Raw genomic sequence first — 57,662 nt, forward strand, 5'->3', positions numbered from 1 at the left:
TTTAGTTTACTTAGTCAACAGGCAAGCTCAAAACTGGGAGATCAGTCACTAAGGCAAACAAATCTGACAAGGGGCAGGCAGGGAATTCAAGGTCCAGAAAGCAGACAAGCAGGGTCAAAACAGGCAGGTCAGGAAAAAACAGGAACAAAAGAATGCTGGAAAGCTTGGTGAAACACACAAGACAATCTGGTGGAGAACAAAGGGAAGTGGACTGGTATTTATGCTGAAGGACTAATGAGGGAATGAGCTGCAGGCGAAGAGATGGGAAGGGAAAAACCAGGTGAAGGGAATGAGGTGATAGCATAGCAAGAGCGAGTGGCAGGATCTGAAATGACAGGAGACTTAGTGACATGGCGTGAGAACAAAAAAACAGATGAAAGTAACTAGTAACTAGTCGATGAGCAGTAGCTGTGCAGGCAGGAGGGAGATGGCAAGAAATATCAGCTGATCAACAGAGGAGAGAAATGTACTGAGCGTGCCTAGTGGGCAGGTGAGGCATGAATGGGTAACAGTACAGGATATCTGGATATCAAAAATCCATAGAAGGGGCATTGTAATCACAGTTATGTTCTCTGCTGTTTATCAATTGTTTGCAAACAAACTTCACTTCTGCACTGGATCATTACACAAACCCTCATCAAAGAAATGTCATGTTTATTTTGGGATAAAAAAGGTTGCTATCACTTTTTAGGAATGCTTTATAAAAGTTTTATGAGTTGTAAGTTGGCTTAATTACTGGTTAACATGTCACTGATTAATTTATGATAAAGTATAGATTGATTCTGGGGCAAACCTCCAGATCATCCAGACACTGCAGACTTGATGGTTATAAAATGACAACTCATGAACCTTTACAGAAAGCAAGAGTAAATCATTTGTTATCTATTAATAGAGACATTAACTGTAACTTATAACCACTTATTAAGTATAACTTTTTAAAAAGTGGCACTGGAATATCTGAATCTCTACATACTCCCCTCTCTAGAAAACAATCAACAATATGAGCTTTATTGTTTGGGGAAAATCATCAAGACACAAGTACAGACATAAGGTAAAATACCTTTTTAGAGAACAAAATCTGTAAAAATTAGTAGAACTTGATCTGCCTCTGAACAGTAGCAATCTCTTACAGGATGATGGTCTTCAGCACAGCAGGGGGCAGCATTGTATCAGTCAGGGCAGCATCATCAACAGTGCAGGGTATTGAAACTTAAACACATGGTATTGTGTCTTCAGTTTGTCAGTTTCCTTTACGACCGCTAGTGATTTTACAGGCTTTGGTTTCTTGATCATAAACAAAACTAATATTATAAAAGATGAACAATATTACAGACATCGAAGTCCAGACTTTTTAAAACTTTTACTGTTTCAAACTTTTGACAGATGTAAGCATGTAATATTTTGTATCTGTATTAATCCTTTGGTGTATATTTACCAATATTTCACAAATTTTCTAACCAAACCAACATTCTCTTCAAAGCCTTTAAAAATGTTTTACTGTCTAGAGACAATTTGGTAACCAGGACATAAACTCATCATAAAATCATGAATAAGTGCTGCTTTTTGAGGAAATTACATTCTATAAGTTGAAAAGTGAATTACATACTGGGTACTAAGAAGAAGAAGAAATGATCTGACAGAGAAACATAAAAAATAATAGATTTTACTGTTTAGTTTCACTAAATCCCTTCAACTCGTTTACATATTTATACAAAACAATACAAATTTGCTCAAATATTAAACATGAATGCAAGTTATCATTTAACATGGTGAGTATATTTAAGATTCAGATCTACTGTTGATGTGATTTACTGATGTACTGTTTATTTTTACCATCAAAATGATCAAATATATGAAACCAATAAAAGCTCAGCTACAATGTATTTAATATGAATCTACTGAACAGTTTCACTGGGTCAGCTTTTTACAGTGATATAGTATCCTGTGCATCTGTGATTTCTGTGCCTTCAGAAGGTTACAATTGTGTATGTGAGTGCATGCATTTACTGCATATCAACCGTATCTCTGTGTCTTTGAATACATAATGGGCTGCATTGACAGTCAGCAGCCTGAGGCTCATATTTGTTAAAAACCGAACCATATCTGCCCAAATCTGATCAATACAAAGGCCTGTTCACTCCCCCAAAAAAGTCTCTTCAGTGTCTGCTCTCTTCAGTGCATCAACAGGGAAACAAGTAACTCGAAATCAATTCTTTTATTATTGGCCCAGTGGAGATGAGACTGTATAAACAGAGAATATCAACCTATGAACAGAAACATACACACACACCTTTACCATGACATCGACATTGTGGAATTTTTGTTGTGGGTTCACGTCAGGTCACAGTTGAAAGGTCATGTCGCAAGTTTTTCCAGAGAAGAGACTCATTCATTCATTCATTCATTCACTCACTCATTCATTCATTCATTCATTCATTCATAATTTTGGAGAGTACACTCCCTGTGTTTGTTCAAACACTTGGCAGGTATTTAATCCTCTGTGCAGACTGATCTCTACTGTCACTTTGTTAAAGACTTGATTGATTTGATGGTGCTTGAGATTTTATGTTGAAAGAATGTTGTTTCCACCTTGTAAGCATCCAATGTAGTATGAAGATCAAATAAGGACTGAGGGCAGTGGGTGACATCTGGTGAGGAGAGAGAGGAGGCTGGGTTACTATGGGTGGATAAATAATGCATGAATGCAAAGAGAGAGAGAGGGAGAGAGGGAGAGAGAGAGGGAGAGAGAGAGAGAGTAAGAGAGAGAGAGGGAGGGAGAGAGAGAGAGAGAGAGAGAGAGAGAGAGAAACAGACCAACAGAAAGAAAATCAATTTCACAGTCAGTTACAGTTATCAGCCAAAATGAATTACTCAAATTTTTGGTGTTTCCCCTGTATGTCAGTGAAGTGAATCACATGAAACAAACTTCTTAAAATTCTTTGAAGATTGCCCATAGTAACAGCACAGTCTGAACAAGAATGCACCAAGCAACCACATTACCAGGAACAGATTGATGTCTTCTCTTGGCTATAAAAGAAACATTATAATCCTGTTATGATCAATTCAATAGGAGACTTTAAATAGCTAATAGTGACATAAATGGTTTCATTACTTTTTTGTCTTAATCCATTTTTTTGTGTATTTTTTTCAGTGAACATTTAAAGTTTTCTTTGTTTTTAAACTGTTAAACAGGACATGGCTCAATACAGAGTAACATAACAGCAAAACATCCTTTCCTTTTCAAATGCCTAAAATATTACATTTTGTAGAAATGGGTAAGTATCAAAAGAAAACAGGAACTGAAATAGCAAACGAAGCTAAAAGCTGGAGGCTAATTTTTTTCATGGACAAGCTTTTCTGCACTGCAAAAAGGAGAACAAAGCTCAAGTCAAGTTGATTTTTATTTATATCGCCCAATTTCACAAATCACTAATGTACCTCAGGGGGCTTTACAATCTGTACAAGATCCTCTATCCTTGGACCCTCAATTCGAATAAGGAAAAATTCCCCAAAAAACACTTTAATGGGGAAAAAAATGAAAGAAATGCCAGGAAGAGCGACAGAGGAGGGATCATTCTCCCAGGAAGGACAGGCATGCAATCAATGTGTGTACAGAATAGACCAAGATAGCAAAATTACAGTAAACACAATGACAAAATTATAAATAAACTGATGAAGCTTTGGCTCGATAACCAGTTTATATTTGGTGGAACAGTAAAACAAGGGAGAGAGATGCAGACATATGAGAAGGTACATTTAAAACAAATCTTTATGTGAAAACGAAACTCATCCAGTTTGTCACATGCATGCATAGAGATGGAGACACATGGACACAAAGAAGACACGGATATGTGAACTCACACACATACACACCCACTTTTCCACAGGACAGACTACTTGGAACCAAATCCTTTTCTCGGAACCTGAGATGGGACAGTGAATGTCTCCTGGACCACCCATCCTCTGTCCACTCACTGATGACAGATGGTCAGTGTGTGTGTGTGTGTGTGTGTGTGTGTGTGTGTGTGTGTGTGTGTGTGTGTGTGTGTGTGTGTGTGTGTCAGTCTACTACAGGCTCTCCATGTTTGCAGGTTATGATTATATATTCCATGCACCTTCTACACTTTTTTTCTTCTGACCTGGGAAGAGAGGACCACTTGTCACTCATTCAACAGCAGAAACAGAGCCACACAAACAACACTGGCAACGTGATCCACAGTCTTCCTACAAGCTTTCCTTCTAATGTACTATAATAGATGAAGAGGCATCATATGACAAGCTAAGGAAGCCCATAAAATACTCTGAGAGCACACACCAATAACTAGCTTGAGAGTGATATTATGTTGTGTTTGGAGAAAACCTTTAGAGCTCTACAGTGTTGGCAATGTATTCCTGTTGTGTATTATATTTGGCAAAACAATAGAGTATCTGAATAAGAAACAAGTTCAACATCATTATGTGCAATAATGGTTTGGGCCGGTGAGCCAGTGCAGATAACCATAATTTCATTGAAATTATGTCAAGTCAAATCAAGTCAAAACTGATTATAAAAGAAAAAAGTGAAGTAAAATACAACAATACATAAAATGCACACACAACTCCTGTATATTCATACCTGGATGCAGATGAAAACACACATATACAAAAATGTGTAACATACAGTACATGTACATAACCATGTGCTCATAGAACTGAATATAAGCTGGTTAATCATTGTTTAATACTTAGGACAAACTAAGTGAGGTTGAAGGCTGATGCAAATAGATGTGTTTTGAGTTTACTTTTGAATGAGTCGACTGAGATAGCCTCTCGAATTTGGATAGGAAGGCAATTCCAAAGAAGAGGGGTTTGGTAAGAGAAGCCCTACCATTTACTGATGTTTTATTTATTTTTGGAATAGTCAAGAGACCGGCATTTTATGATTGTGAAGCCCTAGCATGTATATGAGGAGTGACTAGATGTGATAAGTAGGATGGTGCAAAGCCGTGTAATATTTTATCAGTTAAATATAGAATCTTGAAGTCAGATCTAGCATGTACAGGGACCCAATGTAATGAAATAAGAACAGAGGTAATATGATCAAATTTTCTAGTCTTGGTTGATATCCTAGCAGTAGTATTTTGTACAAGTTGTAATTTGTTAATAGTTTATTTAGGTAAGCCAGACAAAAGGGTGTTACAATAGTCAAGCCTAGATGAAACAAATGCATGAACAAATGTTTCAGCATCAGCCATGGAAAGAATGGGACAAATCCTGGCAATACTTCATAAATGAAAATATGCAGTCTTTGTACTATCATTGATATGATCTCCAAAAGAGAGATTAGGATCAAATAGGACACCAAGATTTCTAACACTAGGGCTTTGTGAAATTGTGGAACCATGTAAGTTCAGAGTGAGATCACTGAATTTATTTCTAATCTGCTTTGGACCAAGAACTATCACTTCAGTTTTCTCAGCACTTAAAAGGAGGAAGTTAGTTGACATCCATCATTTGATTTCTCATAGCCATTCTTCCAGGTTTACCAGCCGATGACAGGCGTCAGGCTTAATGAAATTGTAAAGCTGAGTATCATCTGCATAGAAATGGAAATCTAGTTTATAATGATTGATTACTGTACCAAGGAGCAACATGTAAATAGAGAAAAGAATAGGACCAAGCACAGATCCCTGTGGCACACCATAACTGACCTTAATGTGGTCTGATGAACAGTTGTTGTGTAAAACAAAATGAGATCTGTCAGATAAGTATGATCTAAACCAGGACAGTACAGTCAGTGAGACCAATATAATGTTCTAGGCGATCTAATAGAATGTACAAATGTACAAATACTGCACTGACGTCTATGAGCACCAATATTGAAACAGTCATTTCACCATGTGTGTTGGTGAAATGATTTGACTCTGGTTCGTTTTGCCAAAGTGAACCTTGGACAGGCCAGATGGCAGCAGACCCTGCCTCTTCCCATGGGACACCCTCATCTGTGTGTTATTGATCCAATCTGTCTGTCCCCTTTTTTGTCTCTCTTTACTGTACATGCTTCCCCCCACCCTCTGTTCACCACTTACCACTTCTGACAGACAATAATAAGAATATTTTTTCCATAAGCCATTTAAATCTTCTATAACAGATATTGAAATATAACTTTGATTGACTTCAAAATAAAGATGCATAGATTCAGAGTTAATAAAGCTGAATGCAAGCTAGAAAAAATCATCAGAGGCTCAAAGTGTGGCAGTTAATTTGTGGTAATTTAATAAATTGCTTATTTCTTTGGTATACACCACAAAAGCACAACTGAAATGATTTTACTTTAACGTGACACCTGCATTATTATCTAATCTCGTGCCCTCTGTCTTGTAGAGGGTGAGTTAAAATAATGTCAGTGTATATTATACATGTGCATGATGCTAGGTAACAGATAGAAGATAATTACTAGCTAATACATACCCGGTGCACAGAGAATGACAGTCAATAGGGGGTCAATAAGAGCTCATTGATGCTTCATCTAATTAGATTAAATGTTGAGCCTGTTCTTAGAAAAAATGTCTGGACATGCAAATGCACAGACGATGAACTGGCACATATAAACTGAAAAGTCATCTAAAATAGTTGCTCTCCAAAACCCCAATTATGAAAAAAAAATGTAAAAAAACATGACAACTTCAGCCATGGGAAGTTAGAAAGCCATGCATGGTTCTCTTAACATTCCCTTACTATGTCTCCTTATTCTCTTTCACATTACTGTATGTGACTACTCTACTTTGCTCCACGTCATCCAGACAGCAAATGGAGCGTGTCTTGAGGGAAAAACATGAAATATTGCAAGGACAGGATTACTTTTCAAATAAAGTTGTGTTGTAGATAATTATCATAATTTCATAATGAGGTTCATTATTGTGCCAGGTATCATTTTGTATGAGAACCAACTAGTTCAGTGCCCTTTAGCATGCCACATTTGTGGGAACCATTAATTTCATTAAGAGATACAAGTTCAGTATTTTGCTGCTGGGTAACTCAGTTTGTGAGGTCTGCACAAACATGACAGATTCTAACACATTCACTCCTCTTTTAAAATCTTCCTGTTCTTCTATGCACAACATATTGAACAGGGTGGCATGTATAGTCATGATCTGAACCTGAGTAGAGCATAGCGTGCCTCAGGTGTTATCCAACAGTAGATTGCTTCTTCTTATGCATAAAGGCAGCAGTGTCTCCCATGAGAGCAACCCTGTGATTCCACTCAGCCTTATCAGATAGATAATGTTTAACATGGGGAGGAAAAGGAACAGATTAGTTTAACAGTATTAATAAAGAAGTGCTGTAATAACACAACAATGCAGCATTCATGTATGAAACACAGATCTTAAACTAAGACCAAGTGCAAATTTGGTTTTTGCTTTATTCAGACTTTTCGGTTGTTGCATGCACAGTGTTGAAAATATCACTGTATATCTGTGTGGATCAAACACTGTAACAAATTTTCCTGTAAAATTACAGTAAAATACTGAATTTGTCTTAAAATGTTCCTGACATGTTCCACAATGTGCCAGAAGTGGGATTGGTGGTTGGAAACAGACTGTTTCCTTTTAATAATGTTTTGAGTAGAACATCTTTTGGTACACAGCATATTTCAGGGTTCAATATTAATGCTTTTTTTCACTTGCCCAGTCAAGCAAGTGGGTCAGAAATCTGCTTGCCTCAAGTTAATTTTTACATGCCCCTATACGAATTGTTTTAGTGGTTATCAAATAACAACACAAACTTAAGGTAATTGTCATGTTTAATCTTTATCTAAGTGAATGAAACAGAACAAGGACACATAGATGTGAAGCAGAAAACATTCTTGCATATTGAAAATGGTCTGAACCATCCTCTATATTTCACTGATCATTAAATTCTTTTGATCAGCCCAGTTTCTTTCAAATAATGGAATAGACTCCCTAACCCGATGGCAAATACTTTTTTAGACTAATTTCTTCCACTTCAAGCTTCCTGATTTCCTTCTTTGATGTTTCTTGTTCTCGAGAGTATTTATGGCAGTGAAAAATTACATGCCCCACTGATTTCTCTATTTTACAGTGCTCACATAATCCTGAGGAATGTTTTTTTCATGCATCACACTACTAGCCTACTCAATTCTTGATTGGCCAATGGCGCATGCCAATATTCTCCGATGTGTACAAGGGGAGGGGGCTATACTGTGTGCCAGAGAACGAGAACATAATTTATGATATGATGATGATCGAAAAAATGATATAAACAATTTTTTTTACCACTTGCCCGATCGGGCAAGCGAGTTGCTAGATTTACAAGCCCTACATGGCATTTTACTTGCCCTGGGCAATCAGGCAAGTCTTATTGTTGAACCATGTATTTTCAGGGTCTTTATTCTGAGTTTCTGCAGTGAAAGGTTTTGGAAATGTTTGAGCACCTACATGAGGTCCTCTAGGGCAGTGGTTCTCAAACTTTTTCTCATCAAGTGACCCTAAACTGACACAAATTAGACTACAGACCCCCGTTTGATAAGATTTTGTTCCAGGGCTCCCCCATTGTATTAGATTATTTTCTTTTAGATTTAATTTTATTACAGAAAGTGTATGAAACCCATGACCAAAAATAGTCGTACATTCTGTAATTGTGTTACTTATGGATGGAAATATAGTGAAAATAGATTATTCCTCTTTTTGCTAGGGACCCCCTGGAACCACCTCAATGACCCCTGGGTGTCCCCGGACCCCACTTTGAGAATCACTGCTCCAGAGTGTGTCTCAAGTGGAATTGGTGATCGGAAACAGACGACTTCCTTTTCATAATATGCTGAATATGATACCTTAATAGGAGACGTCAAGGCTCTGTATATGAGTCATAACCTCCTTGGTGAGCCACTGAAATTGATTTGGCGTTTAGAACGATAAATAGTGCATTTTTTTTATCAAGTCATCATGCAAAAATAGATAGACGTCTGATCGATTTCTGGTAAGTTTTATAAGTTGGTTACGGGAGTAAAGGTTGAAGACATTTTTCATTTGATCTGTGTGCGCACTGAGATTACTTCTGCTGGGACAGTGCAGCGTGTAAACCACATGCCAAATGGAAGATTTACTTAATTTGTCTAGTAATAAAACATTTAAGTTGGCTGGTTTGTCCGACTCAGCATCTTAGACCATAATTTAAGCTATTAAAGAGAGAGCAGGTTTGTGTGTGTGTGTGTGTGTGTGTGTGTGTGTGTGTGTGTGTGTGTGTGAGTGAGTGTGTGTGTGTGTGTGTGTGTGTGTGTGTGTGTGTGTGTGTGTATGTGTGTTTGCAGTGGGCGTGGAGAGGGAGATGGCTCCTTCCCTGAAGCCGTTGAGCTGAGCGCTCCTGTCATATGAGCCCAGCAGGGAGAAAAGCGCACAGAGCCCGAACATCCAACGTGCCAATCTCAGCGAGTTTATACTCTCTGATTGGATTCTGTCTGCAGCCAGTGTTCATGACATGGACTGAGTGATTTTCCGCTGCCATACAGACTTTTACTTTGGAGAGTTTCTTTTTTTTTTTGTAGAAGTATACCAAACAGGAACGCATGAATGCAGCGATGACAGCCGAGTTTATTTCACTTCGAAGTATCTGAGACCCGCATCCTCCCGCGTTGCATCCAATCGTTGAGCCCTTCTGGGAAGATGCAAAGGAGTTACAGAATGTATTTTGCTTTCGTAACAGTGTTACTGGTGAGTCGCTTCTTATATAACCAAAGTGTGTGTTAAATGTTTGACATGAACTTTACTTGGATAAACACACTACGCGGAAACACCTGCGCACCTTGATTAAAGGATGATTTTATTAAGTGGTGATAAACGTGTGAAAGTTTGCCCTATGCCACAGATTTCCCACCTTCCAGACCTAAGTGCAGATCACTTTTGGACTAGAAACTTGCTCCAAAATGTAATGTAAAGTTGTCAAGTTATTTCCTGCATGCTCAAGGGTCCATGTCTGTGAGATTTAATTTCATTTTTCTCTATTTAACCAGGTAAAAATCCCCCTAAGAGAAATCTATTTTTGTTTAATGGCCACATCTTACTTTGCAATCCTTTAGATTTCATGTATGATATGCGTCTTGTAAAAAAAAGTATTTTTTAAATATTTTAAGATCTTTTAAGAGTCTGTGTCCTTGCACCTGTCCTGGCTTCAGTCGTGGCTTGACCATGTAAAGTAGAGCGGATGTATGCAGCAGCCATTCAGGTTGATACTCTATAGCTCCAGTTGCTAGATCTGTTGTTCCACCCTTCTCAGTTACATGTGGCCCTACCAGATAGCAGGACAATAACAATGTCGCAGTGGCCTCTGTGGAGGAGCTCGCCAATAAGCCGTGTGTTAACAGAGATGGGACAATCATCAGCATGATTAGTGAATTTACAGATTTGAAGTTCTCAAGACTTTAGAGCATCAAGCTGACATAAATCTTGAGAGGATACATGGAAACTCTGGAAGGTCACAGGTCATAATCTCTCTGATTTATCCTCCTTTGAGTCCATGCAGGCCCTAGAAGGACACATACTTTTCCAGTGTCTTACATTTGACAGTACATGGTCAGTCAGGGCTGCACAGTGCAGCGGGCTCGTCAAAGTCCTGCTTTTTGGAACAGGCTGCATCACTGATACATGACAGCTGCTCCCACTGATGGGTATGCATCATCTGCTGGCTCAGCGCATGCAATATTGATACAGCCCGAACCATCCCCCTCGCTCTTCCTCTCCTCCTTTCACCTCACACTGAGGTCTGTCTGTTTGTCTCTTCCTGTCGCTTCATAAGAGATGATGATTGAGTGTTGTTTGGGAAGGCATTAGCTGTAATGTCATTGCCACCAGTGTTCCCACAGCAGATCAAGATCCATGTATGGATTCAAATTAGCTCCAGCTTATTGGAAGGCTGGTATAGTGGAACTCTAATGGCTTAACAAGCGCTGACAGCTGAGGTCCAGAGGTTAAGTGCCTTCAACTAAAAATTGACTGGAGCATTAGTAAGATTGGTCGGTGCTCCGAAGTTATGTGTCCAGATGTTTCTGCACATGCATTTGTGTGTCATTTGATGTGAGTGTGTGATCAGCTCGCTTCTTTACAGGAAATGTTCAAGTCGAGATACAACTTGCTAAGTGCTGCACATCCTTTTCTTTCATTCTGTTAGCTATTTGCTCAAATCTAATTACCCTCTAATTCATCTGTATGCGCAACTCTGCAGTCATTAGTGATGCACTTTGTCTCAGTTTTTGGTTTTTGAGATGCTCTGGTGTTGCGCCCACACCCGCAGCAAGAAGCAGGGTCAAAGAAGAAAAGAGCAAATGCTAAAACTTGGAGTCATTTCAAAAGTGTCAGTCAGACATTTTGGAACAGGTTTGTTCACATGTGAGGTTGTTTATGCGTGTGTGAAAACACATGCCTGTCAATGGGTGTGTGTATAAGGGGGCAGTTCAGGGGAAGCAGGAGAGGGATGAGCATGTGCGTTGACAAACACAGACTTACAGATTGATTCATCTCTAAATAGCTCGTGTAAGGCGTGCCTAAGGCAGCTAGAAAGGTCGGTGAAGTTCTAAAGAAGGCTGATATGATGAAACATAATAAAATGCATGTAGTCGATGCACAGTGAAAGGGTTACATCTTGAATGTCAACTTTTCAAGGAAAACCAGCCATTTTTGTGCGTAATCAGTGTGGTTTTTGTAAGTTTGGTAAGATCCAAACATCCTAAAGCAACATAAAGAAATTCATAAAGTTAAAACAGAAAAATCACCAAGACTGCACTTACAGTCTCTGCAGGGTAGGAATAATGATTTTTGAATGTATCATCAGCTTGAAATGAATTATCTTCTAAAATGATTTCTGTTTTAAAATAGGGAGGCTACAGGAAACCGCAAAATGTTTAAATATTTTGAGTCATGCTGCTTACAACATTTCAAGTCAAAAGTTTCTCCACAAAGCCAAATATACATTCTTGAACACAACATGGATAATTGAATACCAGAGACTTAAAGGTGAATGGGCCATGACACCATCAAGGGCAAGAGGGAGTTGATGTGTTCAGCTGACTCAGAGCTGCCTGAGGGGACACTTGATGTTTTGTAGAGCTCCTCTCTCCTGTCAGCAGCATTCCACGCACACCTGAACACTGACGGCTGACGATTTATGATGAGTGTACCGTGTACCTCCTTCACGCTAATGCGCCCCTCAATACACACTCACATATGCTCATGCACACACACCCTAAACTTGCGTTGATGAGTATATGAATGACATTCAGCAGGCAAATATGTGCCTCAAATCTTCAAATCAGTAAAGAACAAACTGTGACATACTCCTGACAGTTTTTTGAAGATATGGGATCAAAACAAAGATCATCTGCGGCTTGTCTGTCAGCTGGTGTCCACAGCGAGAGATAAATGACCCAACAGAGGAACATGCAAACTTCATAAATAATAGCCTATAAACAATCACTCCTTATATTTCTGGAGCCAATGAAAGACAGACTCTGTGTCAGACAGCAATCGCTTCTTTTATCAAGGCTTGCTTTGGAGATTAAGGAGTGCTGAAGATAAAAAGACCCGCTTGTGAGAAAGGTTAGATTTAGTATGATATAATGTAAAAAGGCCACGCAAACTCAAAGGTCTCACATGAACACAGATGCACAGACACATCCAGGCTCGGGCGCATGTGTACACTTGCACGCACAAACATCTCAGTCCGTCACCGGCAAAGATACAGCACTCAACAGGTTTGTTTGAGGAATGTAGAGAAGATACAATACAGCTCCACTTGCTCTGTGTGTGTGATTTTGTAGCTGTGTGTTACTGTCATTTAAGATGTGGCCTGTACTAACACTTTACAATATGGTACACAAAATTGTAAGTAGTTACTAAGGAACGAATTAGGAACAACTGATAATTGATGAATCGTTTCTGAAGAAATGTAAGTAATTGTAAGATAATCATGAAGTAATGAGGTAATACACAACTACTCAGTGTGATGTAAAATTTTACACGAGAGGACACAAAAACTGATGTTTAAGTAATTAGTAATTAATTAATGATTAGTAACTGCTTTTGTGCTGCTTGTCTGGTGTCTGGGTAAGAGTTAGTCAGGAACAAGTGGATTCACAGATAATAAGGAATTAATAATTACATAATAATTCATTAATATAGTATCTCCCAGTCTGTTCTCTAATAACTCATCATTATACTTGTTCTTGATTCAGAGTTATTCAGGAACTATTACTCAATTATCACTTCGTTCCTCACTTGTTCTTTAGTAATTACTCACAATTTTGTGTACTGTACTGTAAAGTGTTTCTGTTTCAAGGTGAGGTTAAGGTTGACCTTAAGGTTAAGGTGAGGGTTGTATGGGTGCAGAATCAAGTTTAAGTTATTGTCAATAGTTGCCAATCTTTTTGGCTCGTGACTCTTTAAAATAAAGCAATATCTCCATGTGACCTCATGTTACAGGTCCCATGTATTTCTAGTTTGTAAGTAGTTCAACCAAAGACTTTAGAAATATCAAGTATTTCACAAGAAGATAGAAAACAGAGAGGGAGTCTGAAAAAAATGTGAAGCTGAAATCTACATTTTCTGCTTTCTAATCCCATTAATCATCTCACAACCTCTTAGATTTATCTTGCAGCCCCTTGCAAGGTCCTGACCTCGGGCTGGGAACGGCTAGTTTAGTGGTTCCAAATAAATCTATGGGGATGCAAGGTGATTAAAGCAATAGGAAAGGGAATAAAACATTTCTCCTTCAGAGACTATTGTTTATTTTGTCATTCTTTCTGTTGTTTATTTTGTGAAATACTGCATGTTTTTTTTTTACCTCTTCAGGCCTGGCCTAAAATGTTCAAAGTGATGGAAAAACACTGAACTGCTCACATTGCACAATGCTAGACAAGGCTTTGAATAAGACAATAAACTAGGTTTATTTTTATAAAACAAAAATAAATCTAGTTTATTGTCTTATTTCAAAGCAATTTCTAGTTAATGTTCTGTTAATCTTATGTTTGCTATTGAATGACAATGTTCTAACCTTCACTGATCTCTGGCAATTCACAGGTTGGGGCTTTGGCCAATAAGGACGACTGTTCCTCAGGCCAGTATACAGCCAGCGGTGAATGCTGCAAGCAGTGCCAGCCCGGCGAAGGCGTCATCAAACTATGTGGAGTCACACAGACTATCTGCGCTCCATGCCTTGACAGTGAGTAGCACAAAAAACGATTCCGCTGTATGTGTGTTACACCTACACACACACACACACACGCATGCACAGACAATAATTTAGAAGTCCATAACTCAAAAGCCCATGTGTGCACCCCGACGTTGATGAACGTGCTGTATTGGCCTGAATACAGACATAGTGACACACACAGATACAGTACATCGTGTCATGTATTCAGCGGTTCACATGACCACTGATGGTGATTTAGTGATTCTTTTGACACAAAAACTGCTGACACTGTGACATTCTGACTGTTAGTTATGTCCTCCTCGTACAAATACTCTACTGTACTTATTGTCCCTGGAGAAGCAGTTTTTTTGACTATATGAGTCACAGAAAGTATGCAGATCACAGAAGCATTTCTGCCAAGTTTGAAGAAGGATCCACAATGGTCTTACTGGTATATACAACACTAAGTAAACACTAAGAGACTTTAGGAGTCTTGGTAAAACAATCCTCTTTCAGTATGACATCAGTAGCTTTCTTAAGTTGGTATAGCATAGAACTAGTAGTAGTATTGGTGGTAGGGTAGCACTTAGTCAGTCCCACAGCTGGATTTATTTTCTACAACCGAATTGAAATTGATTCCAACTTTCTAAGTCAGGAACAAGACTAGGAGAGTCTACAGCCACGGTAGCGGCGCCGTAAGGTTGTACTTAGCCACAGTGATGTTAACATCAGTTGTGCACGTAAAACAGTAGAAAATGGCTTCCCAAACGGGTCAGCGAAAATGCTTAGAAAAAGGGAAGAGAGCGGTGAAATGCAAAAATGAGAGAAATTTAAGTATGTGCCCGAATACAGGCACCAAGCTTGAAACGTGTTGCAATCCAGAGTAGCTGCTGATCCGAGACTGTTTTGTGTTCTTTGCCATTTAGTACCTGTATTTGTGCACATATTGAGCACATTAAATTCTTTCACCTTTCTTGCATTTCATGGCTCCCTTCCATTTTTCTGAGATAACATCAGCTAACAATGTTAACATGCTGATGTTTAGTAGTTTTAATGTTTACTGTTGTGTAACAGTAGTGATGGTTGACCTGATGATGGCACTAGATAAAAAATCAGGGAGTCAGGAAATCTGAACCAATCCATTTATTATTTGTCGATGGGCTGATGTTGCCTTCCTTGAGACACACCTGTAGTGCGGCTTAAGAAAAATCGCTGTTTGTCAGATTACACATAATAGACCTAAATATCTGTCTGGATCAGAGGAAAGGTCTCTTCTGAAGAATAACTAAAGGTACCTAGAGGTGCATTTGAAGCAATTCACATGCTGTGTTACATGTGTAAATAATAAACTCATCAGAAAACATGCAGAATTTAGCCCAGATATTCAGCTTAGATGTATTTGGCTGCATGTTAAAAAGTAAACTAGATGCCAGACCTGACTGTGTTCCAGCATTACTGCCCTCCTCGTGGCCCTTACCATGTAGGGAAAGAAGCTGTGTTGAACAGTAATACTTTATGAGGACAGTGATGTTGAGAGGATACAAGAGTGGGAACCGTTCCAAATGTTGTTGCAGAAAAAAAAAAATGCAATGGAAGATATTTAGAGCAGCAGACAAGTTGTTATGTCACAGTGATTATCATGGTAAGCAGTGTGGATTTAGTAAACGTGGCTGCCTGGCTGGTGAGGAGCTCAAAAGGATATTTAAGGTCTGGGTACATTTTTGATTGAGTGCACCGTAGGAAAAACACATTTGAGTTAAAGGTTGTTTGTATCTTTATCTGGCTTACTGCATGTGGGGTCAAAGGTCAGCTTGAGCCTGTAGAGACCACAGTTGGTCCAGAGCCAGTTCCAACGCTGTTCCCAGAATTTTCCCTACTCCCTTGCTATCCTGCGTCCACGCCTGGAAGCAGTTGTGAAGGATGGCAAACCATGAGCAAAGGAGGCCCACAGTCAGAAATGATTCAGACTTCAGGTCATGAGAGAAGTCACGGAGAATGTGGACATGGAGAAAATTATTTATTTGTTGTTTGTGGGGCTTCTTTGGAAGGATGTGTAAGTGTGTCTTAGATCAAGAGCTACATCTTACAGATTTATTGTTGCGTTGTTTAAAAAACATCAAACCCTGGGCTGCTTATCTTAAATTATCTTCTGTTCTGTTTGTTTAAAAACTCAACATTCAAGGCTCAAGATGATTTTCACAACATCATCTCTGTCATTTGGGTTTTTTGGGGGGGGCTTTTTTTGTGTCCTGTTATTGCACAACTTGAAGGTTTTCAGGGAGATAATTTTCAGTCTCTTGGTGCTTGTTCTGCTCAGACATGAACAAACACAGACAGTGTAAGGCTCTCACAACTGTCATGAGGCTAGACAGGCTCTGCACTGACTCATGGAAAAATAGAAATGCAAAGCTGATAGCACTCTATGAGATAACATCACAATGCAACGATATTCTAAGAACACATCCAACATATTGATTACATCTGTACTGCAAGTTGAGAGATGAACTGTGTGTGGGCAGAAAGCCTTTTAAAACAACAATGAAGTCTCAGTCATCAGTAAGTTATGTAGTCTTCTTGCTGTCAATTGCTAAACCTCACACCCGAACAGTGATTGTCTAATCATAGCTTAGCAGTCGTAACTAGGCATGGCAGCATTGTCATGTTGACATGTCAAAACGGTGTGCATTGGGCCGTAGTGAGAGTGATACTCAGCATTTAAAGTTGGGGGGTCTTTTTTTAGCCCTTACAAAACCAAAAAACAAGGACAAAAGTGTAAGAAACTGATTAAACTGTGTGTTTATCTGCTCTAATATAAGCTGCGAATATTAGCATGCCTGGCTAACGTACTACCTACAGTAGTAACCTAGCTTTCATTCTAACTACATGATTTTGTGTGATTACAGGTTTCATTAAAATGACAAACACCCTGTGGCAGCCAAGATGCTACTATACCAACGTTTTTATCATTAGCGGCATTATCCTTTTCTTTATTTTGGTTTAGGAAAGTTAACACTACAGCAACTCCTGTCAAACTTGTGTAACGTAACATTAGCCCACATTTGCCAAACTCATCAGTGATACTCAAATCCTTTTCGCTTTTAAAAATAAAGCACAAATAAAAGTATTGTGTCGTTTTCCTGAACTGTAGTATAAATGTATGCATCCAAGGACCATGTTAGAATGATTTATATTACATTTTTATTTATAATACTGTACTTTTTACTTGGGATAAGCAGCTCTGCCATGCAATACACAAGCAATGCTACTCATTTATTTCTATGTGAAGATGCTGACTTTTTAGGACATGTAGCTTTAGCCTCAGTTTTTTTTTAGCATTATGTCACAGATGTAGCCATCATGTTCATTACTAATTACCCTTTTATAAGGTTCTCCTTTTCATTATTAATTATCTTGAGCATTAAAGTCAGCTGGATAAAAGAGTTTTCAACCAACTGACAGAGTTTTAGCATTAGCATGAACTAGCTGACTGCAGCTGATAACAGTTGCCAGAGACAGTTGTCATTTCAGGTGTCAAATTTGGCAGTTATTAGCTAAGTAGCAATGAGAAGCCTGCTTGCCTTTGAGTATCTTTAAGCATCTATGAGAATCTTTAAAAGTGCTCTATAAATTATATATCATAATTCATTGTTGTTGACAGAAACTATGTACTGCTTTTTATTTCTCACAATCCTTCTTCTTCATTTTCTTTTAACATCAACTTCCACTCATGATATGTTCAAATGTGTTGTTTCAGGCATGTCGCCCACACTTGATAGCATCTAATAGACTGTGGTTTCTAGACAGTGTTCAGGCTTCATTTAGTACAGATAGTTACCAGGGGCCTGGGTGGTGTTCTAAAATGAACTGCCAGCTAAAACACATGGAGGAGTTTGGATGAATGAACAGATGAGTGGAGATGAAACAGAGCAAGAACAGCTGTACAGCTGGAGCGGAGGCGAACTTCTCAGCCAGCAGCTAATGGTTCATCCCCACACACACACACACACACACACATACATGTACAAACATGTCTTGGAAAACACACATTTAACCACATGAAGGTAGACAGAAAATTCAAAATGTTCTTCAAAAACAAACAAACCAACTAAGATACATACACACTACAGCTCCCACACATGCACACACACACACACACACCTCAGGCTGCGCAGTAGCCAGAGCGGACAGTCAGGAGTCCTTTTATGGATGTTGAAAACAAAGTGAAGGATTGAGTGTTAGATCAGGGGCAAAAGCACTGTTATGATATGCTGAGCCAGGAAAAGACCGTCTGTACCCCGCTCCCTCTGCCTCTATCACCTCCCCCTCATTCAACCCCCCTCCGTGCTGCAGGCTAGCGTTATTAATGTATTGACTTGCATTATTGATGCATGGCATTATGATAATGGCTCTGAGAGCACTCATTGGGGGGTGTGGGGGTAGTCTGAGTATGTGTGTCTGTTTGAAGAGAGGGAGGGTGTTGCAGAAAATAATGGGGTGAAGGGGGGGGGGGGTTATTGGTCTATCGGTTTGTCCACTTCCTAAGACATAATTAAACAAAAATGTGAGGAACCCACATTACCAATTTAATATGCAGAATTGCACACAATCAGGATTCATCTTGTTCTCAAATGACAGTCTCTCCATCTGTCTCTGTCTCAGTGTATCTCTCTCCTCATCTCTCTTTTAATCTCTGCGTCATCAGAGCGTTCGCCGTGGTTGGTGGGCCAGTGACGCAGACTGAACATTTGATATTCTTTGAGACACTGAGCTGTAAAGGTTCTACATGGCCTCAGCATGCCAAGAGCCTCCTGTCTGCTACCACACACAGTTTAATTTAGTTTAATTTAGTTTAGTTTAGTTTAGTTTGGACTTATATTGGGCTCTGGAAAATTGTGATGGTCATTTTTCACTATTTTTCACTACTTTCACACTTTTATTAATTAATCAGTTAGTTGAGAAAATAATCTGCTGATCAGTAGCTTAGTTTAGTGTAGTTTAGAGCTGAAATTAACATTAATCTGCAACAATTATGATCATTTACTAAACATGTAAGCCAAATTCCCAAACATTCTTTGGTTCCAGCTTTTCGCATTTTAATATTTGCTGGTTTTAATTGTCTTCTGTGTGTGTACATTCAATACATTTTTTTATTATTTTCTTTATAGACAAAACAATTAATCAGATCTTTGAGAAAAAAATCAGCAGATTGAGAGTTGCACTCTTAGTTTAGTTTAGTTTAATTTACATCTCCTCACTTCAAAATAAATAATGCTTTGTCAACAGGTTAGACATATGAGAGATTTTGAGGTTGTACATTTACAGTTAATCCCCCCACCTCCCTATCTCTCTTTCTCTCTCTCTCTCTCACACACACACAGATTCGCAAACTCACACACAACCTGCTCTTACAAATGGGTCTGTTGCATAATTTAGTGTGTTTCCCATTTCTCTATCCAGCTGAAATACAATTCCATAAAACATGCAATATTGATTGTGTCCTCTGCAGATATATCTGTCTGAGGGAATCTTTCAGGTATAAAAACCTTGTATGAAACATATGTGTTGTATGTAAGTTAATCATCTAAAAAAATAAAAAAATAAAAACGGCCTGAAAACTCAGTCATTGTATTAAAATGTTCTTTGTAAAAGCTGCTCCTAACAATATGCACTATTTTTATAATACAGAATATAAACTGTGTTTAGACTCAGACTTGTGCAGACTCTAAGGTGAACGGAAAGAGATAAGTCTTTAAAAAAGCCAGTAAAAAGTGATATCTACCTAGTATTTACTAGGTAGAGATAAACTTCATTATTCCTGAGTTTCAGAGCAATGATGCAAAAGACACAATCAGTCTTTGATTCTAACTGGAACTGTGTAACTTAAAAAAACTGGAGTATTCAGGCAGAAAAGATAGAAGCAGCCTTGAGGTGGAATAATAGCAGTGGAGGTCCAAAATATATCTTGGTATGAAACCATGAAGGGCTTTAAAAACAAATAAAACAGGCATGAACTCAGCTCCGTTTTTGACTGGTAGCCAGTAAACGGAGACCAGTAGAGGGGGAATATTCTTCTTCATGGCAGAGGAGCTGTAGTTGCAGTGAGATAAAGATGACTGACTGATCACCCAGTAAACAGAGGTACAAAAATTCAGAGGGGGAGATAAAAATATATGAAATGATCTTGAGATCTGTAAATAGGCCACATGGATCTGACACTGAAATAAATAGACTGAAAACAAAACATTTCACATTTTCACTTTGATTGCCTAATTTTTCTACAAACTAAAACTTGGCTTTGGGGTTAAGGTGCTGACCATGAACCCCCAGTTTTTTCCGGCTGTATACCCTTGTTGCATGTCCCCATCCCTCTCTCCCCTCATTTCCTGTCATCTCTGTACTGTCTGCTATCAAATGGAAGCATAAAATGCCCCAAAATAATGGAAATCACTTGAAAGATGTGTGATATCATAGGAACTGCTTCATTTCTAGATGTGTGTCTTTTGACACTCAAGACAATGGAGTGGAACAAAACATGTCACAGCATTGTGAATGTGGTTTTGTTGTGGATGAAAAACGGAAATCAGCCTTTGATCAGTTTCTTCCCTCTTCTTTCAGGTGAAACCTTCTCAGAAAACTTCAGTCACACAGAAAAATGTCAGCTCTGCACACAGTGCACGGGTCTACTCCGCATGGAGACGCCCTGCACAGACTCCAATGATGCCACCTGTGTGTGCAACTATGGCTACTATCTGAACCATCTGTCTCAAGAGTGTGAGCCCTGCACCAAATGTCCTGAAGGCCAGGGCATGCTGCTCAGCTGTGAGCTTGACCATGACACGATGTGTGAGGAGTGCAACGGGGACACGTACTCGGACCAGGAAAGTTCTCGGGAACCCTGCATTCCCTGCACCACCTGTGATGAAGGGGAAGTGTTAGAAGCCTGCACCTCTGTTAGTGATACAGTCTGTCTAGGTAAGACAACTAACTCATGGAGGCTCCTGGTGAAGTGTGCTACAGGTCACAGTGCACCTGCCAGCTTATTAAGGTTCTGATAAATGCCAAAACTGACCTGACATGTACACCGTTAGCTTAACTTAGCATAAAGACTGGAAACAAGGAAACAGCTAGCCTTGCTCGGTCTGAAGGTAACGAAATCAGGCTAGCAGCACCTCTAAAGCTCACTAATTAGCATTTTGCATGTATCTAAACCCTTTTGTCACAATGAGGTTGCAAGACTCCAGAAAGTCTCCACTCCCAGAACACGACCCCCATAAAACCACAACTTTGATTTTACACTTTGGATTTTGCACAGATTAAACAAATATAACATATAAACACAACTGACAAACACTGCTCAGAATTTGTTTGAGTAACTAAGACAGTGTTTCTAAAGAATAAATTATCAGCAGAAAAAAATAATTTTTTTTTGATAATTTGGGTGAACTGGCCCTTTAACGAGGCTATTAAGTTCAAATTGTTCTCACTTAAAATGCTAAACTTCAAGCAGAGAGATAAGTAAGTCATTCATGAGATTGCCTTAGTCTGGTTAGTAACAAAATGTGAAAATCCTGTGAATTAATTTATTCATTTAACATGACAATTAATCAATCCACTTGTCAGGTGATTTATTTTTCAGCTATTCAGCAAATGGCTGTGGGATGACCCTATCCAAACACTGGGCATGTTTATCATGAACTTCAACTTGAAGTTGAATGATATGGTGCATCGCCCAAGGTCATGATGGACTGAATAGAATCAATGGGAGAGCATATTCGCGGTTCATCACTGTACGGACAGTACGAAGTGCTGGAACTCTACATTGTCAGCCACATAATCAGATCATCTCAGTGCGACACTATAGACACTGTTGAACCATCAACCTAAATGCCATGCGGAAGCTTGTTTCATTGTCTTCACCGACTCATCCCATTCAAAGATACAAAGACCACACTCTTTCTACTGTATGTCGAGGGTTTAGAGGAAGGTCAGATCTTTGAACAAGGGTCTGAATTTCTTTTATATCATTGCACCCTGTGGGTATCACACTCAAAATCACGGATTCCTTATGACTGCAGTCACTGCTCATACCAATGACCTGATGCCTCACAGATTAAATCAACGCTTTTGTGCAATGACAATAAAGGGAGTCTGTTGATCAGCCATGCAGTCTGTTGGGGCAGCAGTCTGAAGGATGTTGTTATCACAGTGGTGAAGACAGAGGGAGTCTCAGGCTAAAGGGAGGCTTTTGTGCCTCTCCCATGATCCCGTTTGGCCTATGAGTGCTTTCAGTTTAGCCCATGGGGATACTTGAAGGAGCTGGTAATGAGTAAAACAGAGTGAAACTAATGTAGATTTGTCCTTCATATTTCTTGTGATTATCTCTACTGAAAGTGACCTAATTATTTGTTTTCTTTAGTCAAATAATTTACACTTTGAGCTTGAATTATCAACTTAAGTCACACTAGAGGTTTTGAGCTAAAGGATTTAATTTCAACATGTAGATATAAATTAAAGTTGGCTGCTTAAGATGGGGATACACTATTCAAATTAACCCCGATTTTAACCCCAAATTGGTCACCCCAAGACAAATTTTAGAATCAGGTTGAATTTCAGCTACACCAGCTGTTGTGTGATGAGAGGGTTGTGATGACTAATTTATTATGTAAACAACATTGCCAGAAATTTTCGTAGGTTGGCTTGCAGTTTGAGCAGTTCTGCGATCCAATTTCCCACAGGGATATTGCCAAAATATCTGTTAACTGCCATGAGCTTGTTTTTAACTGCCATGAGCTTGTTTTTAACTGCCATGAGCTTGTTGGTAAGGTGTAGACCATGCTGTCTACACCTTACCAACCATTTGCAGGTTAGTTTTATTACTTTTTTCCTCTTGCCACCCATTCAAAGTAAAATTGTACCAAGAAAGCTGCCATTCATCTTGTTTGATTAGTGGAAAACCAACAGGGGAATTACGTGTTAATGTTCAGTGAGAATACCAGTTTTTGGCAGTAACGTAATTTCAAGTAATGTATTTACTTTTTCAGTGATGAATATGTAATTGATTACATTTTATAAGTAAGTTATCCAACACTGGTGAGCACACACATCGTGACCAGTCAATCAAACTGTACAATACAAACAAAGAGGTCATATGTTTTAGCCATGCAGATAGAGTGAATAAAATGTGTGAATTAATGTATTGTTCAAGTTTAATAAATCACACAGTTTCTGCCCAGCCTTATAAGAACCAAGGAAAATACTACAGACTGTAAAAAGGTTATTTGATAAGCAGAAGTGGACACGACATATATTGATGTTTTTCTACCAAGTGCCCATCTGCTGCAAAAAACATCTTCCATTGAGAATGATCCGTTAATGCAGCTTGATTCAACTTGTGGCCTGAGAGAGGAGGGTGCAGGGATGGAAAGATGATTCATCCAAGATCAAGATATTAGAAACCAGAACTCAACTCTAAAACATCCTTTAGATAATTAGCGCAGTCTACCTCATAATGAATGTGAATTTGCTGTGTTTCCAGGCATGATGGCTCAAAGCCCACTGTGTATGGGATTCATCATCATATGTTATTCTCCACTCTAATCATGTGCTCTTTATTTCTAATGTAATCTTTTTACAAGAGCCCAAGCGTTATCAGTGCTCACAAATCTGTAGTGCTGCCAGACGTCCATATGCATTAGTGTTGTGGAGTCAGGCGACATGGGCCTGAAGGCTAAACACAGGCGGGAGGGTGGAGGGAGAGAGAGGAACACACAGAAGGCCACTGCCTGTGAAAAGACAAGTCGTAACTTGAGACATTGGAGGCATAGCTTAACTTCAGGTTGAAGGAGCAGAACATCACTTTGACTAAACTGTAGGGTATCCTCAGAGAGAAAGCTGGATTTACTGTTGTTACTGATTACATTTGAGTTTAGGCCAGTGGTGAATTTTCCCTTGTGACGATTTAGCGCCTTGTTATATGTGGGGTGAAAATCCAATTTCCTACCACACTTCCAAAGGGATCAGTGGTTTGTTTTGAGTCTTCTGAGGAAAGAAAGCTCACTTTCTTCATCTCTCTCTGATGGTAAAGCATGTTAATACCCACCAGACTTTGTCAGGCTAGACCCACAGAGTTGAGGGTCTGAAGCTAAGATGCTTATCTAAAGAAGTGTGATATGACTTCCATTCTACTGCAGGCCACGGAGCAAGGTCAAAGGTTGAAGGTCATGGGAGGCTTGTATGTGGAGGGGGTCTTTGGGGAAGATCAGGCAGTATGAGTTTCCCCTGGGGATGTGCACTGAACAAAATGGCATAATCCCCACAATCCTTTCAGGGGTCACAACAACACCGGAACAAATGAAGTTGATTAAAACTTGAGATCATATTAACCAGCTCATCAAAGTGACATTTACTGTGTTATCATAAATCAGCTAAGACAAACCAATGATAGTGTAGAGTTGGCTTTACAGTTATTAACCTCTATCAGAGATGGAAGGGTTTGCTTTGCAAAGCCGGATTCGGTATGAAACTTGAATGTAATATGGCCAATGATAGGATTGGTTACAGGGTAATGACTGTCATGCAGAGAGAGATTATTTGAAAATTTGTTATCAGAAGGAGTGGCCAGCCATGCAAACACACTGTATCAAGGCACTTTCATACAATGGTTAAAGTTGAAGTCTTGAGTTTGACAGAAAAGTCATTGCCTGTTCGTATCAGCCTGAGGTTTTGGTTAAAAGCCCTTGAGGCAAAGTGGGAAACAGAGGCTTTCACTCTACGACCCTGTTCTTCATTGAGAGGATTGACTGCACATATGTGGACTGACCTATCACCCAAAGCATGGGTTTCTGGTCCTGTGGCAGTATGGGGCAACAGGTTGAGGTTTGCAGCACACATGCAATTATGTTATTCATGTACATGCATGCACTAAATGAAGTTTAAAGGATTAACTCGAATCTGAGTAACAAAACATGCACAAAGCCATGTGTATGTAGACGGGTACTGATACTCCCGTTCCACATAGATTGAAATCAATAAGATGACTTACTGAACATTTCAGATCTGAGGCAGCATATGAGAGGATGAAGGTCAGGTGGATGGTGAAGAGGAAGGAGGAGGAGGAGTGGTGATTGGGCCAAGTGCGTTGGGTTATTGAATTGATAGATGAGTAGGAGGAGGGAGCTGTTTCCTTCCTGAGTTTGGTTGACCTTAACGATCGACAGGCTGCCCCCCAGAAATCAGAAAGCGTAATCTGCTAACCAGCCCCATGCACAGCACTCAGGACCTGACGAGTTCAACTAAATCAAGACAGAAATTAGGAGGGGGGATGTGGACGGAGAAAGGGAAGGAGTGAGAGAAGATGAGAATGAATGAAGAGGAGGGTTTTTCTTTTCTTGGTTTGCGTCAACATGCTGGTGCACGTGCACTGCCAGTAAACTTTTGACAGACAGATAGAGAGAGGGAGACAAATGGGGGAAACGATAAAGAGCAAAATGCCATTGACATTCCTGATTTCCTGCGTCCAAAGCATTACCACATCAGTAACTGTGAAGAATCCCTAACCCCAGTCCGACGAAACAATTGACTATCTTTGTATGGCACAGTCACTCATTGTGTGGCTATAGCTTGCTCTCTACACATCTACTGACTTACATCTCCACTGACTCAGGCTGTACGGCCAGATATGACCTTCTCTCCTTAACCCTTTGCTCCCTGCTCCACACAGTATGAGCATTGTAATGATGAAGGAACTATAAGTCGTATGTCTCACTCTCTTTCTGCTGCCAAACAAGAATTGTCCCCTTGTGCCAATGACTTAGTCTCCTGAAGTCGCCTGCCATCCCTCAGAAATGCAACCCTCGACATTCTAGGGGAAATTTTTGGAGGTGATTTGGCATGAGTGAGTCACTTAGGTCCAAGGGTGACCACAACACTTGCGCTTTCGCTCGTGCCGTTCCTTCCTTTGCCAAAAGTTCTGCTTGGGGAGCCAAGGTTTTGTCCTCGTCAGGATTTATGCATTGGAGAATTGTGTCTGTGCCAAGCCAAGTGTCTTTCTCAGTGATATTTATCTTCATATCTGCCATAGCTGCCTAGAGCTCAATGTGGCATAGAGCAGGGATTTCATTGAATTGTTTTCACTATTTGTATGGTGCACAATTCATAGATAACGACAGATAATAATGTTCCAGAAATTGTTAGACTGTGTTTTTGTGGTGGCATGCATGCAAAAATTGTATTGAGCTGCCTTTTTCTGTATTTGGTGCTTATTCATAATAATACAAATATATGGGTTAAATCTGACCACAACATTTTTATTCTTTTACTTTGTCCGTTTATTTGCACATAAACATCTTAAAGTCCAACTGAAATCACATTTAATCCCTCTTTGCATTCAAAAATAATGTGAAGATGTTTTTTAAATGTGAATATTTTTGTATTTTGAAGTTTGTTCAACAAGCTAAGGTGCTGGACAAGATGTGTGTTCATGTTTGTAAGATAGATAAGAAACAGACTTTAGCAGGAAAGCTAATGTGAGTTGTTGTTCAGAGTCTATGACTCGTGTGTTGTGTAGCCGGATGCTATCAGGCTCAGTGTGACCATCTGCTCTGCCTATGAGTGAACGCCACGTTATTGCTTCATTCAAGATTTGATTTGCTGTATTGATATAAGGTCTCCAGCTATGTAAGCAGATAGTGAAGCGGTATTTCATCAAAATAATGTAAAACTAGGGGGCACAATCATAGAATGCTTTAGTAGCAAAAAATTCAGTTTAATTTCAGAAAGAAACAGGAGAAACAAAATACACAATACAGTTGGGGAGGAAGCATAATATTTTGCAGAAAAATAAAGAATCTCAGAATCAACAAAAAGACCATAATGACAATCAAATCCATAGTGAATTGTCAAACAGAAAATAAATGACAATGAGAGCTGTATACAGGAAGAGGAAAGGCAGAAGATAACTGTGAACTGAGAGCAGCAGAGAAGAAAGAGATGGAGAAAGCTTGAAAGAGCGGTGAGAGGGAACAGATGTTGAGAATGAGGCCTGGTCGATAAAAGCGATGGAGTTACTCCTCTGCACTCTCAGATTTCTCTGGTTGACCTCTACGAGTGCTGATCACATTCTGCCGCAGAGCAGGCACACACACACAAACACACACAGGGGCAAGCATGCACACACACGCATCCCTTACAAACGCGCAAACATGCATACATGTACGGGGGTGTGTTCAGTCTGGAGCACGTGGGCAGAAAAATGAGATGGGTCATGTAAGGTAGGAACCGAGCCAGAGGCCTCAAGGAGAAAAGGGAAAGTGTGAGAAAGAAGGAAGAGATGGTGAAATGAAAGAAATCACAAATGTCAAAAGCAGATCAACAAAACTGGGGCAAAAGCATTCTTCTTTTATCCCTTTATGTCTTGTTGTAACCGCATCAATACTATAAAAATTTCACTCAATGTTGGAGGTATTTTGTTGCACAGGTCTTGGCAGCAGTCGTGGCTGTGTTCAGGTGTAATAACATATAATAAAAAAAGCAACATGATTATGACAGAAACCCCTCCTTTCCTTTTGTTTAAATCCAAAGTCAGCTTTAAAGTATATGGTGTTGAAATGGCAGCAACACCTGTTTGCAAGAGTCTGCAAGAGGTTGGAATGAGGAGTTTAACTCAGGTGTGGTTGCTGCAGCTTACCACACGCACACACTCATTTTGAACACAAATTACAGACCCACTGTATACATATACACTCCACCACACAGAAGTGGTGAGGACACAGAGCAGCAAGTTCGTTCTATATAATTACTCATCTAATGTTTGCAAGGAAACCTGTGCCCGGATTTCCAGTAACAAGTTAATCATTAACACACAAAGCCAGGAGGAAAATTCCAGTGATTTCTCTAACAGCCAAACAATGTTTAACAATAAATACAATAAATGGTCTGTTGACAGGAATCAGTTGACTGAACCTGTCATTTTTGACAGCTGTGTGTTTCTCAGTATTTATGATCTTAATGACAAAGCTACAGTACTGCTGCACCCCGACCAGAAGAACATCAGCATGCCTCAAAGTCTTCACTTTTAGAATAGAATCATACACATGAAAACACTGTTGGATTAAACTGGTAATTAACTTCATAATTTTGAAATATTAATTTTCTGTCAAATTACTAACTGTCATTTGGGTCTTTGGATCAGGGACAGAGTATTATAGAGGACCATTTTGAGACAATACAAATTTTATTTTTATTTTGTTAAAGCATGTATTGCGTCGTCATATGGGGCTAGAGAAATATATTGTGTGTTAATAAATATGATTATTAAAACTACAGTACAGATGTTCAAGAGACAGAAGAGGAAAAATGGACACAAAATTGTGATGTCAATAGCAGAATTCTTTCCTATTGTAAGTGCTATTTCCATATGTTTGAGATTTTAGGCATCTAATATGACATAATGAAACACCTTCTATCTTATTAGTACATTGGTATTTTTACTCAGCTTAAATCAGACATCAGACAATCTTTTGCCCCCCTCCAACATTTTATTTTTCACTTGATCAGTTTAGTGAAACAGTGCATGTGTAAATTTCACCAATATTCTCACCTGAAACAGTAATTTTATGTATTGAGCTGCATCTCTTCTCATATTTACTTGCACCAAGTCTCTTCTTCCCTTGTTGTCTATCTTTGTGTTTGTGTTATGTTGTCTTTTAACATTTTGGGATCATGTTGGAAATAAGTGTTCACTTTAGCATGTCATCCCTTGGATTTTGTTTTATGTCTGTTACCCATAAATTAATCATATCATATATCATATACCTTCATTTTGGTGCTTAATATTGATAAATTAGCAGTTCCAGAAATTTCTTATAGACTTGTTAATATACTCTAAAAAACAAGATTATACATGCAACTCCTTAGGAAATCATTGCAAAGTTGATCAGTAAAATTTCTCTGACTGAGAGCAGTGGTCCAGTTACCACTAAGGTTTCTGCACAGTGGAAACAAGCTGAGCTCAGCAAGGGAAGGTCAATCCCCAGACCATCCAATGTAAGAGGTTGAGCTAGTGGTTCAGTAGGCACTTAGGGCTGCTTTTTTAACTGTTAATCATAGAGGGAGGGAGGGAGGGAGAGCAAAGTAATGAGGTGGAGACATAGAGAGTAAAGGGATGGATGGATGGGATGTGATTAATGAACCGTAAGAATAAAAGACATAAACAGGAAGGTTAGACAAATATGACATTGTGTTTACTGTCAATGAAGGGACCCAGATGGAAAAAACTGGGTTGAAAAAGTCGGAACGAGAGAAAAAAAAGGTGGCGTCCGAATGATTGTAGGACTGATTAACAGAAAAGGAAATGCCTGATAGGAGCCAGAAAAAAGCATAGCCAGCAGTAAAATGGGGAGAGACTGGATTGAAGGATAAAAAGATGGGGAGGGGGTGTTTGTGCTGGACAAAGAAGATCTCTGTCAATGAATGGTGTCTGGTTTCGAGGGAGAGACAGACCAACTATGGTGGTGATGGTCATGATGGTGTGTATATGTGTATGCATTTGTGTTTGTCTATAGGGAGATATTGAAGAGCTGGGAAGGAACTTGATATGTTGCACTACATCACTAGAAGCCTGTTTTTTTTATTATTATTATTTTTGTTTCTTTGATATTCAGTCACATATACTTTGTGACTTGACTTCAAAGATGAATAATGGGAGTTAGTACAGGTAGAAGAGAGAGAAGGTGTGAAGAGAGGGGACCTTGTACGTCAGCTAGCCACTTGTAAATAAGAAGTGCTTTGCTGAGTGAGCTGAAAGCACCTGGAGGTCACTTAGCATTAGCTTCACCGACCTGGCAGTCAAAAACATTAAGCTGGCTAAGGACTGCAAACATATTAACAAGAAGATAAACCTTTGTGACAGTTATAAATACTCAACTCTTAAAGGGGACATAACATGCTTTTTGGTCATTTTTATACTGTTATGACGTTGGATGTCTATGTTAAACATGGTCAAAGTTCCAAAACTTGAGGTGAACGTATGTAAAAATGGAACCTTCAAGTCAAAAGGTCAGACTTCAGACTGCTCTAAATGCTTCATTTGCAATGTTACCTCCACTTCCTCCTTGTGATGATGTCAGATTCTTCGGGCATGTCTACAAACAGCTGTCTGTTCTGTAGCCTTTGTTGCAAGAAGAAGCAAAATCCTACTCCTACTGTTTGTTAACGTAGCCTCCAGAGCTACTGGAAGTCTGCCGCGGGGCAGCTGCTGGAAGCTAATCAATCAGAACAGAGTGGGCTCATCAGGAGGGGAGCCTTAAAGAAACGGGGGCTGAAACAGCCAGTTTCAGACAGAGGCTTAACTGAGGGGCCGCGTAAAGAGCAAGAATAAGATATATATGGAGCTCTAAATGATGCAAACATATTCTAGTAGTGCCCCAGAATATAAATATAGACCTGGAAGTGTGCATGATACATGCCCTTTATCACACTGCACAAAAAACATATTTACTTTTTATGTGTCACATGCCAAATATAGCTGGTACTGTGAAGTAGATAACCCTGCAGGGCAGCATGTTTTCTGCTCTGCTTCAGGATAATATGACACCAACTTCATCATATGATAAAGTATTTTAAGTGATGTTGAAAAAATCTCTGGCTTTACAGGTGAAGGATTAAGAGTGATGAGTTTAAATAGGATGTACAGTAGATTAGTGTTGCCTGAAGTACTTATCACACCCCCAAAATTCCTTCAGCTAAAAGCCCCATAACACCTCCATGCATCCATCTAAATAAGCTCTCATTTTAAATGTTTTCACCTCATTGGAAATGAAAAATGGCCGCCTTGCACTCAGTGGCTCCCTTGAGGTATTTAGAGCCCTTGGAAGCCAACACAATGATTTCCTGTTGATGATGTGAGTAACTGTAAGTAGGTGACAGACGAGGATAGGTTTCCACCAACATGTCCGCTTAGCGTTTAATGGTTGGGTTAAGTGGGCAGGACTGGATGGACAAACTTGCTCTTACCCTCGTTAATGGCTCCCTGGAGGAGGAGGGGAAATGACCAAGTGATGTGGGATGTAATGTGTGTGTGTTTGTGGCACTAGCCATGGTGGATAGAAGAAAGAAAGCGAAAAAGGGACAGGAGCATGAAGATAGTTGATCTGTCTATCTTGTGCCATATTTGTAGCCATATTTGGATCTTGGATACCATTTTCCAATCATATCTTCGAGCTGAAAATATCCAGATCAACAGCCCGTCTCTCCATCTGCTGATGGAGAGAGCAAACTTTTGCCTGGAGGAGGTCCAATATTGCTTTTTAAAGGCTTTGGGCAAAAATGCCCTTTGATTCAATTATATATGAAGTTATTGCTTTAAATTCAATTGTTAGACTGATGCTGTGTCCAAATTCCTTACTACATATTAATTCCAAAATGGTTTTAAGTATGTAGTGATTTCAAACCAGTAAGTATACTCAAAAAATTTGATTGCATAGTCCAATGCTTGATTTTTGACATAAAATATAATACACAATACACAACTGCAAGAATTAAAGCTGCACTAATCAATATTTTTATACTAATAAGGGATCAAATGGCAATGTGTGATGTGAAAAGAGTTGCTTGTAGTGACAAATCCACAGAGAATTATAACCCTATCTTGCAGTTCCCCTCAGCTCCGCAGAGCTTTTAAGTGTCTTTCAGCTGATTGTTTTGGTTGTAGGGCCCTCAACTTTACTGTCTTGGTTCAGTCTCACAGCTCTCATCCAGCTGCAGCAGGCATCTGTTTTTAGCGGAAAAAAACTCTGATAATCCCACTGCTGGAGACCAAATAGAGCTAAAAGGAAAGTGAATATTGGATTTTCATTGCCAGGTCTACATAAAACAACTCCAAATCAATGCTAATGTCGCTCTGTGTCAGCTGGAAGTTGAAATATCAACTGTTTGCTAACAATGGTTAAAATGTGTCAGTTTTGTTTTTACAGCTTTTTTCTGCTGCCCCCAAGTGGTTAAAAAGAATAAGTTAAATCGGGTTTAACTGACCCTTTAATATCTGAAATGTACAAGAAATGCCTGTAATTGCAATTTTGTTTTGTTCTCACACATTCAGGAAGCCCATATGGAATATTTCTTGTCTTTCACAGTTCACTACCCCTCAGTATCTCCCACGTCCTTTATGAATTCCCCCACACCCATCTATGAAGACTTTCCACCAGACGGCCCCCCACCAGACGGCTCCACAGCCAGTACCACCACCACCACTGATGGTGATTCCCGTGAGCGGATCTACCAGGGTCTGAATGACAAACTCATCCCCATCTATTGCTCCATCCTTGCAGCTGTTGTAGTCGGCTTCGTGGCCTTCATTATCTTCAAGAGGTGAGGACAAAAAAAGAGGCAAAGTACTAAATGAAATTTAAAGTACACAGTAAACTAAATGATGCATCATGGTACCTGATGGTTAGATAACAAAATCAAGCATGACTGTGTTTAGTCAGAACTGTTCCCCTGCTAAAAGACATTTTTTAAATGATTTTGTAGAAAATGGGATCTTTTTGTCATGAGGATTGTGATAGATGTGCAGGTAGTCAAGTGGTCCAACTTGTTTCACTTATGACTTTTTAAAACAAAACAATGCATAATTGTGACTCACAGATTATGGCTGTAGTGCAGACAGGTCAACCAAATTGTGTTTTTTACTACGATTGTTTCATTTGATGGATTTTAGAGGACTGAAGATTGGTTGATAGGTCTAAGGCACAAACCATACTGCTGTGGTGCTTTAGTGTCATAACATTTTTTTAAATGGGAAATTCAACAGCTGAAGGGAAGAAAAAAGGGATCTGATACTCACACACATGGACAACAAAATCCAACCAGATTTTTAATTTCCTCTGTTTCATATTTAATGAAATCATCTGCTGCTTTTTGTGATGAGAGCACACTGTTGGGTCACAATATGGTCTGTTTTAATGCCTAAACAAACAGCCAACTGTTGACTGTTACATTTTGAATGTACAATATGTTTATCCAGCTGTTTTTTCTGGCAAGTCAAGTGTTGCAAGTCTGTAACTTTAAACATGGGGACTTGAAGACAGATCAGAACACAAGCAGGCAAACACAAGCTGGTAAATAATGATGAGGTTGATACAGTTCAGTCATCAAAAGTACAGTAATTATTGTCATATTATCATCAGATTTCCACATAAACATATGTACAGTTCTGCTGAATTCCTGCTTTTTTTCTTTTTTCTCAGTTAAGTTTCTCTGCTCTTCCAAATCATTTTCATTAGGTGGAACAGCTGTAAGCAGAATAAACAAGGAGCCAACAACTGCACAGCCAACCAGAACCAGACACCGTCACCCGAGGGGGAGAAGCTGCACAGTGACAGCGGCATTTCTGTGGACAGCCAAAGTCTGCAGGAGCAGCAGGGCCAGACTCAGGCACAAACAGGTAATACTGACACACACCTGTAACAGCTGTAACTGCACAGAGAGAGGCCACTCGCTTAATACCAATACATGCAATAGCCCTCATTTATCAAACTGTTGTACTTAAATTGAGCGTAAGCACATTTCAGCACAAAAGTCAGGGTTTATCTTGCGCTAAATTCCTCTGGTAATGAGTTTTCACTAATCCTCGAATAAATCTGATGGATAGCAAACCTGAATTTTCAGGTTAGTGTGAATGTACACGCAGGCTGCACCCTGAACTGTCCCACCACACCAGTCGAAAGAAAAGAATTCCCCTTCAGGAATAAGTTGTCTGATGGCTTGATCAACTCTACCTTGAAAACGACCTTTCAAACGTACTGTAGCACATCAGCAATCAAGGATTACAACACTGACAGAGCTACAGTGTGTGTATGCATGTTTTTATAGTAGCACGTGCTCCTGGCAGTTTCCAGTCCTACCCTGACAAACCAGTTTGAGAAAATTTAGGGCTTTTAACACCACATGCTTGCCCAGATAATGGTAAAGAAGGAAAACAAGGTAGTGCAAGCAGGAGAAAATAATGTTCAGGTTTGTGAGAGGTGTGGAGAGATTTTTGGCACTAAACAGCTGTGTTCATGCACTTTATAAAGGACGCCTAACAGTCTAACAGCATGACTACAGATGAAACATATTTTCCTTGATGTTTTAATGAAACTGGTCAGCCAGAGAGGCTATTGTAGCTCATGTAGCGCAACTACCTGGTGTTTCATTTATTTACTCCAATTAAGCCACTGTTGCTGCTACACGAAATTCATACTCCATCACTTCCTTTTTAGTGTTTACAGCAAATTTAAAAGCTTATGAACAGGATATAGGTTAAATCCTTATTGTGTTGCATTAGTCATGAGGAGAAGTAAAAATGTGGGTATTTCTCACTTTATTCCATTATTTGAACCATGCCAGTCACTTATTCTGAATTTTGTTAAAATTTAAATGGGATTGATCTTAGATTATTTCATCATGTCAAGCTAAATACACTGTAAATCCAAATGATAAAATAACAGGAACATTTCCTTCCTTGTGCAGTTGTGACCATGGATGAGGAGCCTTGTTTGCTGCTTCCTCTCCACACCAGAGAGAAAGTGGAGAAGCTGCTGTTCAGGGGCAGTGAAGGAGACGACTGCAACCATATGGAGGACAGTGACTGGTGCAACCTGGCAGGCCTCCTGGGATACGAGGAGGAGCGTATTGCGACCTTCAGGCAGGATGAGCATCCAGTCCGCGCACTCTTGTCTGACTGGGCAAGCAAGGACTGCGCCAGCATCGATACACTGTGCACGGCGCTGCGCAAGATCAACCGCGACGACATCGCCCAGAGTCTGATGCTCAGCCCAAGTGCCGCAAAGCCCACCGCCACTTCTGTAGTGTGATTTAAGATCACAAGTGAGCAAACCACCTGAACCTTAATCTTAGTATTCTTCCATGGCCTCCCTCACTCCAGATAATTCATGCTACAGCTGCTTTAAGCTATTCCCTCCTGAAGCCAGCAGTCACTGTGATGATCAAACTGCATAAGTCCTGTCAAATTATTTAACGTTTATCAAACGATAACACAGGAACATGCCAGATATTACACAAAAACCCAATGAATATAAGATTTCCTACTTAATACAATCTACCCAAAGGAAGCCCTTCACCTTTCTATCAGAATGTAATCATTCATTCTCATATTTTAAAATCCACACAATGTAAAGCCCATGTGGAAGGAAATTAACTTTACCAACTCCATTCTCGATGTCTGTAATCATTCCATTGTGAGCCTGGATATCCACCTGCCTTTCCCACGCTATTCAACATCCATCTTCTGACTTTACTAAATATGGAGCAGCAGTGGGATTGAACTGAAGTTATCGTGCATACCCGGCTCTTTCATTCCTACAACTTGATCCCCTGCACCTTGATTCTTAAACATGCATAGTCAGCGTGGCCCTTACTCGTAGCATTCATAAGCCAGTGTTGTAGCTCTAAATGTTACTTTTCCAGACTACGTTACCAAAGAGGAGCTAAAGTCTCCAGAACATACCTGACAAGTGACATTATTTAAATGCCATGTTAGACGTTGAGTTTAAGTTGACAAATGGCTTGTGTCAGTTATTGCTACCTACTGGATGAGGCCCGCATACCACAAAGTATCTGGATCTGCAAGTATGACAACCTGAGGAAGGATGCTTGGACGTGTTTCAAATGAACCAGTTTCTCTTTAGCAAATACAAAACTAAACTTTAAATACTTGTATTACATGTAAGACATTGAGCTGCGGCACATGTGGAATTGACCTTAACTTTGGCTCTTTGGCTTTGTCTTAAGTGATTTCTGCAGACTCTTCCTTTTTCCTGACAAGTGCTATGTATAAGCACCGCTGACTGGAGTTTGCCAACTAGGTGGTCTGTGGGGCAGGTCGCTGACCAAGGCAACATGACTCCATTCTATGTGTTCAAGCCTATCTGCATAACACAGGAGCTCCCACACAGACTCCTCCATACTGACCCAGAAAGGGAAAGACATGGAATTTGAAACTCATGTAACAATCATGTATACTATATGTACATAGGCGGACAAGTGCGCATACCAACTAGACACACACACATACTGTACATACACACACATGCCTACAGTATGTAACTATGCATGTATGTTCGATACAAACACACACACAGGTTATTATGCATTTACATTCTCGTACATTGTAGGAGACACTGAAAACTTCAGATCCTGCCATATATTGTATGGCACACTCTCATGAGGGGACCATATACTGTTATATCTTATTATTAGCCAATATAAGGTAACTCTGTGTCTTAAAAAATACTATATGTCTAAAAACCATATGATTTGCAAGGAGAAATGCTACATTAACAGGAAACAGCACGCAGAAACTAGCAACACATTGTCAGCCGGTGCCCAAATTCCAAAACAAAACAAATGCACGTACTGTACAGATCAATATGATCAGGATGCAAAACAAAAATCCAGGGTTTTCTATCTTTTTTGCTTAATTTCTCAGGGTATCTTGAATGATTGTGTTACTACATCAATACAACACTTGCACCCTCTAATTAACCAAGCAATCTATAGTTGTTCAAACAGAGATGCTGTATTTATCCAAAGCAGTGATTCTTTGCGACTGACAATCTTTCAAACAGATGAACAAGAGAGGGAAATGGGCCAAAGTGAGAAGGAAGGGTGTCTTGTTTCCTCATTGTTTGCAACAAAGACCTTAAGATAAAAAGAAAAGTCAATAGAGACATAAGTCAAAGGATGTGGGATGAATTCAGACCGGGGGAGAGCGGAAAAGAGCGGATCTGAAATGTAAAGTTTTGGATTACTTAAATGTAAAGGTGAAACCCAGGAACCTGCATTTGCATCCATTAGCTTGTTTAAGTGTAAGCATGCAGTACTGTATGTGCTTTTTTACATTGTGTTGTGTTGCATGAATACGGTTTGAATTTGTCAAAACATACGTCAACTTTGTAATTATGTTGATATTATTATGCTGCCAAGAGAGGATCCTGAGCACCTACTTTTTTAAGATTTGCTTTTTTTTACTTTTGGGGGAAAATATTTGAAGGAGCAAATAGTTTATTATGTTAAACTCACCTATATCTTAAAGTTTATGTGTTACTCTTGAGTACAGATTGTACATTGTTACTAACCACTAGCGTACTAAGCTTCATACTGTAGTGTTATTTTAATGAAGGTATTCTCACTCTACTCTCTAAAGGGTTTTGTATTTTAATTCCCAAATAACAATTGTAAATGGTATTGTTCTTCTTCTTGTAGGTTGCAGCACTTAATGTATGTACGTCTGTTTTGCATCACAAGTGCCTGGGAACTATTTCAGGTCTCCGTTGATGTTGTACATTTTTGTTTTCAGCTTTTAGTATGTCTTCTTTATAGTTGTTTTTTTACTTTTAAATATTTTTTTCTAGTTTTTTTTTTAGTTAAAGCTTGGAAGGTGTACAACAACTATGTGAATGGGACTTTGTTACAGTATCAACACTGTCCTGGTTTAAAAGGGTAAGAAGAGTAAAGGGAAGGGAAGTGCCTTCGTGAGGTACTTGGTGCAATTAACAAAACGATTCACCGCAGTGTCAAGTGTATTGATGTAGTCTGTTGTTAAGGAGACTGGACATGAACTGGGAAGACAAATTTTAAATGCCTTTTATGCTGCTCAGAACTGGGAAGGCTCTTATCTCCTAGTTGGAAAAACATCACCTGAGGAGCCACCCGACTCAGACGTCCAACACACTGTGATTCGCAGTATTAAAGAATTAATTTGACATTTTGGAAAATGCTTTTATTTGTTTTCTTGCTGTGAGATAGGTTAGAAGATTGATACCTCTGTCATAATTGTCCAATAGCCAGATAACCTACCCTAAACTAACCTTTACGCTAACCTAAGCTAACAGGCTTGGTCTGATGGTAATAAAATCTTCCTACAAGCACCTCTAAAGTTCACAAATGAACATGTTATATCTTGTTTGTTTAATCCATAAGTGTAAAAACAACAAGTTGGGGTAATGTACTGGACTATTTCATCTGTTACCCTTAGACAGAGCCAATTATAAGTCACAGCAAGAAAGCAAGTAAGATCACTTCGCAAAATGTTGAACTACTGCTTTACAGTAAATGAAAAGCACCTCATATAATCATAAATTTGTACATTTGAAAGTCATTTACAACAGTTGATATGTATGCCACTTAGTATTCAAAGATACTATGATATCACATACAGTAGATATAGACATACAGTAGATGTGTCCATAGCATACAACATATGTCATAATGTTTTTCTCCCAGAGACTTCTTGAAGTCAAGGAACAGGTTGCATGTTGAGTAATAAGTTGAAAGATAAAGTTCTCAGTTGCCCCGAATGAATTTGCACCAGCAAGATATTGAGTCACTAATCTTGCTCTGGTTGGACCTGATCTATTTTTGTGACCACAAACTGACAGATTAAGTGAGAAGTTATACAAACTTTCAATTTAAATACGACTTTACTTTGGTAAGTTAGTAAGTGTATCACTTCTTGACTGCTGCAGGAAGCATTATACTTCATAATAATTATTTTGGTTTGATTGATGCACTCAATACTCCTGTTTACCATATAATGACCTTCCCTTTTGTTCATTGTACTATAACTTCTTCAACACTACATCTTCATGTCAAAAACTGTGACTGAAGATGGCCGTTTTTCCTTGGACAGTATTTGTTTAGTTTGACAAAGATGAAAGATGTAGTTGAACTTGTACAGTAAACCCTACTGAAGGTGAACATGTCATGATTTTGCACTTGAGAGTAACAAATGCAAATGAGGGTTTGAGGGTGGACTAAAAGACTAGAGACTGCCTTTGGAGGTTTAGATCTTACAGAAAGCCCCTAGAAATGTAGTTCATAGTGACAAGACTGACAGTGTACGAGGACTGAATTGTACAGATGTTAGAAATACTGAATGTTCCTTGTATACTAATACATATACTGTACTATACGTAATGTGAATTTGCAAAATTCCTACATCAGACAAGCAGTAAAACCAATAATAAAGCTTTTACATCCACTCATTCTCTGTATTGATCTGACAGTGTACTACACAAACCTAAGAGTGCATGCACTTATACACAAGAATATTAACTTATATACATATACAGTATACATGCTCCGACACAATCACAGTATGGTTTGGTCTTGAAACTGCCCTGAGTTCTTTTTGTGTCTTGCCCTCAGGATGGAGAGGGCCTGTGCATTTTCCTCAAGAGCCACTAAAGTCTTTCTGACATGTAATCCAAGCCAAATGAGACAGACTGATTACTGGAGGCTTCAACAGTTGCAGCACTTGAGGGGATGGAAGAGGAAGGGTGGACTGAAAAAGGGGGCAAAGTAGCAGTTCCACTTTGGCTTCTTTAGACATTGACTACATGAATTATGGCATCGCGTGTGGTCACTTTAGCAACGGCAACACAATACTATGATAATAGACATAAACAGCCTGTCAGCACAATTAGACTGAGTCTGGTGAGTGAAATGTCCAGGTAATGATGCATGAAATGACACATGCTAGCACACTTGTTCCCACTGGTTTCATATTTTTATGTCACTGTGGGCTTAAATCAGTGGTAGTGTTACAAGTGTGAAAATGCTGTGATGGATTAATATACCTTATGGTCTTTTTGGGGTTTTTTTAAAGTTATTATATCTGCTGGAAAAACTCTGATGGATGTCTACAGATTTTAACATAAGACCTAATTAATAACCAGAGGGGAAATTCACAAGTTTCAGCAGTACAAGAGGTAGAAAAATATAAACAGCTGTTTAAAATAATAAATAGAACTAAATAAGAAATTAAGAAAGTGGCATTCAAAAGCTGTACACATTATATACATTATACTGCATGATTTGTGCAAATAGCTGTCAAAGTAAACACAGAAGTAATAAGTCTAATATTGCAACTGTGCAGGCATTAGTTAGGTAGAAATGTGGATATCTATAGTGCACATGCAGTAGTATACATAATATACATATAGTTATGGTTATATAGGTATAATAGTAAATACTAAATATATATATATATATATATATATATATAGAGTTACATATATGCAGCATAGGCAAGGCAACTTTATTTAAATAGCACATTTCATACCCAGGGCAGTTCAAAATGCTTTACAGAAAATAAAATAATATTACATCGAGAAAATTAGCAATGATTAAATAAAAACACAGATGTGTTATAAAATAACCACTAAAGCAAATCAAATTAAAATTAAAATTAAAAACATGTAAAACTGAATATATATTAAAACTATGTAAACACACATGTAAAAGCATGACATGAATTAAATAATGTAAGCACATAAAACACATATAGAATATAGTACATCATATATAATATGTATAGAATATAGCATACACCATAAAATGTCTGTGAATGTAAAAAATTATATTTGTCTTTATTGTGCCACTAAAAATGCACCCAAACTGTCTCTATTCCACTATATTCCCAATCCAATCAATCTCGACCTGCGTACTTGCTTGCTCCAGCCGGACCCATTATCTGTCTTTTCACATCAGAAATGGCATCAGCAGGTTCTGACCCAGTCCCAGGGTCCGGGATCATTTTCTAAGTGAACCATGGTCCAAATGGAAAACACATTCCCCAGCTAACTGCTGCTAACCTCCAGTGAGTCGTTAGCGAGGAATGTTTGATGTGTGAAGGGAACCATGTGTGCGGGAGTGACGTGGTGGTGAAAGAGGATAGTCCATGTTAAGTTTGGGTGACCAGTCGACTTCTGGCTGCACGTTGAACAAAGTGAGGGGACGCTGTTTTCACTGAGTGACTCCAGTCGTCAACTTTGCAGAGCCACATCACTTACAATCAGTGTGTTTGGATATTCAGCAGTGATGAAAACTGAAGTTCTGTTTTAGTAATTACTTTCTAATGTGGCTGATACTTAAATGAAAAAATCTGAAAATCCCCAAAATGTTGCAACAATGCAACTTTTGATGTTAAAAACATTTAACCACACTTTAAGAAATACAGTTTTAATGGATTTAATTACTTTAGTCTGTTGAGACTAAAGTGAATGAATGGGAAAAGTAAGGTAAAGAACAGAAATGTCTCTTGCAAAAAACAATGATGAATGCAGAAAATTTGATTATTATACATTACTTTTTAAAAGCACATAAGGCTAAATGATGTATTAGGATAAAAAAAAAAAGATTGTCGAACTGAATCCACTATTTTTAGAAATAAAAAGTGGAAAGATTTTGATGATGATCTCTCCCTGCTGCACAGTTAACGTGACTAAATTACAACATGTTATGGTCAGTTTTATGATTCAGCCCCAGTGTGGTCTCAGAATAACATGCTTATTTACTCAACAAATCACCACTGGGATAAAGTGAGGAGGTGGAAACAAGACTCCCCCAGGAGTCTAGAAATGTGAGGTTGTGAAACCTTTGCCATGAAAAGACCTTTCCACAGGTCATGCACAAAATAACAAAGCATCATAATCTCTGAAGGTGCATCCAGAGGAATTCAAGTGAAACCGAAAGCGCTGGTTTCCTCAGGTTGGAGCTGAAGTAGGAACCAAGGGTGAAATACTTTGATTCAGTCCAAACAGCAGATCCTTAAAACTATTTAAGATATTAAAGGGATAGACATTTTGGGAAATAAATCTATTTACTTTCTGCCAAGATTGAGTTTTTTACTAATCTGCACCAAGAAAACACATAATACCCAAAAATGCAAAGTGTAATTTTTATACTTGAATTTTTGTTCATATTAAATAATATAATGTGCTAATTAGTAAGGTTTAGAGGTGCTGGTAGGTGGATTTTGTTACATTGGACAGAGCCAGGCTAGCCATTTTCTGCTGTTTCTAATCTTTGTGCTAAGCTACGTTAATCATCTGCTGCCTCCAGCATCATATTTACATTTACAGACGTGAGAGTGGTATTTATCTTCTCATCTAACTCGCGGCAAGAAAGCACATAAGCATATTCCCCCTAAGTGCAGAAGTATTTACTTTAAAGTTCTTCTACAGGTTCAGAAATAGCAAGTCAATGTTGATTGGACCCCAACCCTAAAGTAAATGTCAAAAACTAACAAAGCTGAAGAGTCAGAAGTACCATACCTGCCTGTGAATCAGATTTAAGAACGCATTGTAAGGTATTTTATATACTCTGTAGTTACAGTGACAGATGAATGACTAGTATGAAAAAATGTAACAGTTTTCAAATGTATGATTGACATCTTTTAATGCTTAACTTCAAACCATGAAAACCAAGATTATGGAATGAAATTTTGTACATTTTGTTTTTAATTTTACAGTGAATATCTCAGTTAAACTTTGGTGATGGTGACTAAAATGTAAGAAATTTAGCATTTATTTGGCCACAATAATAAGAATATCATAGTTCCAAGCTCAGAGTAGGAGCAAGACTGCATATAATAATCACATGTATAAGTTATTCAACACTCATGCATTTTACAAACATTCACGTTCAAAATAGATATTATTTTTTGATCAGAATCAGTCTAGTTTGTGTCACAATAACATTACAGTGATTCACAGCTCCGCCATAAAATTCTTAATGACCAAATTCACAGGTTTTGCAGGATTGTATAAAGAACCAGTCCCAGTACTGCAAAAAATAGTCAGATATACTTGACCACAATCTTCTAACCTTCATGGCTTTTCTGCCTCATACCATACACGTTAGCATAGTGTTCTTTGAAAAGGCAATCACTGAGATGAGGTCAAAGGTCAGAAGAATCTTCATCTTTACGACTAAATGAAGAACATCTCTGTGAGGATCTCAGCAGACTCTCATGATGATGTATGACTGACTGTATCAAGTCTGCAGATCATTCCAGACGAGGGCACACGTGTTCTCTTTGGTCATGGTGGACTGTAACAGGAGATCAAACAGCAGGCACGGCCTTTGAAAGTAGCAAAATGGTGTTCCTGGGTGGGACAGTGGGGAAGATGTGACTGATCTCCTCTGAAGTCGAAGGTCGGCGTCTGACAAGGTAACAGAGATGGAACAGGTTTTTTTCTCTTTCTAATATACAAATAGGTGTGAATTTGATGGTCACTTTCAATTTGTACCCTGTTTTGTATACATACAATACATAACGATACAATATGCAATCTGACCTAATACTGCAAATGAATTGAGAAACACTTTTTTTTTTTTTACTGTACAGTAACAATGAGGAAAAACATAGACTGGATTTTACACTGGGGGATGTGATAATCAGTGTGTGCTGAAGTAAAAATTCCTGAGAATTAACATGTTGTAGTGTTCACATGTGTTTTTGATTCTTGATTGGACAACATTCAAATACTCTCATCAACGAGGTTTAGAAACTTTAAAGCTTCTCTCTGGTTAGAAATCCTTAAAATTACATCTACTACTTCTCCTTCATCAAAAAAATCCAGATTCTATGAATATGCAAATATTTTTCATTTCAAAAGTTTAACTGGTGGGAGCAAGATGTGTCATACTACAGTGTAGTTTAAAAAAAGCAAACATAAAGGAGGCAGCATAAATCAAGCAAAGACATAAAAGAAAAAAAATAATGTAATGAGGGTGTGTGTCTGTTTTGATGTATGTGTGAGTGTGTGCGCACGCTTACTGAAGCATGTGTGTTAAGTCAACTCCTTACGACAGAGAGAGAGAGAAAGGCCAATTATAACCAGATATGATCTGTTCGAATAGTTAAGTTTGACTGGCTTCCAAACAAGTTGTGAAGTCATAAATCATACTAATAGATAGGCGTCTTGAACTCAGATTTTCAGTGAGTTCAAAGAAACTTTCCCTGTTCTGCAGATGGATGTGAAAACAACCTTTTAGTGTCAAACTCTGCACATACATCATTCTGCACAGTGAAGCTCAAACATCACAGTGAAGTAACAAAAAGCAAAAACACATTTTTGAATTACAGGGGACTTTAAGAGACAAGGCAACATGACAACATGTCCTGAACCAATCATGCAGTCTTCTCTCTGGCCAAACAATAGCATATGTATCATCTTGTGTCGATGTAGCGTCTCCACCGGAGGGTGATTCTTAAAATTCACGCTGTTGGAGCTATATTAGGTATATTAGATTGTCTTGGCCAAAACCTTGGTATACAGGATTATCACGAATGTTACTGAACTAAGAAGTGTGGATGGGTCAAAAAACTCACTTTCCCACTCACCAAACATCTTGAAAACAACAAACTTGTTTTTTTCCCCCTGTTTTTTCTTTGTCTCTGCTGACAAAACAATTCCCTTTTCAACTTCTATAATGACAATCATAGATCTCCCAAGTTTTCCGTTGTGTTTATTGTTACGTCATAAAAACAATGACCATAAAAATGTCCTCATTTTATGTTCAGTGTTGTTTCTAGGAATATGGGGTTTTTTATTACATGAAAAGGAATTTAAATGTTACGATGACACGCAAATGAATTACACTTGAGCTTTATTTATTCCTTCCTTGAGTTGTGTGTTAACTCTTTGAAACAGCAGCATCGTGGGGAGACAACATTTACAGAAAATACATTTCAACAGTAAAATTAAAATAAAACAATAATAATAATAATAAAAATAATACAATATTAAAACATTGTTAGGCTCCTGATGGGCAGTTTTAAAAAAAAATCAATGCATGCATTCTTCTTCCTTGTCGAAACCTGGTACCTACATTACCCACAATGCAACTCGACTCGATTAACTCAACTATATAGATCCAGGTGTGTCATACTAGTAGTGTCTAATATAGTCTCGAGTGAGCAAAGATGAGGAGTGGTCTACAGAAGTCTGCTAATCTTACTTCTTTGTAACGACACACCCCTAGATTTTTTACATTTTCAAAGTCTTCAGCTGCAACCAACGCTTGTCAAACTTCATGCAGCGCCCTCTAGAGCCACAAAAGGCTTTATACAACTTTGTTAACATGTGCAGCAGTACTCCAGACCTGTAAACAGACTTTGATCTGTAAAATCAATTAAGTTTCCCTTTAAGAAAATTTTACTGACTGTCCCTATATCCAACATTCACTGAACACATGCAGTATATTTACAGACACACAAGATATCAGGTTACAAACACACAATCTATAATAGTAGAAAATGTTATACTACAGTGAGATGCATTACTGTTAACTCTAACTAAAATACAAATATATGTTGTAAACTTTCAAATGTTCTTCCTGACTATGTTGTGCATTCATCAATGCACTGTGAAAATACTTAATGTTTGTAATTACCTGTTCAGGGAACTCATTATGTGTAAACAAAAGCAGTGATTATCATATTTCACAATAAAACAAAAACAAATTATGAAATATTCAAATTTACTGTAAATCTAGCTTGTAACATATCCTCTATGACACAGCTTTGCTCTTAGATCCCACTCAGTGTTCTGCTGTGTTTACACTTGGCTACTCAGAGGGGACCACGTAACCCATCGCTTTTACAAGCTGTCCATCTATAAAAATGAAGTGATGTGGTTTCCCACTCTGTTCTATTATTCTGCTCTTCTTCCTCGTCTGCCACCTGCCTCTGTTTGCTGGAACAGAGAGTGAGGCTCTGCCAGCAACGCGCACAATTAAGTGAAGAGTGATGAAATTATATCTCTGGCCAGGGCAAATGGAGGGATGAGGGGATGGAGAGGCAAAGTGGGAAGGAGGGAGAGTCCATTCTTTTCCCCTCTGGGGCCAAGGGAAATTCTATTAGGCCTGTAATAGAGCCATTTTTCACCTCCTTCCACATGAGTCTATTATACAATTCCTCCCCCTGTCCTTTCCTCTCTCCTCCTTCCTTTTTAAAGATGGTACAGCATCATGTAAGTGTCTGCTGCTCCTCTCTCCTGGAAAACACTTCTCTTTTCCTATGAAAGCTATTCCGGTTTCTCTGCAATGTACCCTGTCAGTCTCTTCTCAATTACAGTCTTCCTTCTTTTTTACACTGCTATATGATGTAAATAAGACAGAGCATGCCTTACTGTGGTCTCAAACGGATCAAAAATTTTGTAAGACATCAAAAAAATGTCAAGTACTTTCAAATCCAGTTAATTTTTGATGAATCAAATCGATCCAATAGTTGAGATTCCTTAGAAGCAACATCTTTGTTGACTAAAAGGTTATAAAATGTCTGCGGTAGGTGATTAAAGCTTAATGATGGGAGTGTGCTCTGGAGAGACATGGCATTTATTGTCCGCAATCATTCCATTTTCAGTGATGATGAAGTTTTAATGTGTTCAACAGGAAGTGACAAAATGAGGAGCACTGACACAATCCAAACAGTCATTCAGAAACTCATAATTGTGAGGCATTCCCTCCAGTGGTTTTGCGGTGAACAGGAAAGGATTTATTTGTTAGTCATATGTTGGTTTGGTGGAAAGGCCATTAAAACTTTATAGGTTTAATTGCACTTTATGTAACACCACATATGCTCCCTGCTTCTATTTATGTCTCCCGTCTGCTTACCAGGTGCAGGGCCATTAGACAGTACTCAGCCACCATTAGAACAGGCTGATATTAGTTTACATTTCATTTCTTGTCATGTTTGAGTCTCACCCAGGACACTGTTTTGCAAGAGAAATTCTATCTATTCGTCACTACAAAAACAAACATCCACCATAAGCAGTACACATTGTTCAAAGTGGTGACTGGCTTCATTGCACGTTCATGTCCTCCCTTTCATTCTTTTGTTACCTCGTCCTAACAAGTGAGTCACTGAACCAACAGAGCCTTCATGTCATAACAGAAGAAGGACCCACACTACAGTAACAATTGTACCAAGATACTTCCAAAGCCGGATCTGCACCTAAAGGTAAAAACACCCTGCTTGAGTGACACTGGATACTCTGAGCCAGCTGTATATTTCAAACTCATGTCAAAGAAGACCAGCTTTGAAACCTTGTAACCACTTAACATGAAATGTTTTATGTAACATTGTTTATGTTCCAGGGATGTTGTTTGAAAATCATATCACATCACAGAGATGAGATTTTGTTGCTACAGTCTTACTTGGTCTGGTATGACCTGTAGCCTATGGTGGCAATTCTCTGCTTGTGCTTCTGTTACAATACATTTTTAGCACGTAACATATAAACATTTAAGAGATAACATGCACATTTATGCCTGTTTGAAAAAGTTAATGTGTGGGTAACTGTGTCGTAGCTGGGCCAGCAGCTCTACTACAAGAGGTTCTCTCTGTGTGTGAAGTGCCAACACATATTTATCATGGCTAAGTTAACATTAGCCTTCTGTAAGTCAGCCCTAAACATCTTGTTAAGCTCTACAGGTGTTGTATTTACTGCCACAGTAGAGCAATGATACTATCGCTCATGTATGACGTTGTCTCCCCACCAGTGTTGGTGAAGACTTGCTAACATCTCCGGTTGCTACATGAAAGGCACAAACTGGGGCTCTGCTCCGCCAGTATTCCACTTTTTAGATCAGGCTCTGCAACTGCTGCCACAACGAGATCAACTGAGATGTACCTCAGAGTCTTGGCTAATCAGTCATGATGAGGAGGAGTCACATAATTCTGTTTTACTGTATCAAATACAAGCAGACATATAAGCTAATATTGAGCAGAAATAGCTTTTTTCCCACAATATGTGTATTGTGTGGAAAAAAGTCACCTGTACATGTATTAACATACTATGCCAACATGAATCTGTGTGATTATGTGTACAGTGCCATTTAAAAAAAAAAAAAAAGACTTAAGAGAATCTTGGGAAATTAATCTGGCATTATTGGTGAGCTATTACTCATTCAAGACAGAGAAAGAGCCTGTGGGTTTTGATACTTAATACCTGTTTTGTTTTTTTAATGTAGTTAAGACATTGATTCCACTGTAAATTAAAAATGGACTTCAATTTTTTCCTGAAATAAGAGTCACATATGATTAGCCACAAACATAAGATAGATTGATCTATTAATCATTGTGAAGGATCCCAAACAAGTTTCAAATCTCTGCAATTTGATTTTAATGGCCAACTGAATCAATGGAAACAAGTGGCTGACTTAGAAAAAGTCAGCCAAAAGTAGAAAATCTTCTCTGTTCCCTCTTTATATTCTTCCAGAAATGCTCAGCAGTCCTGCAAGATTGGCAGTTTCTTTGGTCTCAAATGAGGGCTAGATTAACCCATTTGAGGGCAATGGTTGGGGCACAAAAAAAAAGAAAAAAGAAGACCCATGGGCCCCCTTTGACCCTTTACTGTCTTTAAATACTCATCAGGAACAGTGCACATGGCAGCTTCATTATATTTTGACTTGACTCCTACCAGTACTTCTGTGCTGACGTTTTACCTTGCTGTTTGCTGTGTGCCAATTAGTTTGTTAGTTTCATTTTTTTAATCAAATATGCACCATTTAAGCATAATATCAACTAAAATGATAAAAGTATCAAAAGTACATTTTGACACAGGGTCCTTCTATAAGATCCAGATTGGGTAATAATGCAGAAGGTACCGTAAGGCCCATATCAATTTACTGGACACTAATCGCCAGATGGTGAACCAGGAGGTATAAGGCTGTGTGACAAGTGCTCACTTTATTCCTGTTGGTAATCCAGTCTTGGCAAAAACATGAAAGCCAATAGGATGATCTCTTCAAGACATGTGAAACATCTACTATGGTGTATCTAGTATCTGGACTGTGTTTTCTGCACAGAGCGTACAGGAAACTGGAACTCTGTCCTCATATTCTCCTTCATGAAATCTGATTAGCCTTCAGAATAGCCAAGGATAAGTGCTGATGTTCTGCATCTCATCTAATACACAGGCTTGTGTTTCAATCCCAGCCACCCATCTCTGTGGTGAATGCAGGTATAGAGTGATGGTGATGATGTCACATTGATATGGCCTCTAAATAAAGGAGTGATGTAATGTTGCACTGTGGATGTGGACGAGGACAAAAGAAAATACAGCTCTCTAGTATGACATGGTCCTTTCCCACATCTATCTAGATATCCAAGAAAGAGAAAGCGCCTGTGGGTTTTGGTATTTCATCCCTGTGTGTTTTTTATGTAATGAAGACATTGATACCATGTTAAGGTTGAGTTTTTCCAATAGCATCCTGTAAATAAAGAAACCGTTGTGCTAGGGATGCCAAAAACTCTTGTGGAAACTTTTATTCTGTGAATATATTCAATAAAATATGAAAATGGTCATAGATCTGATGGTTAGAAAATCCAAATATGTGACCCAACGTGGTGAAGAATGCAACTAATGTACATGTTCAGGTGTGTTTCACAGTTTGTGATGACAGACAGGGGCCCGATCGGTCAACATCAGTTTTAGCATTGACCTGAGGCAGAATGTGTTGCAGCTTGTCTGTTCGTGATGTATTCAAAGCACATTGGGGATCTTGTGGATCGAGAGTGGCAGGCCTGCTTTTAAGCATTTCCAAGAAAGCGTAAGCTAAACCCCAAACACCTCAGTGAAGCATATACACATACTCTTTGTTCTGTGACTCACCATATGACAACTGATTCATCACACAAAAATACAGGGAACAAATGTTTTTGAACGCTCCCGTGTATCCCTTGGGAATTTTGGGTAGCCACTGTTTAAAAGGTTTTTCTCCCAATTTAATTCAGGAAGGCTCAGATTGCTGATTGCTTTATGCCATTCAGCCATCAGCGGAGCTTTGCAGCTAATGCTGGTGGGGCCTGTAGCACCTGTGGAACATCGGCCACACAGCCTGCAGATTCATTGTGAAACATCTCTTCAGGAAAAATACAGCTGTCAGGACTGTGGAAATAAGATCGTGGACCAAGTTCTGAGAAAGTTAAGCTCTTTTCATGTCAGTCAAATGTCTTCTGACCTTTTTTCTTCTTTAGTTCGCTTACACTTAACAACAAATACAGTGGACTAAACCCACAGGCAAACTTAAGGCCCCTTACACCTTACTATTCCGGGCAGACCAAAGTTGACAGTCGTGAGAAAAACAGGGTGAAATCTTTGCTCATCAATCAAAAACTGTGGTTGAGTCAGTTAGCTAGGAAGCAGTCCTGCACCATCTTAACATGGTTTGTATTGCCTTAATTGAAGAACTTTTTCCATCTGAAAAAATCATGTCTTTTGTTACTGACCATCAACCCATGAGTTTGTATTTTTAACATTTTTTCCCCTAACTTTTATGAGTGGATCTGTGTATGGTCCTAGATCAGGGCTAAGCTTTGACAACCAAAGACAGGCTACAGCAAAGTTTTGACTGTCAGAAATTTATGACCAAAATCCCATAATGTGACTGCTGCCACATTTACAAACCAACTGACCAGAATATGTCATGACGCAGATTAAATTGGCAAGCTAAAGATGGATGTCCATCACATATAATATCTCTGAATCCTCTCATTAGATTCTGAGGAATTTCCAGAAAAGGATGCTTGTTAGTCATCTTTTATGGCTATTTGAAATTGCAGTGATTGTTAAAGACTGGCTTTGTCTGTATATCATCCATAATAACTGCACACCTAAAAGAACAGAGTCCTTTGCTTATTCAGACACTGAGACACAATCCCATATCATGTCCAAGTTATATTTTATGTATCTATATGAACAAATGAAAATGACAAAAACATCAAGAGACACTTGTTTACCCTCAGGGTATATTTCCTATCTTCGGCCTGGGCCGTGACCTCTTGGGCAGAGTTTAACCAAGGGGGTCATCATGTCTGTCTGGTACACAAAACAACAGATACTCTGGCATTCACCGCTGCTCTTCTCAATCCCATTCTCCTCTTCCCATTCCAGATTTCTACAGAGGCAGCGCCGAGTGTCGGGTTTAGCTACAGTATCAGCTGTCAGGGATTGGAGTCAGATCAAAGTGGGACGGTGAAAAGAGTGAGATCCACACCCCGACTCCTAACCATACAAAGAAGCTAAGGAGCAAACCCCCCTCCCCTGGGAGTTGTAATGGGAGCGGCCGATTACCCCTGTGTACCACAGCCATTTGGGGCAGCCCAAAGGAGCTACAGTAGAGGATAGCATACAACCTGTGATGAGGCCTTTCATAGCATGTTGATGGATAAAGGTGGCAGAACCGCTAGAATGGTTGTCAGAGCACTCAAGCTCTGGTTTAGGAAGAGCATCACAATCTCAGAAAAGAAAAGGCAAAGAATCTTGAAAATGCATGTCCTAGTCATTTAAAGTCAACAGAAGTACTGGCTCATCACAACACATATTTTCTAATTTGAAAATCTCATCAGTTCCAGCACATCCTATGATCAACAAACACAAATTCACCCCATCCTTGTTTGTGTCAGTCTGGTGTTGTTCTTGTCTGCTGCATCATGAACTATCCTCCTCCTCCCCCTCAGAAACCAGGAGCTAATTGAGTTAGGACCGATCCGCTGCCCAATTTATCTCAAATCCTCGCCGATGCAGATCTAATTTCAGCCTCTTAGTACCACAAACAGGAAGAAGAAGCTAGTCGATAAACAGCCCATGGTCACTGTTGGAGGAAGTGAAGTGGTGGTGGTGGGGCGGGGTGGGGGCAGAGGAAAGAAAATATGGTGACACAGTGGAAAAGGAAAGCAGGAGGGTTGTCATTATCCATCATCCAGTCCATCACTCACTCTATCAACCTCTGGCCTTCTAATTACAGTGTTAAACTTCATTGGATTTTGTAGGCAAATTAGCTAAAAGCATTTTAAGTAAATTGAAAATCCCCAGAAAACAGCATGTAGTCTGGTCTGACTGGAAAACTGGGAATGAGATTTCAGTTTTGCTCACTACTTGTGTATTCATTCAACATTCAATTGAATAGTTCCGCATTTTGAGGAATACTCTTATTCCCTTTTGATACCAATCTCATGTCTGTACAGTAAGCTACAGCTAGCTGGTAGTTAGCTTAGCACAAAGACTTACAGGATGGGGGGAAAAATTGGAAGCCAGGGATAAAATATAATATAAAAATAATATGTAGCGTGTTAATTGGTGAGCTTTAGAGGTGTTGGTGGTAGGTGGATTTCATTAGCTGTGGACAGAGTTTCCCTCTGTTTCCAGTCTCTATGCTAAGCTAACCTGCTGCTGGCAGTAGATTCATACTGTATTTACAGCACAGACATGAAAGTGGCATTGATCTTCTCATCTTACTTTTGGCAATTAAGCAAATAAGCATGCAATGTGAAACTAGCCTTTTAAGGGGAACCCCGAAAAAGTAAAAACATGCATCACTTATTACTCTTTGGTGGCTATTTGATGACAATATTTTTGATGTGGAAAGAAATAAAAAAAGGCTAAATTTCTCGCACTAGACAAACATGGGGTTCATGGTTTTTAAGATTTCATGAATCTTTAGTGAGTCACAAAGATGTATTGTAGGTCTACGCACTAGGGGAAGCAGTCATGGGTTGACAACAGAACCAGATGGCAAGAGGAAGCCCTCTGGTAAACCTCTGATCTAATATTTCAAATGGAAGGCTGATGGAAACAGCATGTCACAGACAACATAATTCATAATTATAGCATTTTATCATAATGGATTTTTACGGAATCAATTAATGTATTAAATTAAAGCATGACCACAGACAACGTAATAGTTATTATACTTACAGTAGGAAAGGCCTGATTTGATTTTTGGTTTTAGTTCACTTTAAATGGGACATAATAGTGTTACAATAAAGAAACACACCAGGACAATAGATAAACAATATTAATAAAAAAAATATATATATGGGTGTCACTCGTGTGAGATGTAATTTTCCAGACAGTAAAGATGTCACAGTAAATCCGGGAAAAATACAGCATGGATGAAAGTCACGGTACATATATTTCACTTTACACAGTGCTGATTTTCACACATGGTTTGCTGAGTCAATTTCATGACTTCTAGGATTGCAGCTACAGTTCCCTGACTGTCCAGCCTTCTCAGGAGTATAGAATTCACCAGGGAAATCTAATTACTCTCTGCAGAAACAGTAGATGGACGGATATGTCTTGATCGAGGAAGGTCCCAACAAAACAAAAGACCTTGTGAACAACAAGAAAAACAAGCTACAAAATCTTTTCCCATGAAATTCAGTTCTCACGGGCTTGTAAGGACAGGTGTGTTGTGCTTCCTGCTGATAGGAATTTGACACATTACTAAGAATTACAACTTCCTTTTCTACCTTTAGACATAAAATACCATATGGTATCTTTTTTCACACATTCCCAACCAACATAAATGTATTACTTTTGATTTCATATTCTGTAAAAAAAAATAGATTGACACTGAATTATCCAAATACCATGATTTTTTCTATTTTTCAGTTCATCTTCACCATGATTAGCTATATTTAGCTCACATCTGTTGGCAGAGATACATGAAGGGATAGCCAAATAATAATGAGAAATGTACCCAATATGAAAAAAGTCATGAGAATTGAGCTGAGGTACATGCTTGTCAGTTGCAAGCATTTTGGGAACTGCAAAACATAAATATGAAAAATCAAATCAAATGAATTGGATCCATTGCATATTGCACCTTTCATATTAGCATGTTGCAATACCTTCAGAGTTATTAAATCTTTAGTGTAGTATACGAAAGAAATACATCAAAATACATTACATGAATAACCTATTCAACAAAAAAAATAAATAAAATAAAATAATGAAATAAAATGTATGTACAACACCAAAATAACATGTTCACCATAATATTACCACCAATCCACCTACAGTATTTGCCTATACATAATAGCTATATGTTTATGTCTGCTTATCTCTGTTAGCATGCTATACTTGTTTAGCTGTATGTCTTGTGTTTGTGTATCTTATGGTACATTGTATGTATGTGTTCAAACATACTTGGCCAATAAAGCTGATTCTGTTTGTTAGCAATTTTACTCGTTCTTCAGTATGTCTTCATAAGAGACCCTGCAGCTGGGATTTGGGGGGAATTCTTTGTGGGAAATAAAATTAGTTAAATATCAGTGGTCAAAATGGCCTTTTTGCTAACCACAAAGCAGAACTATTCATTAAAACTTGTTTCACATCGATCTCTTCATAAAGAATCACAGAGGCTGGATTCTTGCACAAATTGACTCAAGTTCAGATGTAATTATGCTGTGAGCTGCTGTGCATAGTGGTCAATGGTGCTGACATAAGGGGCAGTGTGTGGGGAATAGAAGAGGTCAAACATCAGATGGGACCATTGCTGACCCTTCAAACACACCACACAGGGGACTTTCTGAGGGAATCCAATTTAGCCAGCTAAGCCCTTAGCATCTTGTAAAAGTCAACAAGCTGTCACTCACATTTCCCTTCTTTCCTCATCCACGACTTCTCCTTCCTTTTCACCATCTTCTCACTTATTCTGTCTCCCTCCCTCCTTCCTGAGGCTACAAACTCCCCTGCTCCGGCACAAGGCTGCTTCTAAAAACAGCTCAGATATGAACTTGAGGAAATAGATGGTTCAAGATGGTTTCATGGCTCAGAGCTGGAAACTGCATGGTTGACATTTTGGTTGACAGATTTCAATCAAAACAGAAGAAAACCCTGAGATGTGTGCTAATGGAGCCAGCTGAATTATTGAATAGTTAGTATTTGGGGTACTGAACCTCTAATGATGGATGTTAAGATGTATTCATACAACTATCAATGCAAATATTTAATTTATGTATACATAAAGCTGTAAGTAACTTCATAAAAAATGTATGCAGTTTACGAGTATGTTCTTTTTTTCTTTAGGCCATCTGATATCAAGGCATTTCACTCAGGAGGTCTCTACTTTAAGGAGAGCTTGATAAAGTGCTTGTATGGCAGCAGTTTACAAATGAAAGATAAGATATGACTCGCCACATATGGATATTATTAAGTTTGACATATGTGGGTGGGTTCAAGAAGGTGGGACAAAATCTGTGAAGTTTCAGGAACTGCATTTAGTTAACTGGATTAGGAACATGATAGATGAATGAAAGACAAAAAAAGGACAAAATAAAAGGGAATGAAAAGAAGATCACTCATCTCACTTAGATGTATTTTTAACACATGTATTTTGAGGAGGATACATTATAGTCTGTCTTTGAGTTTGGGGATATATTTCCCAAATACTTATAAGTATTAGCCATTGTTAGCCATTCTGTACAGCATTTTTAGCATATTATAGAAGCTGGATACAACGCCACCTCTCAGACTTGCAACCAATTTTTCCTGGTGGTCACTCACGGTATTGCAGCAAAAAATCCCCCTGCGGCCCAAAAAGCATTTTTCCCATAGACCACCATTGTAAAAGAGATGTAAAACTGTTGACAGGACACCTAAAACTGCAAACCAGGTCAATTATGACTCTTTATATTATGATTTTTTGATCCGTGGAGGTTTTATATTTGTAAAACTTTCCATGAGCCGAGAAAAGCGATTTAACTTATTATCTTAAAAATGTTATCTTAAAAATTCATGACGTCACAACGATGTAAAGGCTATGGGCCAAGCAGGAAATCATGGGCGGGGCCACAGGAGAAACACTACTGCACATATTCAATGGGCCACATACCCTTGGAGGAAAACCTGGAAGCTAGAAACCTTATGTAGCCAGCCGTATGTGCCAGGCAAGCAGTTCTTATTGGACTGAATAGGCACCGTTTTCGGTCCAGTATCCAGGTCTTATAATACATCCATGATTTTTAGATGGAATTTGGTAGAGATATTCATGTCCCCCTTAGGATTGCGATAGCGCTGGTGATCCACTGATTTTACTTCGGTAGGCTATATGACCAAATACCTGCAAAACTAATGACAATCCAAACAGCCTCAGCTGTACTTCGTGTTTAGTGCTATTTAGCAAATGTTTTGCATAGTAATACACTAAACTAAGACAGTGCACACAGTAAATATATAAACATCAGCATTGTCTCTGTCAGCACCACCCTCATGAAGACAAGATAACTAAATACATTTGGTGAACCCAACACATGGTGTGCTGGGTTCACAAAGAGCTGTGACTTGTATTTGATAGCATTGTGAACTATGTTAGCATGTTAGCACGATGCTCATTTTAACTACTGACAGTCTCACAGTCTTCCAAACTGTGTGTACACCTTTAAATTATTAAAAAAATACAACTGAGCCAAATTTTCCTTTAAAGTGAATGTCAGGAATTGTGGCATATCTGCAGAGTAAATTAATTTCATATAGCCTCTCACACTATTAACTGCCTTGTCATTCTATAATGACAAGGATATGTAGTGGAGCTCAGGCACGTGGTTTCCTGCAAAGCCTGGGCATGACATTAGATTTGTAGAGAGGTATTCTCTCAACAAAAGACGTCTGCTACATAATGACTAACAGATATCCGTTCCAGCGTGAACTATATTTTATTTCTTGCGAGTGGGTCTCTATTTCTCTCTCTCATTCATGTTCACACATTGACTTTAAAAGCTTTCAAATGCCGCATAAGCCACAGGATTAACCTTCCAATGGCACATTGTTAGAGGAGCTAAGCTACTACATGAGAAACAGAGAGCTAACAAACAATGACTGCTACTCCAAGATATAGAGGGAGTTGATGGACATGGATTTGTTTTGGGTACAAAAATGATGTATATTTTGATTAATAAGATTATAAGCGTACTTTTGTTTTAAAAATGACTCTGATCTGTAAAGAAACCTACACATAACTTACCTGATATGTAAGTAGTGGATTTGACAGCTGATGTATTGGGCCATGTGGTATTGGACATATTGTCTCTCTTTGAAGTCTGTACTGTTCCCCCAATGACAAATTACATGTTGTGGGTGTGTGATAAGTATTGTTATGTCTACTGTAGGTCTCATCCCATACTGTTGAGGACACATTAACTGACAATGATGAATTTCACCCCGAATGAGAAGACACGGGAGATACCAGCTCTGTCAGTCTCCACACTCCGCCCAACAAAGGAGGTTCGGCACAAAAGAGAGAAACCTGAGAAACCTCTTGTATCACTGATAGCTTCTTTCATGTCAAATGAGGACCATCCTGTATTAATGGTTTGGATTGTGGTTATTGTTGCATTTACATGTCCAGTATATAACATGTTGTGATGGCATGGTGGAGTTTTATTAAAGGAAAATTATGGGATTTTTCAACCTGGATCCTATTTTCCCATCATTTTGTGTATAAATGATGACATGAAACGGGCTGCACTGTAATCCCTGGGGGCAATTAAGTCAATGTGTATCCACTAAAAGTACTTGTTTTTGCCACTGACAGGCTCAGATTGTTATTATAAGTTTCTGAAAACATTATGGAAAGGACCATACAGAGAAATAAAACTTTTTTCTTTACCTTTTGCTTGATCCAGTCTGTTTGTTATGCTCTGAATCTCTTGAGAGTTGAGTTGTTGCAGCCTGTTTCATTCAATACTAGACCAATTTCAAAAATTGTTCTCCCCATTTGTCACTTAGACACAAAATGATTGGAAAACAAGGTCAAAGTTGAAAAATCCAGAAGTTACCCTTTAATTAAAGCATTTCTGTAGACAGTAGATGCCTCTGTGTAATTTCAAGAAACAACTTCAAACTCATAGT

General features: G+C 38.8%; 1 protein-coding gene and 1 long non-coding RNA gene across 2 annotated transcripts in view; one reads left to right on the forward strand and one right to left on the reverse strand.

The window, feature by feature from the left end:
• Positions 1-166, reverse strand: part of LOC121887355 — a 1,703-nt gene extending 1,537 nt beyond the window's left edge. Inside the window, exon 1 of the long non-coding RNA XR_006092959.1 lies at positions 69-166. This is a non-coding gene — a long non-coding RNA (uncharacterized LOC121887355). The remainder of the gene's footprint in view (positions 1-68) is intronic.
• Positions 167-9,369: 9,203 nt separating this feature from the next.
• On the forward strand, positions 9,370-39,214 carry ngfrb (nerve growth factor receptor b). Its single transcript, XM_042396311.1, has 6 exons — positions 9,370-9,710; positions 14,067-14,208; positions 20,794-21,150; positions 32,307-32,541; positions 33,456-33,616; positions 34,684-39,214. Exons 1-6 carry the CDS (start codon positions 9,663-9,665, stop codon positions 35,025-35,027), a joined length of 1,287 nt encoding a protein of 428 aa, XP_042252245.1. The 5' UTR covers positions 9,370-9,662; the 3' UTR covers positions 35,028-39,214.
• Positions 39,215-57,662: the final 18,448 nt, after the last annotated feature.

This window comes from Thunnus maccoyii, chromosome 20 (genome assembly GCF_910596095.1).
Source record: "Thunnus maccoyii chromosome 20, fThuMac1.1, whole genome shotgun sequence".
In the NCBI taxonomy this organism is placed as follows: Eukaryota; Metazoa; Chordata; class Actinopteri; order Scombriformes; family Scombridae; genus Thunnus; species Thunnus maccoyii.

What these genes read in the sequence shown, in the direction of transcription:
- ngfrb (XM_042396311.1), top strand. Translation starts at nt 9,663, where the DNA reads ATGCAAAGGAGTTACAGAATGTATTTTGCTTTCGTAACAGTGTTACTG. An exon ending in CTTTCGTAACAGTGTTACTG is followed by an intron (nt 9,711 to 14,066) that starts GTGAGTCGCTTC and finishes GGCAATTCACAG; the next exon opens with GTTGGGGCTTTGGCCAATAA. An exon ending in CCAGACTCAGGCACAAACAG is followed by an intron (nt 33,617 to 34,683) that starts GTAATACTGACA and finishes TTCCTTGTGCAG; the next exon opens with TTGTGACCATGGATGAGGAG.